A 72,089-nucleotide genomic window follows, 5' to 3' on the forward strand; every position below is an offset into this window, starting at 1 on the left:
TGGAGTTGCTTGGCTGGGGAGATCTTGCTTTGAAGCTGGCTGAGCTCAGCCAGCCCTGAGCCCAGGCCAGGGAGCTTAGGGCTGTTTGGATACACCCTTGCACATGTACTGCAAGAGCCAGCAGATGCCTTGGGCAGTGCAAAGGACTTTGTATAGCCAAGACCACTTGCTACATCTATGAGCATTAAACATGCCTCGGCATGGAGGCCAAATGGTGCAAACAGCCTGTGCCTCAGTAAATAATCACAGTGTCCAAACAGTGCAGCTGCGTGCAGCCTGCCTGGTAGGAACGTGGGGCTCCCCAACCCTGTCTGGGACCTGCCAGGCACAGCAGCAGCTTGCACTGGCCAAAAGTGTGCCTGGCAACACTGTAAACTCTCCATGTTCCAGAGCCGTGGAAGAAGATGTCTGAGTTACCAACTTCTTGGTTAAATGATTAGGTAGGGAGGAATGATATTAGGTGGCTCTTTTATTTTTATTGTTTCCTCCTAGTCCTCCACACCTAGGTAGCTTTGAAAGGAAAAAAAAATCTCTTTTCAGCCTTGATGTGGAGAGACTAGCAACCTTGAATAACCATAAAAATAATGGGAAATAATAAGGAAGAATCTCTCTAATTTCAATGTTGTGAATTCCAGCTTGGTTTGCTGATGAGCTATATCAAAGCTATGGAGGTAGCCTCCTGAGAACAGAGATGCCTGCCTGCCTTCAAAAGTCATTATGAATCCTTTCATAGAAAAATACTAACTTTTTTAAAACTAGCCCAAGCATTTGATTATTGCATAGAGCAGGAGGGTAAAAATGCACTGAAAAAATAAAAAAGTAGTATAATTTCTACAGTCACTCTAATATGGAGCCAACAGCTGGCCAGGACACGCAAATAATGCCCAGGGCTGATGACCTGCTGAGAGCTGGGGCGCAGAGGGCCACACACCCACACAGCAGTCTCAGTGCTGGAGAGCATCTTGGATGGCTCCAGGGCGCAGGTCCCAGGACACCCTGCGACCCCGTGCACAGCCCTCATTCCCACAGGACCCCTCCTGAGGTCCCAGGGCCAGGGCGGACTCAAAGCAGAAGCGGCATCCTCAGCTTTGCCCTTATCTTCCCCCAACTCGGGTGCTGCTGATGCATTTTCTGCTGTCTCCCAGTGGCAGCTGGCAGTGTCCTCCTTCCCCGCAGCACACAGGGGATGTCTTCTCCTTCCCCTAGAGCTCTGCTGTAGGCTGTGGCTGGGCAGGCAGGGACCGGAGCTGACACACCAGGCTGGGTCGAGTCGGGCTTCCTCCAGCATTGGTAGGGTGTCCAAGGAGCATGCACAAGGAAAACTGAGCTGGCCCTTCATGGGGACTTCTAAAAGTCTAACAGAAACTGTTAATTCAGGCACAGGCTGTGTTTTGTGAGCAAGCAGCTGTGCTGCTTCGAAACCTGTCCCTGGAAGCAGCAGACGTGCATTTATCTGGTGCTGCTCCCAAGCTAATAACTATGTCAGGAATAATCTGCAATCTGGGTAACCAGTTCATGGTTCACTGAGAGCTGTTCACATGCCACAGCGCTCCACCAGTCTTTTCATTATCTGCAAACGTGTAAGTGTAAAACACAGTGCGGGAAGGGGTGTCCCAGCTGCTGAGTCTGGTTGCTTCTGCTGTGAGCATCACCTTTCCTAGCCTGCTTGAAATCCAGCTGAAAAGCAGTGAGGTTTTCCTGCCTTCCATCCTGCACTCAGGAGGGCTGGTTCAGACTCCCTGGGGGCTAGGAATCAGCTCCTAAACTCCAGACTAACAGAGCAGCTAATTTTAACCTGTTTATTCATATGGCTACCTTGTCCTTTAGCTTACACAATGCCTGCCCAGTGCTGTATTCTTAAGGAAATCTAGCCAAAGTAATGAATTTTGCCCAGAGAAAAAGTACTATCTTTTATGTTGCATATAAAGCCGAATCCAGATTTTAGGGCAAATATAGAACATCAATTTCCACGATGCTGTAAAGCAGGATTTCAGGGTAGAGCACAGCCTGACAGGCTTTTTGAAGTAAAACTTACCGTCTGTAGTTGTCTGTTAAATAATCAGAGCTTGCCCTCTTCTGGTGACCAGCAGTTGTACATGGGGATTTTTTGTGAACTGTGAACCTGTGGAAACTGTTATCTAAAAGATTCTTTGGCAAATTGTATGTTTTAAGAGTTAATGTTTTTAAAACGTATTTTATTATGGTGTACTTGTTTTCCAAAGTTTGTTTAAAAGTCTGTTGCAACTATAATAGATAAAAGAAATTTAAGTTGAAGCTCGGCTGTTTCCTTATATCACACTTGTCTCGGCTGCCTCTTGGCTAGTGCCTTTCATGTCCTCCATCTTCAGGAGCTGCCCAGGCGCTTCCTTTTCTGGAACCCATTTGGCCAAAGCCAACCTGTTACAGTAGGAAGACATTTTCCAGCAGCTATTTACTGCCACTCAAAAGAAAGGGAGCATGGCATCACATTGTAAACTTGAGGAAGGTGAATGCTTCCCTAAGTAAATTATCAATTATATGCATTCCTATGGTCGTTGTGGACATTTGAATAGAAAAAGGAACCTCCGTTAATTTCCCCAGAGGAAAAGTTAAAGCTCAGGTGCTATCAGTGCATCAGCGTAACACTGAAGTTAGGAATGCTGAAGCACAGGCATTCTATTGTACATTGGAGAACCCTAATCCATGTGGAGTCCATAGCATACTCTGGTTTCTGCTGCTCACAGAGCTATGGGTTACATTTACATCTATACTGTAGGCTGGATTTTAGGCTCCTCTGTCTTGTGCCCTAGTTCCACGTATTGGGGTGGGGGTGGAGAAAGAGTTCAGTGTTTTTCAAGGGAGACAGCTTCAACGGTGACCATCCTCTCTCCTCTGCTGGGAGATGAAGTCTACTTTTCAAATGTGAGAGTTGTTTCATGGTTCATTCAGTCTCTGATCTGCTGATGGGTTTTGGTGCTAGCTTTTCTTGCTCTTCCCTGTACTTCTGACATTGCTTTTATCATGTCTTCGGTCTTTCTTTTGAGCTGGCTGCTGTGTATTATCTGTTGCTTTCTAGACATGTTTGAAGTTTCAGTAATGCGGGTATTCTCATAGTCATGAGAGTTTCTGATGCTGGTGTTGCAAGAGTTGTAATTCTGGCTACTCCTTGCTCCACACAAAAATATCAGCCCTTGTTGGTCTTACAGCTATCCATGGTCATGCCACTCATGTTACAGTGGAGTTAAACCTGAAAATGTCTGGACTCAGTCTTCAGACTTCAGAGCCACCATCTAGCTTATATAAAGACCTAGTGTAAACTGTGCAGCAGACAAAATGGATATCCTTCAGAGGAAATCCTTGCAATCCCTGGTGCATTTAGAGATGATCCCCATTATTAAGACTGACCACTGCATGGCACTATTGCACCAGCAGCACTGCGGCACCAGCCCTGAGGCATGGGAAAGATCATCTAAAATCCTCCCATTACCCCCCTCGCAATATCCCTTCTGCTGTGTGAACGGCTGCCTCCTTCCACCGCTGAAATATGCTCAGAATGGGGCATGTCCTGCAAGATGGAAGTAGTACCTGCCTCTTCCCGTGCAATCCTCTCTCCTCTCCACCAAAAACCTGATGAGAGGGTTTGATTCGAGATGATGGGATCTGGCAACAGTTGGATGAGAAAGAAGGTGTTCATGCTGCCCTAAATGTAGGTTTTAGACCATGTCCCTCTCCTTCTGGGAGAGGATTAAGACGTACTTCTCTGTATGGTTTAAGGCACTGGGAGTAAAGCTCTTTCCTACACTGATCACAGAGCCCATCCCTCTGAAAGGACTGCTGCAAGGCAGAGAGGTAGACAACTCTGCACCCGTGTGTGTAGCAAGTTGCTGTACATCAGTCATGTGTTTAGGGATTCTGGAGTGAAGGAACAGACAGACATTGCTGTTTGGCTATAGAATGGTTAGGATTTTGTTCCAGTCATTCAGAAAAAAAAAACCAACCACCTCCATGTGACAAGAAGCGTGATAACAAAAGGAAAAAAGGCATTGTTTTCAAGTTCTGGATCAGCGATGGGTTTAAACCCTACATCCAAGCCTCCTGACTTTGGAAATGTTTGACTTGGTTTGACCATAAATGTTGTGCCACATGAACCGTGACAGTTTTGAATTGTTCCTCTTTGATTACTCGGGCGGTCTCCTCGTGGCAGCCTGGACATAACCGATGGGTTAGCTAACAGGAACCCGAGCCCTCCCCACCCTCGGAGGGGCAGCCCTGGGACCTGCGGAGGCCACAGGTCAGAGTCGCCTTTCTTGGTGTGCTGCACAGCTCTGCCCTGCTGCTGAGCCGTCATATATACACTTCAGTAAGAGGAGGGAGCATCTGCGTGGTGCAATGCCGGCGCTCCAGGCTCCCCCCCGTCCTTCGGGAGGTTTCAGGCAGCCTGCAGAAAATGCTCTGCATTGCAGCATCAGCTGCTAAAAGCTCACGGCATGTAGTTGGGCATCTACAGTTAATCAAAGATGGGGCCTAATTTTTTTAATCTAAAAGTCCTGAGCACTCCACTTGTCATTGAATGAAAAAATAAACTGAGATATTTCAAGTAGCCAGAATGGTAATACTTTAAAAATGGATGTTTTGAATATTTTATTACTTTTCAAGGAGATCTCTAATCTGTAAGTCCACATGAGAGATCCATGGCACCAATATGCTTTTGCTAGCACAAGCAGCGAGGAGCTAGGAAGGCAGTACTAAAGCGAAATATAAGGATATAATATAAGGGAACAAGAGTAATATAAGGAAATGGCCATGCTGCAGCTCTCTGGGTATTTCTTTTTGCTATTATAGATTAAATATGCAGTGTATTTGCAAGCAGGCTTTCAAAATATAGCTATATCTTAATAAAATGAACCCTAGACCCACAACTGTTGAAAGATCCAAATGAACAGGAGCAGAGCATGGGCTCTGACATGGGTCTACACTGCTCATGCTCTCTTGTTCTTCACTCATTTCCCTGGTGCAGTCTTGGTACCTGTGGAGAAGCATTTTCCAGGCAATGGCCAGGTCTGTGCTGGGGTGAACATGTGCCAGGGACCATCCCAACTGGCACTTGGGGTGTGGACACCCTCGTTTGTGGGGGAAGAGAGTTTAGCCCCATGGTGGCAAGGCAGGCTGCCCTACCTGGTCTCAGCATCAGACCTTTGTCCTTGGCCTGTTCTCGAGCAAGCATAGCCAGCAGGATAAACAGGAAAAGGGCTTGAAGCACGACCAGAGCTTATTAAATCGATGGACAAGGAAAACTGTAAGTGACTTGCCATTGGGAAATGAAACCAAAATCCAGGAGCCCTCAAACCAAGACCCTGGACCTTAAATTGACTGAATGTCCTTTTAAACTGGTATTAAAGCAATATACAAACTTTGAAGGCTTGGCAATGTTGAAGCTCATGACATCCAGATTCAAAGTTTGCTATTCGGTGTCTCTGCCAGGTTTACTTCTGGTAATTTTCCCAGAAAGACAAGGGATTTAGGCAAGGAAACCCAGCTGCCATAACAAGTTGGAGTACTCCTCTCATTCTGTGGTACAGAGCTCATTCATTGCACACAGAGCTGAGCTTGCAGCCTTGCGCCTCGATCAGCTTCTGCTGCCTTTTGACTGAGGGCCAAGTCTTCCAGGGACCTAACGTGGCTCTGAAATAAAATAGGCTGCATGGGTCAGAAACTGATGGCTGCAGATCTGGAGCTTTTGGGCCATCTCTCCAAACGAGCAAGTAAACGACGCCACTTTCATGATTTTAAATCAGAAAACTAATCCTAGAGGTATTTTTCAATCACCTGTCCAGTTCTAAATGGGGTCAGATCCAATTTTATATCTTAGCTTTGCAGCTCAGCAGCTTCCCTAGTGATTTTCTGATTTTCAATAAATCCTGTAAATGAATCCCTTTTACCCTGAAAATCAGTGTGTTAACAGCCAGAATCTTGCTGCAGCTATTGATGTATGTACCCACAGCTACATTATTCACTTCTCTTCCCACAAATTCCTTTTTTCCCCCCCCCCAATATTGAGTCAAGATTGAGGGGTGCATGTGCATGTGGGTGTAGCTAGTTCTCTTTTTTAATGAACTCAGTGCTAGAGGTCACATTTATAGGCTCAGTTTATACGGTAATCTTTAAAAACAACCAGCCTAAGCACTGGAAAACACAGCAGGGGTTAGTCCTGTATTAGCAGAGAAATAGGCTTGGTTTATTAATAGGTCTCATTTAAGTCTCATTTCCACGCTTTTAGGACTACATTAGGTTCTCACCTCACATGGGCACATGTCAGAGAAGTAATGGAGCGAGAGAAGAGACAAGCCCTTTTTCAGTTCACAGAACCCCAATTCTTTATTAATCACAGCTTGCTCACAATGACATACAGGAAAATAGCACTAATGAAGAGTAGAATATGCAGGCAGCAACCTCCAGGGGGGTAGGGACAACTTCAAAACTGCAGCTATTTTGGGGACGATGTGTTACGTTTGGTGATACTGTACTTGGCACAAGCACCCTGTCTAGTCATTTCTCCTGCTTCAGCCCTCATAGTCCTAGATGTCTGTCACTAGGTAGGGTTGGCTAACACTGAAGAGTAAAGGTCATGATGAATGGAAGTCAGCAGTGTCAAAAAAAAGGTAACAACTGGCTCATGGGTTCAAGGTGAAATATTCGGTAGCCTCTTGTACTATTACACATGTAATGTGGTAGCATCAGATAAGTATCATAGATCATGGCATCTACAGATAAAGCCACTTGATGCTTGTAGTTGCTCCATCAATAAATTTTCAAGTGGTGAATTAAGCTCACTTTACAATTAGCATTTGTATGGCTGTTTGGCATCATCCAGAATTTGTTATAGCTTGATGGGTACAATGTGCCTCTTAAATTTGCCTCAAACTGATCCCACTTGCTTTCATTCTGTTGCACAGCTGTATTTGTCGCCTCTCACCTCAAAAAGCAGAAGCAACAAGTACTGCACGTGGTGATTTAACCTCAATTATATAGCACACTACAGAGTCCTGCAGTGTAAGTTGCATTTGAACAAACTACATTTTAAGAGCCTTTTGTCTCGGACAGCTGAACGTGAAGTCACGATACCTGTGATGTAGTCACTGTTTCAACAAAGCTTATTGATGGCAAAGCGGTCTAGGTTATTAGGCAATGACTGGTCTCTAGCACCATAGAACTACTACTGACCTCGTGGTGGGTTGGAATGAAAGTCGCAGGGAATGGAATTAGACGTGAGGTGCTTCAAATGAACAGACCCAGCAAATTCAACCGAGTGGAAATAGACAACATCAGAAGCCTGTTACAGGACATGTAAGATTATGAAATAACTTGCATAATGCAATACTTGTATTTTTTAACAAAAATGTAAGTATTTACAAAATAAGATCCAAGTTTTTTAAACATCAAGCAAATCATTCTGCAAAGAGACCGCATTGTTTTTGTTTTTATTTTTGTTTCTTTTTTAAAGTTTTTTATTGAGTTCTTCATTTTTTTTTTTAAACCATGTCATACATTTCCCATACTGATATCGCATGATCCATAATAATATAGGCAGGGGAAGTTTACTAATGGTAGGGATGGGTCACATCCACCATTGCTGTTTTCAGCCAGACAGTTCCACCTGGAGCTCCTTGTTTCTACGGACCTCTGCAGCATGCCTCTCCTGGAAAACATCAAGAAGGGAAACCATCAAACCTCTTTCTCATTCCATCTGCCCCGGGAGCCTCCTGATGACAACCTGTTTGGTGCCTGTGCAAAACTTGTTTCACAGCACAACCTTCTTTAAAGGATGCAGCTCAGGAGAGGTGTCATCCACCAGACCAGCCTGTGGCATGTTCGACGCTCACATTCTGCTTATGCTGTGGAGCTCAGTCTTTTATCTGGTATGGCCTTATAATCCTCAGCACCTCACAGTTTCATTTTAAAGGCCCACATAGAGAGGTGCTGCTTGCAGCATAAAATATGCCACATGCTCATATTTGGTCTTTGAATTCCTAGATGTTAAACTAAACATAGGGGAGGATGAGTGGGCTTGAATTAATTGCTTGCACACCGTATGCAGAAAAAGTTTTAGTTACTGTGTTATCTGTAGCATTTAGGAACCATTGATAAAGGTCCAAGAATTTAGTTCCACCAAGACGGGTCAGTCTGAACATCTCAAACATCCCCTTAGACACAACGATGAAGCTAGCTGTCCTCTCCATTCTTTCTCTGGCTGTGATGGAGAAGGGACGTGGTTACCAAAAGTCAACGCTAGACCCTTCTGTCCACTTCCAGCCATGCTGCCTTCCCTTTTACAAAAGCAGTCATAACTAATTTAGACTTATTTCAGTCACTCCATATTCAGAGACTTCTGTGGAAATGGGCCTGTGGTCAGGAACAACAGCTGTCAAATGAATTTAGGAATGTTCTACTTGGGGTGTTTATAAAACTATTGTATTTTTGGCAACTTCTGTGTTTTAGGGCTTTTGGTTTATGCCGCTCTCCTTTCAACTGTCAAACTATCAGACTTTTACCTCTTGAGTCTGATCAAGGAAAAAATACCCCAGACAACCAAATGACAAGCACAAAGCGACTACAGACGTAAACATCCATCCCTACCTGACTTCAGTTTAAGGCACTCCCTAGCTATTTCCATGCATTAGAGGATCTTTTATGGTCAAAAATTCACTGAAGTCAACAGTTATCTTTTTATTGTCCAAGTTGAACTATGGATCACAGGCCAAGACAGTTTATTGCATCAACTGACTGTAAATCACAGTTTCTTATAAGTTCCGTAATTCTGAATGCTAGATTTTGTATGGGACTTGTTCCTTGCTCCTGTTAACTGCAGTATGCAGAAGTTATCTTTGATTGTAGGAACTTCTAGACACCAAAACCTCGGGGCAATTCTGTGTAATTTTTGAATATTTGGACCCAGATATCTCACCACTTCTTTTCCTGCATATTCAGGGTTCACTTTTGTGTTGGCAAAACTGTGTAGTCATGCAATTTTTAATTACTGGTCTGTAAAAATGTTCCCAAATGAGTTATTGTCACCTTTGTTCAGAAGCCTTCTTTGGATTTCATGCACATATGCCATCATATTGCTGTGGAAATGGGGCTTAACAGTCTGTTAACATTAACCTAGGACGGAGAGATGCTTCAGCTGTCCTTCCCAGTTCCTTTTGGGTCTCAAGGATGACCAATTGGCTTTTCACTTTCATAAGCTTTAGGATATGTGTCTGCAAACTAATCTCATACAAAAATGTCAAGCTCAAGAATTATCCTGTTTGCGTAGTCACTTGTAATATCATCCTTTGGTTTCTGTTGTTTCTTTCCTGCTCTGTGAGACTTTTGTCTCCAACAAAGAAACAGAGGTGCTTACGGAGAAGATCTCATTGAAAACCACTGAGAGCTATTTTCTTTCTGTTGGTCAATTTACTACCATATTAGAAAGTTCATCATTGAGAGAAACAAGTGGTCACTCATGCAGAACTAATTTTTTCTTAACACTTCTAAACCTTTATTCACATGTTTTTCTCTCTTGTGTGAAAGGGTTGTTTTGGAGAAGGGCACACTTGGTCCTGCATGGTGGGGTTTGTGATTTACCTGTTTCCTCTGACTGTACCAAAGATCTCCAAAAGAAAATTTACTCTCTTTACTTGCAAGACTTATGGAAGAACAGGCCCCTTTTGATGTATAGGAAAGATTTTTTCCACATATTTTTTTGTCTTTCTCCTCCGAGAAACCAAGAACTACAGAGAACAACTTTTTGATTTGATCAATGACTTTTCTTAAAAGTTGAAATCTGAACACGTGGCCTTTCATTTGTTCACAGCACTTCCTAAAAGGTAGAAAATCAGTCTTTCTCTGAAGACAGTCCAGTGAAAGGCTATGAAGATTAAGGAACTGGAGCATCTCTCAGTCTCTGCTATGAGGAAAGGCTGAGAGAGCTGGGACAGTTCAGCCTGGGGAAGAAAAGCCTCAGGGGGAATCTTATATAAATACCTGAAGAAGGGTACAAAGAGGACAGAGCTAGCCTCTTGTCAGTGATGCCCAGTGACGGGACCAGAGGCAGTGGGCACAAACTGAAACATGAGAGGTTCCCTCTGAACATCAGGAAACACTTTTTCAGTGTGAGGGTGACACTGGCACAGTGTCAAGGGACGTTGAGGAGTCCATTCTTGGAGATATTAAAAAGCTGTCTGGACATGGTCCTGGGCAGCCTACTCTGGGTGGCCCTGCTTGAGCAGGGGGGGTGGACCAGATGACCTCCAGAGGTCCCTTCCAATCTCAACCATTCTGTGATTGTGCGATTATAGATGTTTAGTCTTGTGAGTGGTGGTTTAGACAGGCATCAGGGACTCTGACTTAAAAATTGCTCAAGTGTAGCAACTGAGATAGGAGCTACCCACAACATCTCTTCAAAATATTGATTAGTTTTTGCTCTTTGGTCTCGGGTGAGGAGTGATGGTGCGGTTACCTTTTCTTGGAGACGTTCAATAAGAGCAGCTAAATTAGCTTCACGGTTTTCTTTGATCTGTTCCATTTTCAGTATCAGCTTTTCCTCTGCCATTTTGCTGAAGTTATTGTTCTCCTCCAAAGCCTTTTGAAGCACTTCTCGCTCATGTTCTCTCTTCTCTGCCAGATGTTTCAGCACCTGGGCCTCCTGGGACTGGAAACAGAGAGATATGTGGCTGAAATTAAATGCTCATGTGGAGAAAAAAAACCAACCATAAGGCAACAGTTCACAGAGTTTAGAAACTGCGTAAAGTTTGTTGCTTTGTTGCTACATGCACTGTTTGGAAAGATCACTTCTGTGTATAAACCAGATTAACTTCAATAACAGGGGCTTAGAGGCACTGGCTAAATGCGAGGCGTGTGCCTGAGGCAGCAGCAGAGAAGTGTCCAAAGCACTTCTGTTAACAAGAAATGCTGTCATGCGTTACTGCCCTGGGTTGTCCGGGTTACTGCAGTGGTTGCTCAACCTCTGACAGCTGCCGTCTTTTAGCTATGAGCATTTTATTCATAGAGCTATGGGACTGGGGGCTGAAGGTATGTACAGTGTTAAAAAGGAGGTTGCTGACAGAGGAGACTTGCATTTTTCGCCTAGGTTGGACTATCCTTTAATGTGCTTGAATAGTTAATAACGGGCTTTGAAGTTTACTGTTGTGAAAGACAAACAGAATCAATTCAATGTTTTTTTTCCCCATGGTATTTATGTTTGGGTTCATCTCACTGATTAGGAAGGAAAAAAAGGGTTTTAGTCTATAGAAAAAAACAAAAAAGCTCTTTTTATTTAAAAATTCAAATTTTGCAAGGAAGATGAAAACTGCAGGTGGGAATTACTCGGATGCAGCCTATGTGCAATACCGTGTTATTCTTCTTTGTAAACTCATTGCTCAGAATCATAAGCTTGGTTATTTATTTTAAATCAAATTACTAATATGAAACCACTAATCCTAGGAGAGAGCCAAGATGAGCATTGGACCCACCCTCCAGGCAAGCCTAGTTGAAAAGACAATATGTTTCAGAGGGGTTATTTGGAAATGATGAACAACATTGTATGCTTTTGGATAAAATAAATTAGAGGGAGCATGAGAAGCAAACAGAAATCAGGGAATGAAATATGGCTCCAGGAAGCTAAGTGTGTATTTCAGTGCAGATCACAATGCACTGTTTCCATTGTTATCTGTAAAAATGAATTAGCTTAAGGCCTAAATTAAGGGCTTCAACCAATAATTACAATTAGTGATAATGAATCCTATTAAATTCTATCATGTGGCTTTAAATAGAGCAAAAAAGGCTGCAACTTTTTTACATGAGGGAGATCCAACTAGAAGGAGAAAACAAGTGTTGTAACGAAGGTAAGAAAGATACACATAAAGCCAAAAGCACTGACGAGGCAAATTAAGCAGATTCTAGAAAAGGCTGCAAAAGCCAGGCAGAACATCTTGCAGCAAGACACTGAAGTAAAACATATCTGGCTTTGCAAGGCCGTAATAGCTTGCTTGAGATCAGAGGAAAAAGCTGCTTTCATCCATCTTAGTGACTTAATGCATTTGCTTTCACCTCTGGCCTGGTTGCAGTTAAGGGCTCATTTCTCAAACTGTGCTCCCTGGAGCACTCCTGATGGGAATGGTCTACCGAAATGGTTGGCACCTTACAAAGGCTCCACCTTGCTCTTACCTCCATTACAGCATATGCTGAACAGATAGTAATAGAGCAAGCATTTTTCAGATCTTTGACTCAGAGAAAATAACTGTTGTGATGATTAAAAGAGGTTGCAAATGGGAACAAAAAGTCCCCAGGCAAGACAGGCACAGCCAAAAGCAGAGGGAGTTTCACTGGCGGAGAATGGAAGGAGAATGAGCAAAAGGAAAAGAGAGCTGGGCAAAGAAGGAAATTTGTAGACTAACTGAAAAATCATAAAAACCCCATAAGTTTAACAAGAACATCAATAATTTTAATAACCATATAATAAAAATAAGTCATTTTGAATAAAAGATTTGAATTCACATACTTAGCATTTAACATTTCTTTAAATGTAGGCTACTTAAAAATATAAAGAAGTTATTTTGAATGATTTTGTACAATGTAACACCGAAATAATTGAACATCATCTTGTTTTACCATTTTTGGACCAGCTTGAGTGATTCAGTTTGACCAGTGCTTGTGAAGTTATTCTGCATTTTCTGTTTAGTTTACTATTCAATGTCAACCTTTCATCTACTTTTGGAAAAGTTATCATCATTAAATTTTGGTTGCTGATATGAAGTTTATGAAGCCTTTGCTTAAGTGGTCTAAAAGTAACTTTGATAATCTAAGAATCTATTTATCTTCCTGTTGGGAGTTTAAATGGAAAAGATACTATGATACTAATTGTAATGTCCTTTCCCATGAAACATTTAAGAAGTGACTTCTTAATTTAGAAGGCTAACATTTCATGGTGTTTAAATATATTATATATATAATGTGTTATAAAATCAAGCATTTTCATATTTGATAAACAGACATTTCCAAGGACATATCCAGTGCCAATGGAGATGGTAAAATGAAAAGTAAGGTTTAGACTGTGCCTATAAGCGGCATTTTTGAAAAGAACATTGGCTTTCAAAGGTAGGTAGCAACATGTCTTTGAGACTTTGGGGCACTTGCCCATTTTTCAGGATTTATCTTCTTCCATTCAAACCCTTTGCCTTCTGGAACTACTTCTTATTATCATAAATCCAGGAGAACAGTGAAAAATTAGAGTTCCATATCAGATTACATGTAGTTCTGGAGGCTATGCTGGCAGACAACACATTCAAAAGTAATTTGTCCACTAATGCATGATAATGAAGAAAATCCTTATACTCTAATTCAGTATTTACTGGATGCAAATTGTGTTGGCACCAGTAGAGTCTGAATGGCAGCTAAACCAGGCCTCAGGAACTGACTGCACCCCTAATGCAATTTTCCTTTATGATATGCCTTAAATGGCATTCCTTTTCCTCACTCAAAATGTTCAAGGTACCAAGGACTGGTTCAAAATAAAGGGATCCCCCTCCCCAGCACAAAACATCCATGGGGTAGAGTCTCATTTAGAGCGATGTCCCTCTTCTAACGCTGTTGTACCCCAGCTGTGAGTCTGCCTGTTTCCCTGGTGTTCAGACCATTTTTGAAATCCCCTTATGACAATTTTGGAAGGCAGTTGGTGTATTTTTGTACTAGATGATTGTCAAACGATTTTCTGTTTCCAACACATTTGGCAAAAGAACTTGGCCACCCTGTCTGTTCAAAGTCTACTACACATCCAGAAATGGCTAAATGAATGACCCCAGATACCTAGTGGGGCTGGGATTAATAGACTCCCTTTGTTGTTTGTGTTGGCTTTTAACTGCTGCGTTTGGATTCCCACGTTGTTGATACAGGATTCAACATATGTAGGAAGTTTTGATTCCAAGTTTATTTTCAACATGGTGTTGATTGAAGTGCTGGAAAGGATATTTTCAAATCCTTGATAGTCCATGTTCTAACACATTTGTAAATAGCTTACAATAAGGGCTTCTTGTATAACTTGTGAGAAAATGAGTAAAAAAGGCTGGAAAAGGGATGAAAGATAAAGAAGATTAATGAGGAGAGAAAAGTATGAAATGGCAGAGAAAGGAAAAAGCAATACTCGAGGGGGAATATCCAGAAGACTTCTTAAATATAACAAGGAATAATCAATAATAATGCTGCAGCATGTAATACTAGATGGGGAGGAATAAAAATGTTGCAAAACATTCCTGTTTGTTGCAAAATGTACTGCTATGCTAAAAAGATGGCTAATGCAGGCAAACTCCTGTGATATTCACGTCATATTTCTAAAGGATGATGTGCTCCCACAGTTCTCAGAGATGAGTGCTTCTAAAGGAAATCCACATCTCATACTTAGATGGACAGAGATAGATGCAGACAACTAAACATTCACTTCATGAGAAAAATTATTTATGGAAACTGGCTTTGGAGATACATATATATATATTTTAATTATTACTCACAGAAAGAAAATTCTACTTATCTGAGTAACAGGTGCTTTATTTTCTCACATTTATCTATTTTTCTTTGACATGTCCAAATATTGAAGTCATTTACGCAGAGATAAAATTACAGGATTACTTTTAACCAAGAAATGGGCTCAGACAACTGCTTTTAAACTGGGAATTTCAGCTTGAATGCATTCACCTTAGTTACTAGGATCCTTAGTTACTAGGATGTATGAGGCACACTACCAGTCGTGAGAGCTCCACTTTCATAACACATTCATTCACTGGCTAGATTTTTTAAAATTGAATTGTTCAGCAGAAGCTGTGTTAACCTTAGTATTCTTCAGTGTATTGTGTATTTAAGGTATATTATTAATGGAGCAGAATGGGAAGACAGAATTAAAGGCTCCTACTGCAAGATAAATGCCAAGGTGAAGCCTAGGTATTAATCAGAAAGAAATGGTGAGTTGAAGTAGTGATGTTTTCAGGTTAAGGAATTGAGGTTGGGATTTTTCACATAGAAGCAAGGGAATGGACTCAAGTTAGACCTCACTCATGGTACTGGCTTCTTCAAATCTCTATATGGTTGCATCCTATTCCTCACCAGGAATACTATTATTTGTATTACATTAGCACCTGTTCAGGCTGTTGTGAGGACTCACTGTCCCAGGCAGTGTGCAAATACACAGGGAGAGGCAGATCCTCTCCCACAGCAATAACAGTCCAAAGAGACACAAAAAAGAGGGGAATGCTCCTGCTCCATGGGGTCACAGAGCAGAGGAGTGAAATGGCCATATGTCAGGAGAGCCAGAGACATCTGAGCTGTAACCGTAGGTGAAGTCTTGCTTCTACTGAAACCAGATAGATGATAGAGCAAAATTTTGCTTGAATTTGGATGAGAATCTTTTTCTTTTGTCCTGTCTGCCAGTGGAGCTTTGGGTCAGGGCTACTAAGAACATAAAGAAGAGTGAGTATAAAAAAAAAAAAAAAAAAAAAAAAAAAAAAGGCCCATCCACAATGTGAAACAAACCCCCTCGCTTTCTCCTCCTCAACTGGCACAAAATTGCTGGTCTCAGGGTTGTGACCCATGGGGGTGAACAAGGCATCTTGGAGAGATGCAAGAGGTACCACCTGAGCCCTCTGCCTGATGCTCCCCTCCCTGCTCATGAGGCGTTCCTTGATCTGATGCAGTTTGAGGCCTGGCATTTTAAAGCTAATAAAGATCAATGTCAATTCATCTTATGATTATTTATTAGCAGCAAAGCCCACAGCAGACTGCAGGGAGCAGCTTTGCCAGCACTGGGATGTATGCTGTCTCTGCTCGACTCCATGCACTCTGAGACAGACCTTTGTGCCTAACACCTTTGTTTGCTCCTAGCTGGTATCAAACATCTTCCTGTGGCCACATATCCTACAGGCTTACACTTTTTGGATGAGGAGCTGCAGAGTGGCTTGAGGTTTTGGCTATCTTTCATAAACATTAGGTGTGAAGCACCATGTATGGAAATGCTATGGTGTAAACCAAAATGGGGCAGAAACACCCAGTTCTGGTGCTGATTCCACACGTATTGCTGGGACCTTCATGTGGAAAAGCATTTCATGCTGTATTCCCTCTCCACACAAGAACAGCTGAGGGCCAGCAGCAACAGGGAGATCAGTGGATGAGCAAGATGGGAGGTAAAAGTCTCGGGCAGTGCCTGTCCTCCCTCCCAGCCTGCTCGCTTACAAATTACAGGAAACCAAGGAGGGGACTAGGAATGAATTGGAAGAACGAAGCTCCAATTTTGCCAGGGAAGGTGCTGATCCCTTCTCTGCCTCTCTTCTTGCCTGGAGCGGCAGTTTTGTAGGTCCCACACAATTTCTAGGAGGGGGCATTTGTCCCCCAGCTCCGCTGCCTTCCCCGCCTTGGTGAAGCCTTTTCCCCCAACAGCCTGGTGTACCATGCAGTAAAGCACAGGTGGCTTTTTCAATGACAAAGGAGAGATGGATCAAGAGTATTAAGAAGTACCTCTGGGCAGGGTGTGGGGCTGGCTCAAAGGGGCAGCAAGTTGGGTGCTAAAGCCCAACGCAGAGTGCGGCCGTGACGCTGGCAGAGATGCCCCAGGCTGCCTGCCTGCTGCAGGGAGCACAGCAAGCCTTACCCAGCCTGGGCTGCATGGGGGGGCTTATCCTGACGCATTTCATAGTAATGGTATTAAAACCTCATGTAGCTATAAGTCTATATCCAACAGCATGAAAGTTAAAAATTATGACTGTTCTCCTGCATTCTTCGTGGCGCTAAGCACTAGGGACGAGCCTGATTCAATTTTATCCCAATACAAAGCCATTAAGAGGATTTAATTACATACGACTTCTCTCCCATAATCCAAAGTCTAGTAGAAATGTGCTTCCCTTTAGTGTTTCATTTTTATGCTAGTAAGTTGAACATGGGTAATAAAGATATATAATTCAACATATGGTTCTTGAAGTCTGTACATCTAGTGTAATAATAGATGACCATTCAAGGCCAACGGACAAAAATTGTCAAATGCTAAAGGTTCTGTAGGAAATAATCTTCTGCTGCTTACAATGTCACTGTGCTCTAATTTCTTAAGTGGGAAGGATGAAAAGATCTTTCTGATTATCCACCAAGGTGTGAAAATATAGCACACATATGCCAGAAAAATAATGGGATGATAACGACATGCTGTAAAGAGGATTCTATAAATGGAAAGGACAAATCTGTAACTAGCCCAAATGGGTCTCACTGTGTGGTGCAAAAGGAAAAAATGCCTCAGGTGAAACTGTCGGTTTGATCTGAGAGTATGAGGTCACAGTGACTGTCAAGTGAGGTAGAGAAAAAGGGGGAGAAAAGGGAAGAGGCCTGTAAAAGCTTATAAGGGAATAAACAAGAATGATACAGGAAACAGCAGAAGCAGGAGACTGCTGAAGTGCATGTATTGCCGTAGATGTTCTCATGAGTTTGAAAATTTATTAATGAACACTGCCTAATTAACAGAGCAGAACCTAATTCCTAAACAGTGTGAAATCAATTAGTATTTTTTCCAAAAAGGCAATTCTCATCCATTAGTTATACTTGATTTTAATTAGAACTGTGCTGGAAGGACACGATCTAGAATGGTCATGCCTGACAGCTGTTGTACATAAACTGAAAAGTATGATAACAGATGCCATGCTGGATGTCAGAAAGTCTGTTTGGTTCATCTAGCAACAGAAAGTGGAGGAGGCTTAGGGAAAGTGTAGATGAAGTTGGGCAAATTTGCCTGGTCCTTTCCTTGAGAGAGATAGACAGACATATCTATCTATCTATCTATCTCCCTAGCTTTTAGCAGTCACCAAGTTACATATTTTTCTGAGCCAGAGGCTGCATTCATATAATCACTTCCTACAAGGTAGTGCTCTATCAATTTTGTTATTATCTTTTTGAAATAAATGATATTTTAATAATCTCTAAATAGTCTGTGATAACAAATACAGCTCGATTAAACAATACATGAAAAGGTGATTCCTTCCCTCTGTTTTGAAATTGCCGTCTGATGATTTCATTGAGTGTTTCTTCCCCTTTGGATTGTGTGAAACAGAATATAATTGTTCCTATTCATCTTCTCATTGCCATTCATGACTTTGTAGACTTCTATCTTATCTTCCATCTCTTGTCTCTTTCCAAGCTGAAAAGTGGACTATTTAATTTATCTTCTTATGGAAGATGTTCTGCTCCTCTGATTGCTTTTTTATCCTTCTCTGCAATATACTCTTTTTCAGGCCAAAAATGAAGGCAATAGTTGAGATGTGGGAGCACCAGGGATTATAACAGTGAGGTAATGAAGTTTTCTGCTCTGTTCTTTGTTCCTTTCTCAGCAATTTCTGCTGCAATGCTAATGTGGAGGATCTTGTCTATTAAAATAACTGTTATATGTTCATTCAAAATGAATATAGTACCAAGGGGAAGAAATGGCAGGTGTCTGTATTGCTATCACTGATTACCAGTTTATCGCATAATGAGTTTTTCTTTAGGAAGAAATGAACAGTAATGAAATCAATGAAATGAAATCTCTGGGACATTCAATTTCTATTTCCCACTAAGTATATGCATAATATCAGGCTTCTTAACTGCTGCCATTTCATTCTGTGTCCGTCTTTACTTGAATATTTCTACTCGGTACAGAGGCACTTCGCAGATCGAGTCTTTGGGGTATATCATCATTTGGGTGTGTGAAAGCTCATACTTCTGGGCAGGTGCTAGTGCGAATGCATATTCCTTTCACATACAGTCATGGCCTTTCACTGAAACGAACACTCTGGCAGCAGTCTTTCTTTGAAAGAAGCAATAGTGTTAATGTGTGTGTTAGAAGCACAGAGTCTTGTGTTAGCAAGGCAGCAGAAATGGCAAATGTGGCAACGCTTCAGTGTTCACCTAAAATAATTGTTCAAATTAGTGAGGTCCAGAATAGTCAGGTTTCACTGCAAATCAAAACTGAGGGCCAGGTTTTAAGGACCTCTCAGTAATCCAGATCTACTGGCTTCAATGGACTCATATCTCACCATACACCAGTGTAATCACTCCATTGGGTTTCTTGGAAGTGACCCTGATCTGGTCTGACAGGAGTGAAAGGAGAATGGAGCTGCTTTTGTTGGAGCTGCTCCATGTGCTGTCTGTGGCATATCTGCTGTCCCTGGACTTCTGCATACGCTTTTGTCCGTATCTGGAAACGATTCTGTAAGCATCGGGTTTAGTAACAAATCACATTGTTTAAGAGATAAATCAAAGGCTCAGAAACATCTAAGCTTGTTTCATTTTCAGATACACTCTACCAGGGACTCCATGAGCAGGTGGAAGGGGTTTCTAACTCCAATTTAACTGGTGCAGGCAGATTTGCCACAAAATAACATTGATTGCCTGGTTGAAGGACACAGAGAGTCCTTCTATGGCTCCTGAGGCTTCCCTGGCTTCTGTGGCTTTCCTTTTGTGCCATAGCAAAAGGAAACATGGATTAACCAGGACAATATGTTACCACATCTTGAGTTTTCTATGGCCATTGCAGCCAGCCATGACCTTCCTGAAATGGTGCCACACAGCATAAACACTGAGCCCATAGAGAACACTGCTAATTTTCAGACTGGCAATTCAGGCTGTCAATGATGAGTGTCTCATTGGCTTTGCCTGTCATCCTCCAACTTATCTGATCTGGAATTTGGCCTTTTATCTTCTGGGGAAAAAAAAAAAAAAGAGCAATCTGAGCTAGCTCTGACTTAAAGCAAATAAAGACCTCTTCAACACATCAGTCAAGATGAAAGCCAAATAAAGAGTTAATGTGGACTGCCTGCTGCACGCACCCTGCATTTGTGCTAACCTTTGTGAAGAAGGTGTAACAACCCTTCCAAACCCTATGTGACAAGCATTGATTATGAAAAACGGTTTTACCATTATGGGTAAGGTCATAAAGAAGGGAAGACTTAGTCTGCAGATAACCCTACAAGGCCAACTTCCAGCAATACTGAGACTGTCTCCTTAGTAGCTGTTCTATGCCAGCATCTTCATCCACGCGTGTGGTGAGTGATCCAGAACACTCTTTATTCAGGGCTGATGTGCCTCCATACTGCCTAAATTAGACATTTTAGTTGCTTCAGGCAGGCCTTGTGAGTAATTTCCATGAGCACTACAAGGAGTCAAGATCTGGTAGCCCAGACAGTAGCTGTTTGAATTGCACATCCACCTCTTTTAAACTTAGACACCAGAAGAATTGTACTGGTTTTCAGCAACTTATAGATGTTCTGAATGAACCACTTACACTCACACAGTAAGCATGCATATTTGAACCCACTTGGGCCTCCTGTCCAAAGCTATCTGTATTTTGTGACACACACTTCCCAAGCATCAAAACCAGTGAGGTTTGTTTGCAAGCTGCTGAAAGAAAACAAACTCATTTGTTAAACATGTTAATAATTTTTGTCCATGCAAGCCACTGTGAGTCAGTGATGGCAATGGAAAACATACCAATGGACAGGAAACTTGGCTGTTACTGTGTACACTGTCAGGTCTAGTTACTAGCATTTTTTTAAAGAAAGATACCTTTCTCCTCTCCTCTGCAGCCTCCAGCTTTTTCTGGATCTCCTCAAGAGAGAGTTCTTTCTTCTTTGGAGAAGCTAAAGTTCGTGGTGCTTCTGAGATGGGAGATGGCGGCTTTAGGATCAGTTCAAAGGCCTGGCCCGAGGCACGTTTGTTGATTTGTTTCACTTCCATGTCTGCACAATAAAGTGAGAAACGGTAAGCCCTTCAATACCTCAGCGGTATTGAGGAGAGAAGCAGCACAGACGTTTGTGTAGGATAAGAAGCACAGACAAAAGATTTAGCGTCTTTGCCTTGGGCATTTTAAATGCAATGGCAGATTATGGGCTGAAAACTGTTCTCAGGAGAATTATATTCCATTTTCTCTGTAATAGCTTAATTATACCTTAATCTCATAAAGATAAAAATTTACAGCAGTTTTGGAAGCTTATTGGGGTTCTGTGTCATTTCACACCCCCTGTGAGCAGTGCCCAAACTGATTAATTTTTTAAGCATGCTTTCATCTTTTCTTGGTTTCCTTGGGAATTATATGTCAGCTGTGAAGAGCTGTAATTTTCAAATAGGTAGTAGGAAAAGTACAGCTCAGTATGAGAGGGCTAGCTTTAAGAGTTTAGTTAGCTGCTATTAGGAACAATATCCAGCATCACGGGTAATACACAATCAATAGAAAGTAATAGCCAAAACCAGCAAACGAGTTGTTAAATCAGCAAAATATCCACTGACTAACATTATGGACTGGGACGGTGAACGGAGTCATTTCCCAGCACTACCACATTATCTGACCTGCAGGATGATTTCCAGTGAAAGTCACTCACCATCATATTTATAGATGTTCATGTTGCGAGGTTCAGGGTAAAAACAGGAGCAGATCAGAGAGAGCATGGACAGCTCCTTCATCTTTTCCTTGTAAGCTGAAACAAGAGACCTTGTTAGCATGCTTCATTTTCCCAGATCCTCCTTAGTGAATCTCTAACTGAGGTGACTGGCTGGGGACCAGCAAATCTGCTCTATCACCCACCTGGCAGATTTCTCTAGAATATTCACTTTCAAATATTTCTTCTGAACATTGAGCCTTAATCAAATCACACATGAGGTGCTCAGTACTGCAGACTGCTTCTGATCTCCTACATGACCTCAGCCTTAGGTCTAACACAGACAGTCCTCTTTGGTTTATACAAAGTGAATTTGGCTACCAGGAAATGTATTTAGCATTGGAAGAGTGCCATGACTCTACTCTCTCCTGGCAGGTGGAGAGAAATGAAGCTCTTACAAATTCTCTGACGTATCCAAATGCAATTGAGAACAGCTCTGAAATGCTGCCCATGTGTTGCCATAGACAGATGCTAAAGACATTATCTGTTACAAATGAAAATGTCATCCAGATAATTAAAAATAAAACCAGAAATGAGGATACATTTATCAAATCCTTTGCATAAGGTCCTTAATATGCATAACTACTTGAAACAAAACTTTTCCTTCCTCACCTACTTGCTTCCATACTCAGGGCTAGTGTATATCAGCTGATGCAATAAATACCCTTGTAATTTACCTTTAGGATATTACCTTTACTGACTTTGTATTGCTTATAGGCCCCAGTCATGGACTGAGGAGGACTTAGACTAGAAATCGTGATACCAATACCTACCCATTATACAATATGTTCTGCGTTCACCCTTTCTAATTGCTATCATCCCAGTTTCCAAGTAGGAGAATAGTCTTGTATCTGGTCACTTGGCAAGTCAATGACAGAGCCCAGACTAGAGCCAGCTCTCCTGGGTCCTGGGGTAATACCCTAGCCACTGCCCACACTGCATAAAGTATATATGTTGAGGGGGAGGTTGCTTCAAAATTCATCCTGGCGCACACAAATCCCTGCTGCTGTCAAAGTCATATCTACAGAGGCAGACACACATTTACTGCCAGCATGTGAAAACATGGCTTAAAATATAACTGTGGCTGAAAGTATTGTATTTAACAGATTAGGCCAAATTAATCCTTGATGTTACTAAAGGAAAATCAGACAGCCCTTTGATCTTCAAATTGTGGTACATATGAAATTGTCATTCAGCCTTTCTCATGGATGCTCTTGTGCTTTTTTGATTTTTTTTCCTATTCAGAAAGGCCCCTGAAGTTGATGAGGGCTTGAGAACCTTTAGGTGCTGCTCAGAATGGTGGCATTTGAATGATACTGTACTGCCATAAAAGACGGTAACAAATGTTGCTGTAAAAAGACAATAAAAAATGTTTCTATAAATACATTAAGAACAAAAGAAGGGCTAAGGAGACTCTCCATCCTTTGTTGGATGTGGGGGGAAACATAGTGACAAAGGATGAGGAAAAGGCTGAGGTACTTAATGCTTTCTTTGCCTTAGTCTTTAATAGCAAGACCAGTAGTTCTCTGGGTACCTGGGCTTGGTACTCCCCTGAGCTGGAAGACAGGGATGGGGAGCAGAATGAAGCCCTCAAAATCCAAGGGGAAACAGTTAGTGACCTGCTACACCACTTAGCCACACACAAGTCTATGGGGCTGGATGGGATCCACCTAACAGTACTGAGGGACCTGGCAGAGGTGCTCACCAAGCCACTTTCAATCATCTGTCTGCAGTCCTGGCTAACCGGGGAGGTCCCAGTTGATTGGAGGTTAGCAAATGTGATGCCCATCCACAGGAAGGGCCGGAAGGAGGATCCAGGGAACTACAGGACTGTCAGTCTGACCTTGGTGCCAGGGAAGGTTATAGAGCAGATCATCTTGAGTGCCATCACACAGCACATACAGGATAACCAGGTGATCAGGAACAGTCAGCAGGGGTTTATGAAAGGCAGGTCCTGCTTGACTAACCTGATCTCCTTCTATGACAAGGTGACCTGCTTAGTGGGTGAGGGAAAGGCTGTGGATGTTGTTTATCTGGACTTTAGTAAGTTTCCCACAGCATTCTCCTGGAGAAACTGGCTGCTCATGGCTTGGACGTGCATAGTCTTCACTGGGTAAAAGACTGGCTGGATGGCCAGGCCCAAAGAGTTGTGGTGAATGGAGTTAAAACCAGTTGGTGGCCGGTCACAAGTGGTGTTCCCCAGGGCTCAGTATTGGGGCCAGTTCTGTTTAATATCTTTATCAACTATCTGGACAAGAGGATCAAATGCACCCTCAGTAAGTTTGCAAATGACACCAAGTTGGGCAGGAGTGTTGATCTGTTGGAGGGCAGGAGGGCCCTACAGAGGGATCTGGACAGGCTGGATTGATGGGCTGAGGCCAACTGTATGAGGTTCAACAAGGCTCAGTGTTGGGTCCTGCACCTGGCTCACAACAACCCCATGCAATGCTACAGGCTTGGGGAGGAGTGGCTGGAAAGGTGGCCGGCAGAAAAGGACCTGGGGGTGTTGGTCAACAGCTGGCTGAGTATGAGCCAGCGGTGTGCCCAGGTGGCCAAGAACGCCAATAGCATCCTGGCTTGTATCAGGAATAGCGTGGCCAGCAGGACTAGGGAAGTGGTTGACCCTCTGTATTCAGCACTGGTGAGGCTGCACCTCGAATATTGTGTTCAGTTTTGGGTCCCTCACTACAAGAAGGACATCGAGGTGCTGGAGCGTGTCCAAAGAAGGGCAATGAAGCTGGTGAAGGGTCTAGAGCACAAGTCCTATGAGGAACAGCTGAGGGAGCTGGGGTTGTTTAGCCTGGAGAAAAGCAGGCTGAGGGGAGACCTTATTGCTCTCTACAACTACCTGAAAGGAGGTTGTAGTGAGGTGGGGGTCGGTCTCTTCTCCCTAGTAACAAGCAACAGGATGAGAGAAAACGGCCTCAAGCTGCGCCAGGGGCAGGTTTAGATTGGTAATATTAGGAAAAATTTCTTCACCAAAAGGGTTATCAGGCATTGGAACAGGCTGCCCAGGGAAGTGGTTGAGCCTCCATCCCTGGAGGTATTTAAAAGACAGGTAGATGTGGTGGTTAGGGACATGGCTTAGTGGGACTTGGCAGTGTTAGGCTAATGGTTGGACTTGATGATCTTAAAGGTCTTTTCCAACCTAAATGATTCTATGATATATCAGTTCAGGAATGGATTTCTAACTGCCAGTGGACGATTAATCTAATTAAGCTTTCCGTGGGGGCCTCTAATCATGGACACTAAATAACCCACCCAAAGGAAGCTTCACAGAAACCACTGGTGAAAACCAGCATCTCAGTTCAAGAGTGTACTGAAGACTTTGCTTTCTGTGACCTGAGGTTGTCAAGGACGCTTGGTCTTGACAAGATTTTGGTTTGAAACGTAAGTACCAACTTGCCAGGAATAACACAAAAATCCTCTGAAGAAACAAGTCATGTCCAACTGATGTCTGTTAATAGTCAAACATAATGATATGTTCATTTAGGCCTCCATCCAACAAAGCATTTAGCCGCTTGCATAATTCTAAGACCACAGGTGTGGTTGTCCAGACCGTCCTTTGAGGACGGCTGGGCACACCACCAAAACTGCATCCTTTTCAGCAGGGAGGGTCTGGAGTGGGCACACATGGGACCCTGCATGCCACCTGGGAGGCTGCAAAACATACAGAAAATGGATGCTGGCTTGCGTGTTAAAGACATGGCCATCAATGACCCAAGCTGAAAGCTAAACGTTCTTGTACAAGGTCTGCTGCATCACTGTTACAATGTATACCTTGAAATATCTTTGTAGAAAGAGGCCTGCAGAGCAGTGTCCTAGGAATCCTGCCTTTTGTGGCCTTTGTTATTGTTTTTTATCTTTGCTTGACATTGAATACGTCTTGTCTTCTAACAGCATTTAAAACAATTAGAAAAAGGTGTTTGTTCTCCCAGCTTGTCATCTGCAAAACATGGCTGGAGAAAGATAAGAACGTGCTCAGCTCTCTTTCCTTTCAGCACAATAGCTGCAGTGAAAGCACGCTGGTGAAATGACTGTCTTATATCATTCTGGCCGCTGACAGAATTAGGATGACTTTCCATGCTTTACAAGCATTACATTTTCTTTTTTCATGGTATTGATTTAGTCTCCATTTGCCCTAGAAAGTCCTTCAACCATAGCTGGAACTTGGCTTGAACACTCACAGCAAGTTCTGGAGACTGCTGCAACCCTGGGAACCAAACAACATGTGGATGATGCAGGAGAGGATGGGAAAGGAGTCCTACTCTGCCTCGGGCGGCCATTGGGAGAGTATGCAATACATCATATTCCTGACATGTTGACAAGTACTATTTCCAGTTGGAGACAAGGGCTGAGGGCCTCAAAGGAACTGAAGACCTACACATCTCCTCAGGTGTCCAGCATCATTGTTGTGATTTGTCCTCCTTGACTGGGCAAAGAACAGCTTATTTGGCAGCACTGAGTAGCAGAAGCCCTGCTTTGCTCACCTGTCCTTTCCTTAAACTGCCATACATTAAAAAAAACCAAAACAGTATTGTTAGCCCAGTGACATTACATAGGCACCTGTAGTTAGTGGTCTGATTAGACTGGCTGGCCAGTGTCACACAGGTTGAACAGGGAGATAACTGTGCTTTCCTAAATCCCAAGGAGTTAGTGGTTTAGCCACGGAAGCCTTTTCTTTCTAAAAGAAACATTTTTTTCCATTAAAAAAGCAGCACGCTTAGGCCAGGAAGCCAACAGCACAGCATTTATGCAACCTGCACAGGACCTCTTGTGTTAACTGGAACAGGCACAAAAATTATCTTTCCTATAGTGGAGCTTTTAAAAACCCTTGAAGACAAGCAGTGATTGCAACAAAGTTTATTTTCCAAATGTGTTTCAACTGGCTTGCTAATTATATAGCTCCTTGTGCAGTCATGTAGGCTACATATCATGTCATTAACTGTGCAAGTTAAATGAAGGAAAGTAAATGATAGTAATCGTAATACTACAAAAGCTTTGATAGGGAAATTGCTAGGAAAGAACAATGTTGACAAGAGACAGCAAGAGAATCTTCTCAGTTATATGCAGCAAGATTTAGATGCATTAAATGCTTCAAAGTTGGGCAAGAACAGAACACTGCTTTTTTGCTAAAACCAGCAGGGATTTTGGTATTAGCAATTCTTGGAGTTCTGCTGTGAATATCCCAATATTTACAGGTCTTAAATTCTGAAGCTGTGTGATTATTTCAGAACCTCATCTATTTTTTAAAAACAAATTCATCATATTCGGAGTTGTAGAGAAAGCCGTGGAAATATTATCTAAAGCCCCTAAAAGCTTTGACAGCTTCAGAGAAGAAACTCAGATAAGTTTGAAACTCAAGATTGCATGATTTTTTTTCTGAATGAGTCCCAAATGCACCTTAGTAGCATTTTAAGCTAGTCTCACCATTTTCTGCTGTTATTTTTTAACAGCTATGTTTAGAAACTGTGAAGCCATTCCCTGCATTGGGTGAACATTTCCATGCTCTTTCTTTGTGGGCTCTTTACTTGCTTGTCCAGATAAGATCTCCCGCAGGCTTTCAAGGGCGTCAGTGCTACTTCTGCATGAGCAAGCAGGGAAGCACAGCAAGACTGGATCTCTGGAGGGAAACGATTCTAAGGACTCCATGTTCATGTATATATTTTGTGGGTCTCTTCTTTAGACTAGTTTGGTCCCATGGTCTGAACAACCATTAGTGCCTGGAGCATAGTAGCTATACTGCTAATGTGCATCTTCCAGTTTCATTACTTATCAAGTAAACCAGTTTGTGTACTCAGATTGCTCTGCAGTGTGAATCAAAGCATGGTCAGCTGGGGTGTTTTGATGATTCTCTTTGAAAGTGCTCTCCTGATCTCAAATAATTTGCTTATTCAGATACATCTCATATTCCTCCACTAACAACAGAAAATTAGTCCATCGCCAGTCCTGCAGCTCACTTCCCCACTGAGTGAAGCTAATAAGGAACAGTGCTATGGCTGCCACTAGAAGTCAGCAAGCACTTATTTGTTGCTGGGAGAAATAGGAAGATTAAGGAAAACACTGGTAAAACCACCCTGTCTGTTCTCATCTGTTATCCAATAGCTATAAGGATTTTTTTACAGTTTACACTGTAAAATGAAAATCTGTCCTGACTGATGGGCCATGGGCAATTTGGGTCACATTTTGTTCCTTGGCAAAGCACAGCTAGGACAGATTGCTGTGTCACAGCAGAGACCATTATTCATAAGCAAGACTATTTTTAACACATGAAAGCAGAGAGAGAAGTGTAAATGTTACTTATAATTAACACCTGATGAAGGCGAATCTGTTGATTCCTTTTGCCTTACTGAATCCAGCCTGCATATCATAAAGCGTTACTGATTTTTGACACTTCAAGTCCCACTAGCCAACTAGTTCTTGAAGTTCTGCACACCTGGAAGGACACAGAAACTGGCACATTGCCCATGGTCAAAATGTGCAACCCATACCACAGCTCAGCCCTGTGCTCCCTTGCCAGGCACCTGTCAGACAGACAGCTTTCTGAGACTGGACTGAAATCCTGCTTTGTTTTCTGCTTTGGAAGAGACTGCAGGAATAAGAAGTAAGCTTAGGTGAAGCATGAAACGCAAGGTACAGAAGACCTACCACAGCCATTCTTTACATTGATTTCTCACGGATGTTATTGACAAAGCAGTTTGTTACAAATTTCACTTTGTTAATGCTCCCTTTGAAGTGCTAGAGTTTATGGTTTGCCAAGACAGTGCTTTAAGTCACGAAAAGCCATGTCATTTTGTGAACACCAACAGGCACACTCTGTTGGCCAGTATTTTTTTTTTTAATAATCCATTTTAGTAGTGTGCTGCATCCTTTTCTGTCAAATGAAACGGTGTTATATGATCATAATTGCAATTGTTTCCCCATAGCTGGTGGCGTATTTGAAGAAGGCTGCAAGATGAGTGCTGGTAAAGTGGTGAATTAGTATTGGGACTAGTTCGTGGGACCGGGGAAAGTAAAACTCAAGATGGGGCAGGAGCAATAGGGATTCTACATATAATTTAATTTTTGACACTCGTCTGAGATGTAGGAGTCTGGGATTCACTTTAACTAATGCTGGCTGTCTAATATTTAAGACAGCTAGTTTGCAGCAGACATGAAAGCTTTCTTTTTAGTCAATGGAGAGAGAAGCACCACCAGAGAGTGATGGGTCCCATTCCAAGAGAGACATCTAAGATAAATGAATTAGGTTGTCTTAAGGCCAATGCATCTCCCTCCATTGTCAGAAAACCTACGGATGTTTATAGGCTTATGGAGTCGCAGTGATGAAGGGAATGAAAGCAAAAGCCCTTGCAGTGAATACCTCTTATCCATCCCTTACACTCAGTCACGAGTGACATCTCATTTTGGTGGTTCACACAGGTGGGGCTTATTTTCTGACTGTCTCTCTGAGCGCAAAACACTGCTCACCAGAGTATTTGGTGTGAGTCCATCTCGCAACTTCATGTACATGTGTACTTGTCCAGTTTCCCCAACAAAAATTCGACTGCTTTAAATTGTATTAATGGCTCATGGGCTCAAAGCAAAGGTACTTGAGCTGGGCAGAACTGCCTCTTTAATGCCCTATAGTGCTCACATTTCACTGGTGGGAAAGGTAGCACAGGACCCTCACTCACTTGGGGCCATTCTTTGGTCACCAAGTCTTTAAAATTGCACTCTTCATATATTGCAATGCAGTTTAGTATAGGGATGAGTATAGAGTTTCGGTCACGTCCCCTGCCCCTGAATTTTGTGGTATTTCTGTATCTAGGCCATAGAGTAAGCAGGTACTATGAAAAGGAAACAAGAAATGAAAACAAGGAAAAGAAATTGTGAATTACTGAGTTTCCTGTGCCAACAGCAACTCTAGCATTTCTTACCATATGTCCAGAAAATGAGAAAGAAAGAATGTGGACAGATCTAATCTGTTTTTGCGGCAACTGAGAGGTTTAAAAAGTAGTTTTAGGCATTAATTTCTGTAACCCTCCTGACTGTTCTGAGGTCACTAAAGCCACCTAGGTTTCTGCAGAAGTATTAGCAATTTTATTCTCTCCAACAAGAGATCCTTTTAACAAACGGCTTTGAAATGGCTTGGGATGGAATCAAGTGTTATTCATAAAAGCACAAGGGTGGTAGCGAAATCAGGGAGCACTGTAGCATCAGTTCTTCAAAACACAAAAAAAGATGCAAGCGACAGATCTGACCCTTCAGCTTCCTCTTAAGACTGTCAAATTGTACCAATGAACCCTGTCCTCAAGTGCAAGCCTTTGCATGCCACTTCAACAGCATAGGTCAGGTGACAGCACAGGATCTGGCTGGAAAACCCATCCCAAGGAATACACAAGCAGCTGGTTTGCTTATGCAAAGACTGCCCAACAATGATTTTCTTGCATCTACGGTGTGTAGATGCAAACACATGCAAACATGCAGATTGGAGAGTGCCGCAAGTCTGACTGAAAATTGCCCCTAAATTTACAGCTTAATCACTGATCATTACTGTGAATTTTTGGACTAAAACGGACTACTCCAGATGCTATGTGTATGATTTTTACTTTATGTATGTGATTGGATTCAAATATCTTTGCTCACTTTATTTTCTGATGTCAGAATGTTAAGATGTAAAGTTACAATTTCGTATTATTTCAATTTATGTAATTTTCACTGCTGAAGCAATGAGAAAATCCGTTTACTGAACCCTGACTGTTATGGTCATCTGTGACATGAGTTAATGGGACTACTTTGTCAGGCTAATGCAACAGCATTGCCAAAAAGAGATTTTAATGGAAGGGTTTTTTTTGGAATTATGGGGAAAAAAAAGATCTTCTCATGGCTACTCGAAACAAATACTGATGCAGATGCTTTGCCATAGTCACTATTAGAGAGTCTTGGGCCAGATTGTAGTCTGTTTAGAGAAATGTCAACACAGACATTTCCTTCTAGCGTGGAAGGAATACAGACATGTGCCTCTCCAGAGCCTGTCAGTGCACTCAGGGCCCTGATAGCCTCATGGCATTGCATGCTGGTGGAAACATGGGAAGAACAGAAGTAAGCCAGACAATAAAGCTGTGGGTAAGCTTCTCCTCCTTCTCCAGCTCTGCAGAAACCAGTCCGTAGCAGTGGCAGAGCCAGATGCTGCACTCTCTTGTGAGCCAACCCTTTGAGAGCCAGCACACCACATCAGCATCAGGAAGCTCTTGGTAGTTCAGTTCCAGCAGTCCAGGACTGAGGGGAAGGCAATGGAACCCAATCCTAATACAGAGGTCTGCGGCCCTCCTGAAATCTATTTGAACTTTAGGGAACTTCAGCCAGGGTGAAAACAAAAATTCCAGAATTTTTTTTTCCCAGGGGGAAAAGACCTGCTTCTTTAAGATCTGCCTCGCCTTTGCAATTTTTTCAAGGCACCCCCACCATATTTCCCTCCCTACCTCCACACCCCATCTCCCTTCCTGCAATTTTCTTCCCATAGAGCTTTTTATGTTGGAAAGGATGTGAGCTACTGAAACAGACTTTGAAGACAATGGAGAGGATGAACTGTGAGGAATGAACTCAAAGGCTACAGTACTCCTCAGACAGCTTTATTTCCTGCTGGTTAACTGAAAACAACTGTTTAATTTTTTGCAGTGAGAAGTCCTACTCCTGTTCTTCAGATACTTTGGCAGGACGCTGATGTTTAAGATGCTGAACTTATGCCTACCTTCATCAGAGGCCATCACAGCCATAGATAGTTGCTGATACGCTATTATCACCTAAGTGTGGAAGTCATGTAAGCATCAATAGTTTGCAAGTCTTTAAGGCAGCCCCATCCAGTAACCATTCTGCTATCTGCTGTCTTCTGTATTCTGTGGAAGCACAGAAGACTGCAGAAATTCAGCTATGGGATGATGTAAACAGAAGAGATTTTTCTGAATGTGAACTGGATGGAAAAAATGAATAGGCGGTAGCAGCTGCACCAGGAGGAAATAACCCTCCTTACTTGGCTCACCTTGCCTGCTTGAGAACTGTTGTTGGTTTTGTTACATACCTGCACACGGGGAAAACAGTCTCTTTTGATTGGTACTGTAGCAAGCTTGGCTCTGTCATGTCTTATAGAAAACACCTCAATTTTACTTTTAGTGTAGGACTACTGATAGAGTAGTGGTAATGATTCTGCACGTTATCATTCTGGGTCTGATCCTATCATTAATTTTCCTGTTCTCAAGAAAGACATCTATCCCCTGAGCTATCACTCAGTCTTACATGAATGATTTAAGGATCAAAACCTTAAGCCCTGGAATTTTTGAATAGGCGGATTTGCTTTCCATGATTTAATGCTCACTGTGTGTAATGTATTTCCTTTGCATCATATGCCCAAAGGGTTGTGACATACCCTCTTGCCAGCACACAAAGCTGTTAAACTCTCTTACTTCTAAGACAAGTTACATATAAAAGGACTTAAAAAGCCAGGTATTTCACTCAAAAATTTCCACTAACATGACTTTGAAGATCCCCCCTGGTAAGCAGCACTGAACCAGAACCTCAGTCTCCACACAGGCTAAAAGGAGTGTTTTCAGGCACGCTCCTGTTCACATGTGAAGGCCAGAGAAGCAGGAGGCTTCTCAGAGACTCTCCTCAACACACCCATCACAGCCCTGCTGCACACAGGTTATCTTGTCTCAGCATTTCTGACATTGGGGCTACCACCTCTACTAGCCTGCTTTAACAGCACCTAGTGGAGTTTGCTTCAGGACTTCCCTGCAGCAGGACAACCCCCAGATTTATGATCCTTCCCTCAGAAGAGGCTGTGTAGTGCTTACGAGCCCCCGAGCCATGCTGTTTCCTGGGTGCAAAGCTGTGGTGGTTGGCTTGGTCCTGGGTCCGGGCCGGTGGCTGAAGCACCAGGGAAGGATGTGCAAAGGAGGTGGTACTTCTTCAGTGTCCTCAAAACAGATAACAAGTGAGGTGTGGGGTGGACTGAGTTACAGCTTGGAAGGACAGAAGTTGTAGGGCCTGCAAGAGCCTGCTTTCCCCCGACAGCCCTGATGTGCAGATCCCAGTCACCACAGCGGCAGCATGCCTACGGCTTTCTGCTTGCTGGTGATCCAGGCACTGGGTGGGAAGTGCAATTTCAAGTCCTTGTGTTGAGCACACTGGTTTCCCCTGGAGCACCCAGCAGTCAGGGACTAGGCTATTGGAGATGGCTGCTGCCTCTCAGCGTGTTCTTAAGGTCATCTCATTATTGTATTGTGGGAGCACGTGGAGGCCCAGCTGAGATCTGCACTACTTTCTGTACGAACATGTTGGATGAACATGTGAACATGTGAACACCCTGTGCCAAAGAGCTTATGGTGTAAGTGAGAAAGACAGGCAAGGGATGCCGGGGGGGAAATGACCCAGAGGTGAATAAAACTGCCTCAGGTCACAGACCCACTCTGTAGGAAAGCTTCATGGAGAACCCAGGTCTCCTGATTTCTGGATGAGTGACACCTCTGTTGGCACAGGCTGTCTCTTGGAGAGTGGTGCAGACAATACAGGTGCTGGCTGGTGAAACAGCCTCTAGAGTGCACATGCAAATCAAGTATGATGAAATAGAATGGCAATGGTTTGGTGACACAGCCTGCTATGATCAAACAGCATCTTCCCAAGGTATGAATCGTGCTGCGGGTTCTGTTTTAGCACAGTAAGACTGGGTTACTAGAGCAGGGTGTGACAGAGCTAGCTGCCAGCATTTCTTTTATTTTTCTGAATCTTGCCCTCAGCCATGTGTGTTTGGAACCGTGGCATTTATTCAGTTTTTCCTAATGATGTCTTCAGAGGCTTCCACTGACTTAATTTTGCATCACCCTGATCCCTTTATGTAGGCTTGACAAACTCTTCCTGGTCTTGCATCACCCGGCCATGCATCACCCACTGACACTGGATGTCATTTTATTCCATGGCGGCCGTGTAATATCATGCCTAGAGAGTAATGACATAATCCTGACATATTGTCAGTCTTTACAATTGAAATAAGAGTTGTGCTACTGTTTCTTTTCATCTGGCCACAGTAGGTCCTTTCTGGACTTGTACTGATATTATTTCAATTATGTTATGAAATCCCTCCTCATCTTTGGACTGAGATCACAGTCAGAGATTACAATTGTTTTAAGAGCCATATTGAGCTCAACAGAGCAAATTTTAGGAATTACCCACATGTTCTGAAAGCAAGCCATTGATACAGCATCAAGCAGAGCAATGGCGCACAATGCTTCAGCAAAGCAAGCAGTTAAGAAAGAATGGGTAAAGTATCCAACTTTTTCTGTTTTCATCATTCAAGGAGTCTTAGCTGTTGTGGAGTACCTCAATCAAGGGAATAGAGCTGCATTGCTACCAGTTTCCATTAACAGAGAGTCTGGTCCTTGCCATTTTTCTGATATCAGTGATACATGTGGTTTTAATAGAAATCTACATCAGATATAAAATGTGACCTTTTTTGTAACTCATATAGGGGTTGTAACCACAACCCTCATTAATACACATCCTGTGCCATTTCAAAGTGCAGATATCTTTGATGTCTTCCAATATTTTAAAAATTGTGCCTTGAACTGATGAAAGCCAAAATATTAGTTAGTCATAACTTCAGGCTCAGAAAACAATAAGCAAATTCAATTGCAAGGTGCATTTTTTTTGCTTTAAGCAAAGAAAATAGTGAGGGCAATCAGCTAAGTAGCAATTCGTGTTTATATTACGTGGGATAAATACAATTATAATTTGCAGTAGGGTTGGACTCTTGATCTTTATATTCCAGTAATTAAATGTATTCCTTGCTTGCTGAGTCATTTCACTGACTGCAGAACCTATTGCAATTATTTTCACACCATAATTATCAGAAGAATCCATTTTAGAGACAATATGCTGCTGTGAGGGCTGTGGAAGGTACCCCTCAAACTAATCATTTCATATAGCCTAGAAAACCCATTTTATAGTGTCTGAATAGGAAACATATAGAAGCATTCATTATTTAGTTTATATACGTGTATACATAAAAATGTATATATATAAAGCTTTTTTTACCTAAGTTTATTGGTTGATTGTGAGCAATCCACATGTATTTAATGTACTTAACCCAAAGCCAAATATGTGCAACTGCATCTTTATGCTACACAATCACTCTTACTGGCTGCCATGACTACCGACTAAATGTCAAAATGCAAAAGACAATGAAAGGAGACAGTTTGAAAAAATCCAATTTTCTTCTGGGTTGTGAATGGAATTTTAATTTTAAAATAAGGTTGTCTCATCAATTTGAATAAAGGCATTAGTTTGCTTTCTGTACACAATTGCAAATGACATATGTAAGTAGATTACTTAAAAATGAAGGGTTCCTATCCTTGTGATAATACAAACAATGGTATGCACATTATAATTCGTGTTAATTAACAACAGTGTTGTAAATTTGAATGCCAGAACAAAATAGGCTCTTGGTAAATGACTTTTAAGTTTCTGTATAAAACTGTTTGATATTAGAGTTTGCCTGTCAACGTAATTCGTATTTGTGGAGGATTTTGCTTTAAACCCAACGAGGTGTGATAATGGAAACTGTGTTGCAGATGCCCTGATACTCTGGTGCTTTATATTGTGTGGCTTAATTCCCTTTTTTCATAACAAAGACTATAGAAATTTAAATGCTTTTATACAAATTTAAGAGTCTACTCAATTGGGTATATGAGGGAGCAAGGAGCTGTACTTATTTAATTACAAGATATTCCAAAGGTCTGAATTTCTGGGGTTAGAGAAATTTAGTCCCTAATTTAAGAAAGTTTCCCTGTGTAGGAAGCCTATCGAGGGTGTGTTTATCCTTGGAGAAATCCTTTGGTTCAAAAATAATGTCTTTAGGTTTTGAAGGACTTTGAAAGCACCACACAGAGTAAGCAAAAATGACAGCAACTCCCTGATCAACCATGTTGATACAAAGCAGATTCTGTAAAACTCATCTTCTCATTTGGTGTTATCTCCTAACAAGCAGGCAGCAGAATGACTAGGAAAAGTACCTTTTGGCAGGTCCCCAAATCTAGAAACTTGGGCTACTTCTAAACAGTTCAGTGTTCAAACTGTTCACTGTGAAAATCTATTTTCACAGCATTTAAAGACATAAGGTAATTTTCTGCTAGTCTTCTACACAGTCCTAAAGAAAGTACAAATGCCCAAGTGAGATTTCAGACAATGTTTCAGTGTGTGGCTACTCAATGCTGAAAGATGAAGTCTAAGCACCAAAATAGAACAGATACTGGGGCAGTGACTTTAAGTAAATTTACAGAAATTCAGCATATGTAGGTTGTCTCTGAAAGTCTCACAAGGAAGAAGTTTTTTGCTGTTTCTTCCACCCTTCTTTCAAAGAGGTCAGATTGGGAAAATGGAGAGAGGAAGCAGGCCAGAAGCAGAGGTGTGTGTGAATCAACAGGAGGGGAGGCTGGATTCACCAGTGGTTGAAGGTATTTGATGCTGTGGAGCTGCACCTGAGGTACTGCATCCAGTTTTGGGGCCCCCAATTTAAGAGGGACATGGAGGAACAGGTGAAGGTACTGTTTTACTAGCAATCAGATTATTCGTGGAAGAAGTCTCAGCCTTGTTTTAAGTCAACCGAAAAGTTCTCTTTGAGTTTGGTGCATTTAAGTTTTATCTAATAGATGCTTTCTGGGTGGCTTTCTAAGGTGAAATTTTTGAGCTATTTGTCACATGTTTGCTCTTCTGTGGCTTTCAGATTTTTCTGTACGATCTTTAACTAAACTATCTATGCAGCTATTATTACTAATTACCTGATTTATACTTCTACTATTGTATCCTGCCATGTCTTTATGCATATATTCAAACATTTGATTGCCTCCATTAAGAAAATAATGACACCACTCAACAGCATATTGCTAAAATTTATCATAGTTAGGCACAGATTATAAATATTATTGAGTATTTTAATCAGATGATGTGTAGAATGGATGAGGAAAAAAAGAAAAATAAAGAATGAAAGCCTCTTCTTTGAAACCATGCTGATGGTTCAAAGAAATTAGTATATTATTCAGAATTGATTAAATTGGCTGAGAGAGAACAATTGCTGGTGGGATATTTTTGTTACAATTGACGCTACAATAAAACTAGAACAAGAACCACTGGTCAGAGAAAGAGACGTGTGTTTTAAGCAGCTTTACTCAGATTTCCATAATAGAAATGCATTGATTTTTTCAGATGTAGAATTAATGCATAAATGTCTATGCTATAAAAATTTATATGGACTTTCAATAACATGACTGCTCCCAATTAAGTCTTTCATGATCCACCTCTGTTTTTCATCTTTCTCTTCTCCTTCCTTCTTTTATACTGTTTTTCAATGTAGTGATTTTTTTCCTGTTCCGAAATATTACTGAAGATATCTAGAATTCATTTGCTCTGTCAGTCTATTTGTCTCTCTGTAGCTAGCTATCTGTCTGTCTGTCTCTACTTTTCTGCAGTACTGGCCTCCACTTACGCAGAAGAGTATCTTAATGAATGCAGAGACACTGCTCTGCTACTAAATTAACCACATGAGGAGTCAATACCTGCAGAGGTGCTCCGTTGCTTTCTGTGGGGCTCTGATGTGAGGGTGCTTGGCTCATTTCGAAAAAAAAAGGATCTTCACTTGCAATAGCTAGAGTTTCAGGGCACTGTGCACCAGCACATCCCAGCATCAACAGTCTGTCATTAAAGGCAAATCAGAACTTCTTCTGTCTTGTTCAGCCTGTCCTTTATAACAGACTTACCAAACTTCCAGGACTCCTCGGCCATCACATTTTTCAATATGTTCTAAAAGTAAGGGGAGCTGGATATAACCAAATGTCAACTTATAACAGCCTTTTTTTTCTCTTTTGTTGTATAATCAAATTCTTTTTCCTGTATAAAAAAGTCTCTTTTCCTGTATAATCAAATTCTCCTTTATTAGTGTATCTGGCTTTTATATGACTTTTCAAAATAATGAAGGAGATGTTTCCTTCCTAAGCTGCTGCTTCGGGAGATTTAAAGGCAAAAAAAATGGGTTCATCAGACATAAATCAATATGGGTCTACTACCACAGATTTGCACTGGTTTAGGATCTAATTCAAGCAAGATTCGTGTTCCTGGCCTTTGCACATCTTAGCCACTTAAATGTGTGACCCATACACCACAGTGAGACATTGCTATTTCCCATCTAGTGCCACGGTTTTTACTTCCACTGCATTAGAAAATATGGGAGTCCTCCTTCCACTGAGTATCATTTTGTTAAATTATGATTTGGCCTACAGTTTTCTTGGCTGGAGAGCTGCTTCTTGCTGAATTTTGCAGAAGCTTTTAGCAAAAATCGTTTCACTGTTTCTGGGAGGATGACTAGGGAAAAATACATAACTTGCACATGGTAAACTAAACAAGCGCTTATTGTACTTGTTTGAAAGGCTCTAGCACTTGGTGGCAGGTCCTCATTTGAAAAATCCACCCAGGCCTGGCCGTGGAATAAGGCATTGAAATAATCTGATTTCAGGCTTCAACCGTGGCTGGAAGAGACATATCCAGGCCTTAACAGCCTATTTCTCTGAAGACACTTTGTGCTGGACATGACTGATTCCACATGGGCTGAGAGTGATGTTTCAAGCACTGCTCCTCCTGGTCGCTGTGGACCAGAGGACTGCTGGAAACTGGAAAAAGAAGAGGAAACAACTATCCTGCAGTCTTAATTCCTCCCCTTCTGGCCCTGCAGAAGTTGTGGAGGATTATCAGAAGGAGTGGGCTGTGTGAAGGGATGAGAGTTGAATCGGCCTAGTGGAAGAAATTGCCGAGAGCAGACAAATTAAAAAAAAAGGAAGAAAAAAAAAAAAGGTAAAGTAAGTCAGGGGGTGGGATGATTGAAACTGGATGGAGAATGAGGGTGACACTACGACTGACTGGATAATCAGGCTGGGTTAAGAAAATGAGGGAAAGGGTACCAAGGAAATGGACTGGGACTGGAAATCAGTAGGTGGTGGGGATGGAGCAGATGGGAAATTCTGATTAGGATGGCAGATTGTTCACAAGACAGTTCAGAGTCATCTGAAATAGAAATCTTCCTGACTGCTAGCTCAGACTTTCCTCTAACATGTAAATGACACTAAAAGACTGCAAAAATATTAGAGTAGCAGTTCAGGGACAGGCTGAAGTCCGTCTGATATAATATTGTTTCCAGGATACTTCTTCTTAATTTTTGTTTTAATCTAGGAAATTATATCTGTGTAACTACATAGAAATACACTAAATGCAATTTTGTAACCTTTGTATTGTATATTACCCCTGTTTGCTTCTCTAAATGCCTTGAATTTTCTGCCAGGGTTCAGTATTTATTCTTATTATTGCAATTTTTACCCTTTACAGTACTGCTCACATCTTTTGTGCAGAAGAAATCAGGATGCCAGCAGAGCTGAGATCTCTAGAATAGCATTGGCAAGCTCTGCAAACTGATAATTACAATTTTGCGGAGCACTTAAGAGTACCTCTATCATACTTAATCCTGTTTTTCAGGCCTCCCACCACTAGAAGGTGAAATTCTTTACACTGTTAATCTAATGCAGTAAGATTCTCTAGGTAAGATACTTCCCTTCTTAATGTTTCACTGCAAAAAATGTGAATGCACTTCAAAAGGGAATAACTTGAATCCTCAATGCAGATTAAAACAAATATCTTACTATTACTTTTCTTAAGAAGCCTTTATTGATATTTTACTTAGAAAATAATGATGTTTAGAGGCAGAACATCATTTCCCCAGCAAGAAGCTATTTGCTTGAGAACAAGTGTTTTGTTGACAAATACTAAACTTTTCAGTTTTTAAACCACAAAGAGTATGGGCTTCTTTCCTATCTAAAACAAATAATACTAAAAGCTCCCTGACTGCAATCTTGATAGCGTCAAAAAATACCTAAACACACAGAAAAGATACTAGCTTAGAAATAGTCTTTTGTGTTACATCTACATAATAAATTGAATAAATACCACTACCTGGAGACAAAGACTGTATATTCAAGTGACTATAAAAATGACTGCTGAGTGACATCAACTGCTCTTTCTTTTCACATGAATAAGAAACAAATGTATCAAAATAGTTACATGTGATCTTTAGTAACGGCTAACAAAATGGGTTACAAAAGTGAATTTCACCTCCAAAAAATATCTTTGAAAAATTACAGAGCTTGATTCATGCGTTCATTTTAATTTGAAAGATTTCCTAGGAGCGTGAAAACATTTCTTACAGCTCCATTCAGGTAACTGGAGGATTTGCAGTATAAAAATACTAGTAAACCAAAAAAATTAATTTTTGCTGCACTTTTATACATAAATGTAGGTAAAAATCTTTGTGCATCTTTGACCTGGCTGTGGTCTCTACAGTCTTTTGAAATGGAAAATACAATAACCGTAATCATAGAATCATAGAACGCATTGGGATGGAAGGGACCTTTAAAGGTTAATAATAATTAATAATATTAGACACTTCAGGGAGCCCTGCCAATGAAATCCCATCACGAGCCATCCTAGTGGAAACCAGAGGATGAATTTGAACATGGGTATATCAGAAATCTTAGGCCAAAAGGACAATTTGTGTTTTCAACAACGTTAGAAAGCATCTAGCTATGTAGTCACTTAATGACTAGTGAAAATATTTAAATTTAATGTAAAAAACTGAAACATTAAAAGGTACTTTAGCTAGCTTCAGGTAAAGTATATCTTAAGTTAAATTCTCAATTTGTAGAATTCTATGCCAACAGGTAGTATAAAATATACGCATCATTATTTTTCCTTTACCTAAGAAATTGCTAAGGATTATAAAAAGTATCTGAATAGCACAGAATGCTAATACAGCTTTAGAAGGTAAGTTGCTCTCTTTCCTAATCTGATCAGTACGGACTTTTGCAACTTCTATAACATTAGAGCACTGTTACACATTTCCATGCAGTATGGAACATAACCTCACATCGCAACTCTGAGGTAAGTATATAAGATTATCCCCATCTTAATGAAGAGAAAGTCTGGTCATAAAATGCTTAAGCGACAAATCCAATAAAGGAGCTAGGTGCCTAAAATGATATTTAAGAAAAATTCAGGCTTCTAAATCCAAAATGCTGATCCTGCAAATTCCTGCACAGCTGCAGAGAGGTCATGAAAATCCATAAATACCACAATTTGTGCTCTTCAAATTGGTGGTGCATTGTAGGGTGCTACTTTTTTCTACAAGCAAGGATGCCTTAGACTTGAAAAGTTTAATCCCTTAATATTGGGAATTGGGTCTAACCTATTTTCTGATGATGTCACATACATAGATAGGACAGGATCCTTCATAAATGCAAGGACAGCCACTGCTTCCTTTTAAAATGCAGCTGAGGAGAAACGTTGCCGGCTGTCTTACTCCTGCCCTTTGGTACAGCTGTCTACAGTGAGCACCTTGGACTGGGAAATGCCAGAGCTGGGTTCAACCTCTTTCAGAAATGAGGGGATTCAAGCTGAAGGGTCCTAACTGCCACCCAAAGAAACTCGAGTTGTATTTTTCTGCTCCCACAGCTGTTTCTATTTTTTTTCCAGTGGCTGTATCATGCAAAACCCAGTGATGGTCCTATAAACCAGAGCTTCCCAGTTACTAGGTGGAGGTCATGGTGGAGGTCATCTACCTCCTGTGTGCTCTCCTGTCCTCTCTCCAGCATGATTCCATTCCCATGGGAGGGTGGGAAGGGGCCACAGCTTGGTGGCTCTGCTGTTGTCCAGGGAGGGAAGACACGTAGGGACAAGGGCCACCACATTCCAGTGCCACACTCAGAGGCCAAACACCAGCTGTTTGGCTGAGGGGGAGGACTGCACCCATTGCCACCTCTTCTTCCTTCCACCACAATGGTGAAGACCAAATCAGGCCTTCTTTGTGGCTGCAGGTGAAGCGCCCAAGGGACGGTTGAAGTCTCACCAATCCCCCCTCTACCTCCCTCTGGTCACTGAGTGATGAGTAGATCCACTCTGGGCAGATCTCAGGAAGGTGCTGTTCAACCATGGCCAGAGGCATTGACCTCTCCCCATGTGTTGTGGAGGTACAGTCACACCTGTATCCCACCACAGGTGCCTTAGAACTTTACTAACTCTATCCTCAGGCACCTCCCTAAACTAACCCACCTACTTGGAGCAAAACTAGTGAAAAAAACCCCACCAAACCCCAACAATCCTGTTTTGTGATTGTGTGCGTGGAGGACCACAATTTCTCCATGCAATAGCTGCTACAACAGCGATGAGTTTTGTGTATTAGAATGAGTGCATAAATTATAATTTATTTATGAACTTCTTGGATTAGACAGCTACACCTACAAAAAAATAACATTGCTAAATGTATTCAGCAAAGCCTCATGTTTTGTGTAGACGCTGCGCATCAGTTTAACGGCACATCCTGGCAGAAAGAGCTTAAATTCTCTTCATTTGTTAGCTTATGCATTAGCAGACAGGAAAAAGAAAAACATAATAAGTGGAAGAGAAAATTAAATAATTACAGAGCAGCTTTGTATTCTGGTATTGCTCAGACACATGATGTCTTGAATATTTTGTTCCCAGGGGCCAGCATTTCTGCATTAGTCCATTTTTTCAACTGAGGATGCAGGTCTCTGCAGACCGAGGTCTCCAAAGCAATTTTTTCTGTTTTTGAAAAATGCTGAGCAACTAGAGCTATAGATACTGCCTGAACTGCAGTCATGGGTGCCTAGCACCTTTCAGGATCGAGATAATGTGTCCCAGGTAGAATTGCTGGCTGATGTTCACAGGGGGACTCACACATCCAAGTGGGATCAACAGTATTTTTAAACTGGATGAAAATGAACAACACCTCAGACCGCATCCACAGAATTCACAGCCTGAGGCTTATGTGTACCCTAGAGAGAACTGTGAATAGCAGCCATTCCTCCAAATCAGCTACCAATTTCGGTGTCCCCATGGGCTAAGGATCAGCTGATTATGCTGAAGCCAATGGCTGAACTTCATTGACTCCAATGAGGCAAGACTCATTTGCAAAGTTGGTTCATCTATCAACCATTTTATGGATACTGCTGAAGAAGACATGTTCTCTACAAGCCACCTAATGACAGCAACAGTTTTTTGTTTATAAAGGTGACTTGTATGGAGAATTAACATTGGATTTTTGAAGGCATTACTGCAGAGGTAAGTAAGCACTGCTGGTTCATGATGTGACTTTTTTTCCTCCTTAAAGCATTGGGCAGAACTACCGAGAGTGCCAAGATAAAGAGTTCTGAAGCCTGATAATGTAAGTTGAAAGGCGTATGTACTCAATAGATATATAGCTTGGGGGGAGCACACTCTGCAAGACGACTTGTTGGAAGACTTCACTTCCAGCTGTGCAGCTGCCCACTGGTCATTGGGCTAGGAGCTGCCCTCAGTCCCTTACGTTCAAGTGGTGGCTTTCTTGCTGTATAATCTTTAGCAAAGCTTTTAGTGAGTTGATTTTCCAACTACATCAATTATTTACAGTGACACCATTTTCGAATGCCTATTTCAAGACACCTAGGGCTGGATGTGTTTCAGAAGTCCTGAACATCTCTTGTTCCTTTTGACGATGAACTAATAAGGTAGTTAAATTAGACCTATGTGAAAATGCTGCACAGGTCAAGTATTGCCCAGATCTACTTGTCATGGGAACCCTCTGATCTCTGTGTGTCAGACTACATAATAATGCCTACTTCTCACAGAAGGCTCTTAGAAGAATTAATTAGTTAATTTTGTACAGTCTTTGAAGGCTAAAATGCTATCTAAATATATTGCTAGATATGAGTGATAGGATAAGGGGTAATGTTTCTAAACTAAAAGAAGGTAGATTCAGACTAGACATAAGGAAGACATTTTTTACAATGAGGGTGGTGAAACACTGGACCAGGTTGCCCAGAAAGGTGGTAGATGCCCCATCCCTGGAAGCATTCAAGGTCAGGTTGGATGGGGCTCTGAGCAACCTGATCTAGTTGAAGATGTCCCTGCTCATTGCAGGGGGTTTGGACTAGATGACCTTTAAAGGTCCCTTCCAACCCAAACTATTTTATGATTCTATGATTCTATGATTCTATGATTTCTCTTCTGTAATGTATTTTTTAAATTAATGCTATTAATTTGAAAATGGAGAATTCTTTTCTAAACCAATGAATATAAATGTCACCTGAGAAAAATCTAACCATGAGATTAGATTACACATATATTTGTAGTGCAAAATGTGATCTAGAGAAATGTACTATTGTAGTACAAATACCAAAGAAATGGGAAAAAAAAATCCAGTTTTAATTAATTAATGAAAGGAAATTCAAACTGACAAAATCCATGTGAATGAATTACAGGAATCCATTATTAAACAGGGAAGCCTTTAGTCTAAATAGAGCTTATATTGGGACAAAGAGGTCATGGAGGTGGAGGTGAGAGAACATTTTGGAAGTGTTCAAGCTGCTGAATTTTATTTTTATTTCCTCCGCATGTTATGGGATCTCTTCCATAAGATGATGGAATAGATGACGCTCCATCCTCCTGCTTCTACGCTTCACAGGGTAAGTAAAGAACTGCTATAAGGCAACATAAATTCTTAGCCATATGGACTGTTTTTAAAATTATTACTGCCTGAATTCTCAATAGCAGGAAGAGCAACCTACTCTTTAAAAACAGGAAAAGAATGTGAATAGGTGTTAATGTTCAGTTCTCTAGTGAATTGTACTTGCCAGCAACTTGATATTAGCTTAGTAATAAAAATTCTCAGGAAAATAAACTATTTGAAATGTTTCTTCTACTAGATCTTGACAAAATTTGGAAAAATGGTGTCTCAGTCAAACTGCATTTCTGCTAACATTATGAGACAATAAACTCTTTTCTGAATCTTGTCTACACTCATTCTCATCTTAAAGTAATTTCCTATTTGTCTGTACAGATATGTAATTTTCTGACAACTGAATATAAGTCACTGCTGACTTGTGTTTATTTATAAAAGGGGAAGAACCTTATTTATTTAAAAAAATGGAAGGTTAAAACCTTCTGCTAAAAACTGCATAATACGGAAAGGAGCAGGTTCAGTCCAAATTCAGCCTGGTGCTTAGCCATATGTTGTTTAACTTGAAGCTTGTCACTGCCATTGATGTCCAGATGACTACTCATGTGCAATTGTTGAAGCAATTGTTTAAGTGTGCTGGCAGATGAGAGGCAGAATGCTTACCCCTTTCCAGTCAAAAAGCTTAGTTATTAAAATAATTGAACCAGTTAAACTCAGCAACCATACACATATTTATGACTTCGTATGTATGTTTACATACCAGATGATAAAAGAATAATGTAGTGCTCGGTTAACAGACAAACTTAGCAGTGACATTGCATCCATCAAGCTAAGTATTGAGGTCTGAGCTTGTAACTAAAATGCAAATGACAAAATAGAAGAACAACTCTGAAGCACTTTCACAACAGTTTAATCAGTCTTACTGAGATATGCAAAGGAGACAGCATGGAGCTGCCTGAATTCCCATATCCTCATAATCCCATCCATTTATCACCTCACAGAGTTCCTGACTATCTCAAAAGGAATCTGAATTAAAACACTTCTTTAACACATTATTCACACATATCTCATGTATTTCTGTTAGACAAATTCCTATAAAATAAACAAGAACCGTAATTGGGACTGAGACTTTCTGTATGACAATTGTCTGAAGATGTTTTCGTAATAAATATTCTTTATATTAAACACTGCAAAGAAACAATGAAATAATGGTTTCAGACACCTTTTTTAGTTCCAGTGGCATCACTGACTGCTTCACCCTCACACTGCCACATACATATCCTAAGAAACTTTATCCAACCAGGTACATGGCCTATCAGGTCTGTAGTGACCCCACCTGCAAAAGCTGCTGCTTTACCTAACACACATCCTGTATGGTGGGGAGCATAAGGTTTGAAGGAGTCCATCCATATGATCCAGATTTCATTTGGAAGATGGCGTCAAGGGGAGGATGCAATTTAAAAGCCCCCAGAATTTCTGTACAGTCATGTTATATGGCATTTTAAAATAAGACACACTTAAATACAAATAAATAAATAAATAGATATGTGTGTGTGCGCGCGCCTGGTGTGCACCATTCATATACTATGTAAACTAAACAGAGAAGAGCTTCATGGGCATTCAGGGTGTACTGAGCTCCAGAAGTTCTTGCAGCTGTTGAAATTCCTATGTAAATCAAAGGAGCTTTCCTTGAAAACCTTTTATTTAACAGAGCCTAAGAGAAAATGAGGCTTATTTTTGTTTTCTATGGCAGGATATAAACGCAGGCTTATCAAGGTATTTAGCACCTGCTTAACCTGAGCTATGTGAAGAGTTCTGTCCAAAGCCAGTAGGACTATTCACATGCTCAAACTCAGACACCTGCTTAAGTGTCTTGCTGGACCAGGGCCAGAAACATAATAGTGGGCCAGCTTAAGCTGATTAGAAACGTTCTGTTGGCTCCAGTGGCAGCAGGATCCAGCCTTTATTGCCACTTTGCAAAATACGGTGCTCAACAGGGGAAAAAAAATCAGGCACTCTGTACTTCTCTCAGTGGTCTATTGGGTAAAGCTTGAGTACAAAACAAATGTAGCTTATTTAGCACTAACTGGAAATGTGTATGACTGAGAGTGCATCTTTTTTTTCCACATGGAAATAAAATTTGTTGCCTTGAAGAAACTCTCAAAATAAAGTGGCTTATTCTAATACGCTGTCTAGATCCAAATTTTCTCTAAAATAACTATAGCAATGAAGAATAAGGTTCAAAGAAATGGTGAAGAGAATCCTTAACCTTTGTGAGTTTAAAGAGGGAAGATGCTTTTAACAACGCTTCTTTCATTTTTTTAATTGAATGCTGTTGTAATTAGTATTTTTAGAAACCTAGGTAGTTACATTGCTTTTTAATGCTTGTGTATGTAGCTTGTTAACCAGGTATTAATAAGCAAACTGGCATGGCAGAGTCAAGCCGTCTCTGGGCAAACCTAATGATTCCAGCATCTCTCTTGCTGCAGAAACCTTTCTATTTGTGTACTGCGAGATCATTAATCAAAGGCTGAAGAGCCCTTTCTTCCCTAGTGACAGAATTCCTAACAGGGCCTTCTGCAGCGGTAAGTCTCCGACTGACTACAAATTATCAATACTGATTACCAGATTGCTGCAGTGGGGAGGGGATGGCGTGCTCGGCACTGCAGGGCTGGCCAGACTCCCACAGCCCTTGTCTCCCTCCTCTATTTGCGTCTACAGCTGTCTCATGCCTTGTTCCCAGGGGTGCCACAGCCAGGTTAAAATGCTTTCAATCCACACCGATTATTCCTCGGGAGCGGAACATCAGCATTCAAATAAATAAATGTATAATGCATCGGTTACAGCCAGTGCCAGGAGGATTCGGTATAACTTTATGCAACATGATTAAGAGTGATAACAGAGCCTGCACAGAATGTGAATTTGAATGGGATCTGCTTCTTGGGGAAGGATAATAATTGCGTTGGAGCTCTCCATCCTTATTTTGTGGGATTTGTGTGTGCATTACTTCAATGGTGAATGATTGTGAAAACTTGAATGCGACAAATGTAGGTCCTGCCTCATTTCTCCCCCCTCCAAAAAAAACCCAGAAAAATCAAGGAGTAATAGGGTTTGGATGCTTTCAGCAGCCTGACCCCACGGTTGGTCTCCTTCTCCCGCCCCCCCGCCCCGGTTCTCCGCTCCCCCACCCGCTCCAGCAGCCTCCCTCGAACAAAGGGGCCGGAGCCGGGCTGCTGCCTTTTCGCTCCCGCCGCTGGCGCCCGGACAGACGCCCCACGGCCAGAAGGGACCCGAGGGCAAAGCGCTCCCCGACCCCCCGAGGCTCCCCGGGGCCGGGGCTGCGGCGGGGACCGCGCACCTCCCGCGGCCGCGCCCCGCCCCGCCCCGCCCGGCCGCTCCCCGGGGCCCGGCGGGGGGCGGCGCCGCGGCGGCAGGGCGCAGGGTGCGGCTCCCGGCCGGGGCGGGGGGGGGAACCGGGGCGGAGGATGCTTCGCTTGCAGCTGAAAAACGCAAGATAACAACAGCCCTGGCAGCTGCACACACCCCCCCCCCCCCCCCCCGGGAGAGAAAAACAGGGTGGGAACTGCGAGCAAACAGCAGCTACCCGTGATGCGGTGACCTACTTCAGCCCCCCCGCCGTGCCCCCCCCGCCCCCGGCAGACTGCAGGTGCGGGCAGCGCCGGGGCAGCGGGCGAGCGGCGGCTCCTTCTCCTCGCCCCCCCGCAGCCCCTTGCGCCGGGCTGGGCGCGGCCGGCCCGCAGTGCGCGCCGCGGCAGGGGCCCGCCCCGCTGCAGCCCCCCCCCCCCCCCCCGCCGGCCCCACCGGCCCCGCCGCCCCCGCCCCGGCCCCACCGGCCCCCCCCGCCCCCGCCCCGGCACCACCGCCCCCCCGCCGCCGCCGCCGCGCTGGGTTTCGCCCGGCGGAGCCTCCCCTCGCCCCGCTTTTCTTCTCTCCGCGCGGTCCGCGGTTCGTTCCAGCAGCAGAGGGGAGAATGATAATATATAATATAATAATAACCCCCCGGCCGAGGGGCGCTCCGGGGGCGGTGGGAGGCATGTCTGTAGCGGGGATAACTTCCCGGTTCGTTTTCTCTTTTTTTTTTTTTTTTAAAATGCCATTATATATATATATATAAATCTTTAAAATAATGACAGCCGTTTCAAAATTAGGCTGTGCTCATGTGCCGACCTCACCCATCAGTAAATAATGAATCTGATCTCAGGTTAAGACGTTAAAAGAGCCCCGGGATCCCACACCCCCTCCCTTTTTTTTTCTGATCAAAGAAATTAAAAATATGTTTAGCGTTGTCTTGATTTCTTCTAAACTTTAGGGACACTGAGAAGAGCACCCAGTGTAGGTAGCGGTCCTAGGAAATAGCGGCCGTTGTAGTGGCTGAAGAAAAAGAGATGCGGTTTCTTACCCATTGCTGTTTTAGCCATGGTGGGATGTGCAGGCTCTCAGATGTGGTGAAGGCAAAGGGGTCCAGCTACAGCAGTGGAGAGAGGGAGAGAAGACTGAATAAGGCACTGAGTCAGCAGAGTGGGGCTGTGCAAGAGAAGGAGCAAGAGGCAGGAGCCCATGAATAATTATCACTCCTCTACCCAAGCAGATTGGCTCTAGAGGTCCCCTGACATGACTCCTGCAGAGCCAGAATCTCCGGGCATTAAATATTGATCCACCAATGGTGCTGGAGTACAAAGTGCCAGAATGCAGTTTGAAATGGAATTCAGTCCTTGAATGCCTCTCCCCCCTCGGTCTGGCGTTAATAGTACATTCCATGTCAAATGTTTTATGTCTTACATGAAAAAAGCCTATTGGTGTTGAAGGCTCTGCTGTTGCTACCTGTAAAACATGCACAAATTCATTTTAACACATTTTATTCCAAAGATATGACAAAAAAAAGGGACCAATGCAAGGGATTTTCTAAACCATTTTGGTAAAGCAGCTGCTCAGATTATTTTTACCTCTGCATCCCATTTCCTACAAATGCATGCAGATACCATACACAATTGGTTTATACTGAATGTTTCTGCATTTCAGTATCCCCAAACCTAACCCTGGACAACTTGAACTCTGCTAAAACTTGGGGAATGGCAGCTGGACCTGCTGACACTCTCGAAGGGCTCTGGAAAGCCAAAACCAGGATAAATGCGAAAAGACCTGTCAATAACCACTTCCCTGATGTACTAGAACAAGAGCCAGCAATCAAGCTGCGAGCTTGATTCACTTGATGAAGTGTGCAGAATGGGACCTGATGTGATTGTTACATGAAAGGCGAGGGACACATTCTAAGGATTCTCTACGTTAATTTTAAGGATTCTCTGACCCCAGCAAGAGGAAAGCCAGTGACATGGCTGACAGCCACTAAACAAACGTGGGGGGGCTGATTGAAATTCTTGCTAGAAACATGGCAGTGATAGGACCTGTTTGTACACCTTGTAGGGCTGGAAACAGTTGCTGGCCTAGAGGGGACAGTGTCCAAGACGGTGGTACAAGGAAGAGTACCATCTTTACCTTCTCATACTCCATCTTTACCTTCTCATCCTTATGCTGCCCAGCTGGAGCTCATTGGCCTCTCCCAGGGGAAAACCAGCCTTATTGTCAAGAGCTTGCAGTGCTAACAGCCTCCCGCACTGCTTGCAGGCAGACAGGGCATAGGGCAAATTTTCAGCTTGGCATTTGGAGGACACTGCTTGTGGAGTTGTGTGTATGGGTGGGTGAGAAAAGCAGGAGAGCGGGCAGAGGTCTCCACTCCACTGGCACCGTTCTTCCCTCAGCCTTCCCACAGCTGCACAGCCCGCGCAATGTGCCAGCACCAACTGCGCTGCTCTTCCCCTCTGTGTGCTTCCCTAGCACAGGCAATGCAGGACTATGATTTTCAAGCTTCCTTGAGGTCAGTAAGCAGCACCTTTGAGTAAAGCAGGGCCCAGAGCATGCGTCTGAGGCCAGCTTTCTCTTTTGAGTCATTGTCGATGATTTCTGAATTGCAGGAACTAGCTCTTTTTTCTTTAAATGAGAACGGTAAAGTCTGGAAGTGAGCTGGGGGAAGGAAACCTCCCTAAACGGTACAGCGTGCGGAGAGAGGACTGTGATTCACCAGCCCGTGAGCTGCAGCGCGGCAGATGCTGTGATGGCTCCCTGCTGAGGCAGCTCTGGCTCGCTGGCGGGCGGGGGATGAGGCAGGTTTGCGGGGATGCGGGGGGTGATCTGCCGTCCTGGCAGGCCCTGCCCTCACCCGCAGCAGGAGGGCAGCCCCGGGGGCCCTGCGGCCTTTTGGGGTGAAGCACCCCTGGGCCTTCAGCTGTGTGGCTGCCTGTGGGGTAGGGTGAGCAGGAGACTGAGACCTAATTGTGCCGGGATGTCTGTAGTGAGAGGAGCTTATTCCTGAAAGGAAATGGTGAGAAACGACCGAGTGCTGCGCATAGAAGGGCGGAGGGAGGGGGACGCCCCAGAGGGTTGGGGAGCCTCGCCCTAACCGAGAGACACCCCCCGGCCCCCAGCACCCCGGCAGGGGTGGCCCTACCCCGGTCTCAGGCGGATGCATGCCCTGGTGGGGGGCTGGCCCGGCGGGGCAGCAGGCGGCGAGCCCACCCCGGCCCAGCCCGGCCCGGCCCGGCCCTGCACGGCGCGGGGCGGCGCGGGGCGGCGGGGGCCCGGGCGCTCTCCGTGGTGCTGGAGGCGGCGGCGCTCCCCGGGGCAGGGCGGGCAGGCAGGGAGCGGGCAGGCAGGCAGCGGGCAGGCAGGGAGACGGGCTGGGGCGGAGGCAGGCAGCGGGCAGGCAGGGCGGGGCAGGCAGGGTTAGGCGCGGCAGCGCAGCGCGGTGCCTGCCCCCCCGCCGCGGGCCCTGCGCCAGCCGCAGCGCGGAGCGGGTGAGGGGCGGCGGTGGCGGCCCCGCCCGGCCCGGCCGCTCCCCGCAGCCCTGCTGCCTTCCCGGCACGGGGCGGCGGCGGGGAAGCGGCTGGGCGCGGCTTGGCTCTGCGGGGCTCAGCTGCCCGGGGGCGGGGGGGGACACCGGGGCTGCGCTGCCGTAATGCATCTTGGCGCGGCTCGGCTCCGCATCCCCCGCCGCGGCACCCGGCACGCCCAGCAGGCAGCAAACCCGCCCTGGCATCTGTCTTTTTTATTTAATTCTGGTTTTTTCTCTCCTCCGAGCTTAATCAGCAGCAAAGGGCGGCAGACAGAGGCGGAGGGTTCCCGCCGGCGGTGGGCTCCCGCAGCCCTGCCGGAGGGAGCCCGCTTTGGGCTCTCCCGCCGCCCCCGCCGCAACGCCCGCGGCGTTTCCCCGCTCCCTTTCCCGCGCCGCCCCCGCCACCCGGCGGGGCGGGCGCGGCTCCTCTGCCCGGGCCCCGGGTGCCCCAGGCCGGGGCCGGGAGCCTCCGCAGCCGCTTCCCAGGGAGCCGGCGCGGGTTGTCGGGCCGGGGGTGAGCGGGGGGCTCCGCGCTGCCCCGGGAAGGGGGAGCCGGGCTCCGGGGGCGGGGGTTGCCGAGAAAGCGGTGCAAGAAATTGCGTGGCAATCACTGTCATGTCAAACCCTTGGCATATACGGGAGCAGTTATTAGACACTCCATATATCATTTCTGATCCACTGCCACCTTTTGATGTTGTGTTTCACATAAATTTCAAAGGAGCATGAATTAAGCTCCAGCATGGCCTAGCAAGGCTAGGACTTGTTTTCTTTCACAGGCTGGGCCTTCTCTTGAATGACATTAAAATGCACTTGCAGCCCAGCCTACCTCCGGGTCTGTGGATGTACTGGCTGTAAGGATGTGCTGCTGAGCAAAGCACTGCTTAACTGCTTCTAAACAGCAGTGGGATATAACTGGGGCTTTCATCCCACTTTTGTTGGATGCTTCCTCTGTGGCCTTGGCCAGATCGTTGAAAAGCCTTTGTTCTTTTTCCCCATTTGTTCTGTTCTCCGTTTGTTAGAAAGGATTTTACTTTTTACCCCCTTGCAGACAAGGGAGAAGGGGCGGTGCTACTGGCAAGATAAATGTTTATGCAGCACTTTGAAGACTATTGTTGCTAGGTAAATGAACTACATTGGCACTGAAATAATACAAATGGCAGAGATGGGAGTAGGTCATGAATCTCTTTCTGCCTGTGCTTTGTGTCTCTGCTGCGTAAGCTGGGAGACGGTGCAGCCTTGTTTAGCTCTCTTAACTTGAGAAATTCAGCTTTTTCTTACTGACTTTTGGGTGACTTGTTTACATTTAGCCTTTGTCATTAGGAAATGTAATGGACCTTATTTAGAGCAGCTGACTTTTTTTTCTTTGGTCACTCCTACTTCTTCTTTAGGCTTCTGGGAGCAATTTCTCTGTGTCTATGCAGTTTTAGAAAATTAATTAGTAATTAGTTCATGATTAGCTTGTTTTCATCCCTATTGCTTCCAACCCCCCACCCAAGCCTATGGTAAAAGATACTATTCAGATTGTATGATGAAGTCCTCAAAAGTCAGAGAAGAATGGTGCCTGTGCAACCTTAATTACCCTTCTTATGCATATATATCATGATACAGTTTTTAATTATATACTCACATGCTATTTTTTTCACCAGATTCTCTCTATGTGCGTAACAAGATGGATGGTACTCTTTTGGCAAGCACTATTTGATATTTTATTTTCATTCTGTTCTCATAAAACAGAACCTTGACACAGTCCTCTGTGCCCTTGAAAGCATGGGTACAATAAAGATTTTCTTGCAGGAATGTTTGCCAGAATATTTTCCTAACATGGGTGAAAAAATCTTTTGTCTAGCCTTACTCTTCACAGCAGGTTAAGTATAGATTAGAAGATGTTAGCATAGCTTGTGTTTCAGTAAGCAGCTAAACCCTGCACATTTTAATGTGAAATTTAGAGAGAGAAGACTACAAACATATGCATGTGTGATTTTTGTAATTTTTGCAATGTTTTGGCTTTTTTTATAACTTTCTGAAATTTTCTGCAGAATGCTATAAATATACCAAGCAGATGAAAAGATTAGCTGTACTGAAAGCACAGGGAGAAAGAAAGAGCACTGATACATATGCATATCTGTCTTATACTTATGCATGGTCACCATTTTCTTCTTGAATTATATTTTTTCTTACTCTTTCATTTTCCTGTGTAACATTTGAGTTATAAAGCAGTAACGTGCTGTTGCGTTTCTATTAGCATTTCTCCGCTTCTGAAATTGTGCCTTTTTGCTGGGCATAGCCTATCTAAAAATCATCTTGTTAAAGCTTGATAGTGGCTTGATAAGCCAGCTGCAAACAATGTCACCATTAGTGATTTTAGTTGCTGCTTGTTCCACATGCACGTTGGAATAGTGCAGCTTTAGTGCTCTCCTGGTTTCATGCAGGCTTTTATACTTGCATGGCTGCACGTGGTGTTCCTTTCAGCAGCATTCAGGATCACTGTGGGGAAGCTGAATAATAATATTACAGTATTTGCGGATATTTTTTTCCTAGAAATCTGTAAGCAGTGGCTTAATGCTAACACGGGGATTGTACATAATGAGATCTCCCTTGTCCATGAGACGTGAGCTAGAGCTGTGCAAGGCTGCGTGATGGGAGTGACTTGGTTGCACCAAGACTCTGTCCTGTGCTGCAAATACATAAAACACCATAGGCCTGGTGGGGCAAGATGGGGGAAATTGAGGTAGAAACCAATTGTGGGATTCTGAAGGAGGACAGCATGTTCATGAGGCCATGAAGCTGTTGTGTGGGATCAGACCAAGGGGCCATCTGTCCAGTAGCCTGTAAATTGTATATCGTCCCCTTCCCAGGCCCCATCAGATAACAGGATTTTCTTGCCAGTGACATTCTTGCCTTGGGTGAGCATGTCAGCAGCAGCTCTTAGAGGCCACTGGAAGGGGAATCCCAGTGCCTGTGGGCCCATTTCTCATCCTGACCCATCTCTGGGTGGGCCACCACTGGGCAGGCTCCCCAGGTCCTTGCATACGTTCAGAGGGCTCACAGCAGTGCTGTTAGAGATGCTCAGCTTGATGTCACCCTATGAATCCCTATTTTTTACATTTGCAAGCCTTTGACTCTCCCCTGCCTTCTTGTTTCCACTTCCATATTCCCCTACATTTGTTTTCCCTGATTTCTTTCATCTTCAGCTCACTGTTCACAGGGAAAATCTTAGGTTTTTTTTTGGTTTTTTTTGTTTGTTTGTTTGTTTGGTTTTTTTTTTAGGGAAGAGCTGACACCTGTGTCTGAAATGGGAAACTGTGTAGGAAGAGCAGCCATAAACACAGGCCTAGGAGTAGCAGCAGAGAGCAAGCATGTATGATAGAGCTCCTGTTATTCTCCCAGTGTACACAGTTGGAGACCTTCCTGTGGTTTCTACACATTTAGTAATGCCCTAGTAGTCCAGCCTCTTCCTATTATCACTGGCTGTAGGCATAGGTGAACACTGGGGGAAGACTAAGAGTAGGACAAGCACGTGCCCTACTCCCCCAGGGATCATTCCAGCTGCTGACTGCTCTCAGATGCCTGAGCCCGATACAGTTTTCCTACTCAGTAACCCTTGATGGACCTTTCTTTCTTCCACCATGTCCACAGTGTCCCCCGGCAGTCGGTTCCACAGGCCGGATCTTTGCTGTGTAAAGAGGCATCTTCTTTTGCTTATTTTAAGCATGTGTCCTACCAAGACCTATTATGTTTATCTAGATGTGGGATTCTAAGTATGCTTTCAATCCTAGAATCACAGGGTTCTTCACTCTAAAGTAAAAAGTAATAGAGGGAATATATACCAGATCCAATTCTCCTTTTAAAATGGGAGGAGACAAGTAGGTGACGCAGAGGGAGTTAGATAAGGCAGATGGGGCACAACACCATCCACTGCACCTCAGAGGTTCACAATGAAATTTGCCTAGAACAACAAAAGTGCCTATATTCAAATCACAAGTCATTCCAAGAGCAGGAGGCCTAGTTTGAAAGTGTCCTCCAAACGTCCTATTGAAATGAGGTATGCACTGGCACGTTTCTGATTTGGTTTGCTGACTGCAGTTTTCTGAACAGCAAAATGCCTTGTGTAACAAGAAATAGACAACAAAAGTATGCTGCAAAGTGCCTAATTCACTTTGCTTTGTCTCCCTTACTGTTTGCAGTGACACATACATGATTATTTTAACTTTCTTTTGCCGTTTTTCCTTTTCTTTGGATTGACTAAATTTATTGTGACTGTTTGCTTGTTATCAGCTCTTCCATCATGGCTTTTGTCTCACACCCCTTGGAGAAGACGAACAGACCATTTGATGCTCCAAGTATATTCTAGGCCATTTTTCTCTATGTAGTCAGGCATATCCATAGATATGTGCATTTTAGGACAATAAGTGTTATGTTATTACTGGCTCTCAAGCAAGGATCCAGTTCCTGTTATCAGGCTCATCATCTATGCTTTTTGCAACTAAAATTTATTTTAACTTACTCAGTGATTTATCACAGTAAAGACAACAGACTGATAAAGGAAAAATATGCTGAGGATAGATAAAATAGATTTTGAAGATATTGGTTGCATTTGGGTGAAATTCACACTTAGAGGAAAACAGTAGCAGAAACCACTTTGAGAATGAAGTGTAGGCGAACTTTTTTATTTCTAGTCTTGCTCTTGGCCCATTAAAAAGTCTAAAGAAAATTTCATTTAACAACTGTTTTTGCTCACAGCTTTGCCAGACTTCATTATCTTCATCTGACATTTTCAGTGTTGCATGCCCATTGATTATTGTTTGTGTTTGGAAAAAAGTCAGCTGAGATGTCTTAGCTGGTTTTGAGGATAAACTGTATGCAATATGACAATGTTTTGCTCATTCTGGTGATCTTTTCTTGGAAATGTGGTAGCATGCCCTATTCTGCAATAGATAATTGAAATCAGGCAGGCAGTTGTTTTGGTAGCAGAGAGGTGGACTGTCTTTTCACTGTAAAAATCCGCTTAAACTTGGCAACATTTTAATGCTTTAGAAAAAACTGTGCTTTATACTGCTTTTGGAGACACTTGCTAGAAGTTTAACAGCTAAAATCTCTGAAGCTTCTCTCCTCACTGAGCATGCTTTATTTTTTTAGCAGTGTCTGTCTCATCTCTTGGGGCTGAGAGCTGGTCAGGGAAATAGGAAATAGGATGGACTAAATGCTAATTATGAAGAACACAAAGACAGAATAACAACTGGAGTAATGAGGGAAAGCTGGTACTGGCTGGACAAAGAAACTGCAATGAAGAAGCCTTTGGGAGCACGGGTAATGAGGGTCGCAGAAGCAGACTAGGGAAAGAACAGGGTTGTGAGACAGGGCCTGGCATTTGTTTGCTGAAGAGATGAAGGACAAGGATTTGTGGCATAATGTGGGGAGGTGGTTGCTTGGCAACCTTAATTCAGTCCCCTTATGATACATGTGTGATCACATATTGTTTTTATGCAGGATTTCTGGCTCAAGCGTTATGCAGGATGGACCTTCTCTGGGGATGTACTAGGGCTGTGCAGGAGAGACCAGTGATGCCCGCGTGACTCCTGCCTCATTTATGCCTTTAGCTGGGAAGTCATTAATGAACGAAGCAAGGGAGGGTAAAGGAAGGTCATGTGACTGAAGTAATGCACTGTGGCACTGGACTTTTCCTATCTAGTGTTAATATAGTCACTTAAACGTGATCTCTGTATGTGGAACCTCTAATAGTCTAATAGCTTCTAATTATCTAATTTTTAATGACCACCTTTAGAGTCCTAAATCCAATTTGCTCAGTAGGCACACCTGCGACTGATGCTGCAACCTCTGTGTTTGAAATATTGTTAAATACTTTTAAATTACATCTCTGATGCCTCAGCCAGGACATGAAAAATCAGTGAGTATCTCTGCCTTTTTATTTTTTCTGTGCCTCCACTCCATATTTTGGATAGCAGTAGTACCTTTTCTTTGACACTGTGGATTTTTGTGACGCTAAATTAATTTGCATTTGTGCGGCACTCAGATATTGAAGTGGTGAGCACCATTGAGAAGCCCTGGAGGAAATTAATAATTCTGCCATCATAACACAATTGAATAACGGGCAGTAAACAAAGCATGGGCCACACAGTGAGTTATGAGGTGAAAGCAAAATATTGATTAGCTGTTTGGTGAATGAAGCAGTGGTCCTATGCAAAAATAGTGATTAAAGACTGTGTCAAAATACATAGATACAAGATGTTGTTATCACCCTTGTACACGAGAGATTTCCAAGAGCAGGGATTAAACAATGTACTGATGCCCCACGTGCCTTTTTCTGTCTCTAGGGCAGGGTTGGTTGTTTGGGTAGTATGGAGTTTCAGGTTTGCGATGAGTATATACTCATACTATACTCCTATTTCAAATATGTAGGGTTCAGGAGTGCACTTTGTGCTGAGAGCAGAAGGTGATGGAGTTTTTGGAGGTTCTTGTCTTTTGTGGGAGCTTGCTCCACGCTATGCCCCATGTAGTCACTGCCTCCGAGTAGTATGGTTCGGTACACTAAGGGTAAATAGTGCTTAGGTAGATATTTAATTGGTGCCATGGAAGATAGTGGCAATGCATTAACAGCTTGTGCCTGGTTGGAGATTAGATAAACATCTTTAATGCTACTGTTTGCAAGGAAAAAGGTGCTATAGTAAGAGTTCATTCAGGTAGGGAGCTACTGGCTTAGTAACTCACAAAAAAAATAATTCAAAAAGAATAAAGAATTATTTCCTTTTGTGTTGACCTTTTGTTTTGATTATTGATTCACACAGAATGTTTTTTGGTAGTGTCTGCTTGTAGGTTCTGTAGGTCCGGGCCTCAATAGGAGTCTACTTTTTGGATCACATAAAATTTCTCCCCATGTTTGTTGGTTCAGTTCTGAACTTGCAGAAGCCCATGTACCACCTGAGTTCCAGCTCTCTGACATCGGTGATGGTTCTGCTGACTGGCATACATCTGTTCTGTCCCTTTTTGCCTTTTCTTGTTTTTAATTTTATATGCAGCTCTGCAAGGCCCTTATGGTGCAGTCCCATGTCACAAAGTGTCCCCTCAGTTTTTGCCCTGTAGCATAATTAAAACAGACCTTTGTGTTTGCCACATGGAGAAGGTGGTAAAAAAACAGTCTACCAGCAGCCTATACTATTTATGCTTTTTGCTTTGCGTAGCTGTTTCTTTTTTCACGTCTGGAGTTTGAATGTAATCACTATGTCCAGAAGGAATGAATCTTTTCCAGTAAATCTTCAGACAAAGGAGTAAAAGGGAGTCTTACTAAACCACAGAACTTGAAAAGACCGTGAGCTATTATTCATATGAGCTAATTCAACAGCCAATTAAAGCAGTAACTCACTTTTATCTTTTCTAGGGCTGAAAAATTCCTGCCTGACTTCTGATTTCCTATTCAGTCAAATACTATTAGATTCAAGTCATGTAAGGGCTCTAACTTTAGCTAGAAAGTGGAAAAAAGAGCAAAAGCTGCCTGCCTTTGTCAATGACTCGTAGCCATTGTAATAACCAAACATAGAAAATCACATTATATTAAAACTTCCAGTTCAGCAGCTGAATGGGACTGGCTAGGAGTACATTTTCATACGTAAATTCAAATTGTTCAAAAGTTCTTTGAAGTGTGTGTGTGTGTGGGGATTGGAGTGGACTTCTTATATTCCTCTAGAGAAGCTGGCCGATAGAGAAGTCAGGATGGGTCACAGTGTTGGTATCCTACAGATTACAGCTTCACTCAACACATGAAAGCTGAAGGATGAAAAAGATAGATGACTGAGGGAAGTTCCTGGGGAACAAATGTGGCTGTAAGCTGGAGAGTGAAGAATTCCCTTTCTAGGGAAGATTCAAGTAGGAATCTACACTGGCAGATGAATATGTACTGCTATTGCTAGCCACAGTTGTATTCTGTGGACTACTATAGGATATCAGCTTCCAAAGGCTGGTAGCTTTTAGAATTAAGTCAACTTTAGAATTAGAGATATTTCATTAATCAAAATCTCAGAATTTAGAATACAACATTTGTTTGATGGTTTGTAGTGGAAAATCCAGCTGCTAACCAAAAGCTTTTTGCTGTTCTTGGTATTCTAACACATCTCTAAATTATAAGCAACATTTTGGTGCTGACTGAAGCTCACAAAACCAAGAAAACTAAGACTCATCTCCTTTTGCATTAGGCTGTTGCATTAAAATATTGCAGTGTATATGTAACCTGAGATCATGAAATATGAGGAGGGTACTACAAATGTAACAATATGACTTTTAGGATGACAACTTTAAGCTCTTGGATTTATAGATTGAACAGTTAGGCAAGGATCATATTCCATTCTTTCAAGATGTGGATCTTCTGAAATTGCTTGTTAGATGCCTGGTTAGCAGTGAATTTCTGGCAACAGGATTCATTGAGACAGAAAATGTTGATCTCATTTAGCCGAAATCGTTGCTCTACTGACCTTTCTACCTTTGCAGATGGACAGAACAGAATAGTAAATCATAAAGTCTCTTTCTTTTACGTATTGAACAAATATGCAGTTACTCTTACATTCTAAGAACTATTTGGCAAAATGTCTCATCTTTTCCTAAAAATTTTCTAGAAAGGTGTCTAGTCTTCACCTGAAGGCACTGAGAGATGAAAAATCCACTAATCTCTGTAAAAACATGATATCTAGTTTTTAAGTTGGAGTTCTCTGCCTTCTGAGTCCATCTTCTGGTTTTCTTTATGTCTTTTTCCGTTATAGTTTCCAGTCTCTTCTCAGTCCTTTTCCTGAAAAACCAAGATGATCTGGCCCCTCAGGTTTCTTGCTTTAAAGCATTATCTTAGGCCTGAGCTTTATGGCTCTTCTTATTCCATTTCTGTCCTTCTTTTTTAACATCTTTAAAAAAAAAAAGGCTAGTAGACAAGAAAACATTATTCTAAAATGATCTCATGAAAAGGCAAAAACTGCCTCTCTGCTTTTGCTAATTTCTTTTCTTTTAACGTGTTCAAAAATTGTATTAACTTTTCTTGCCATAATGTAGCTGCTTAAGAGTTCATGCCATTTCTCCATCGGAAACTACAGATCCCTTTCAGACTCTGCTTTCCAGGTTATTGTTCTCTGTTATTTTAAACTGCCTGTTTCTGGGTCTATACCTTTGTATTGGAACATATTAAAATGCAAATTTCTATTATTTGCAAAATATAACAAATTTATTTTTCCAGATCTGTGACACAGGTTCCAGTGTGTTGCAGTAACCATCTACATCTTCATCGCTATAGTCATGATTTAAAGTGAACTGATAAAAAAAATGAACCAAGTATTCTTTTACATCTGATTTTTAACAGTGTTGTTTCATCAAGTATCAGATCCTGAAATTTACATGTCTCATAAGTAGCTTTATATTCATATGTAGGTAAGCATAAGATACGTGAAGTTAATGTGAAACATTCCCTGACCTCACTGGGACAAGCGGTAGGCTCCTCAGTAGGCCACTCCGTGAGCATGAAAATGTTTGAATGTGGAGATGTTTGCAAAGAACTGGGGCATAGTGTCATCCTGCTGAGTACTATGTTTAATTCTGTGAACAGTTTCATTAATTAGACCTATTGAAGGTGCGGTAAATGCGCCAATCAATAGAGTGTCATCAGTTCATAAATTTTTAAGTCTGGAAAAGGCTATTACTTTCTCTGAGTCATTCTGCAAATAATTATTTATGAAGTCACAAATTTTATTAGTATTTTCATATCTGCTAGCATCAGTTTAATAGTCCCATTTAGGTTACTGACAAATGCTGCTTCACATCTGATTTAAAGTAGATCCTTTTTTGGGAACCTGTCTAGAAAGTACCTCTTTGGATAAGGATGCTCTGCTTGCTATTGTTTTCTTCAGTCTCTCTGGTTAATCAGCCTTTAAACATTTAATGTGGTCACATTTATTTAGGGCATTTCCAAAAATCAAAACATCAAATCAGTTCAAGTTGAAGTGTCTCTTACAAAAATCTGTTATGTGAATGTAATGAATTTATATCCCTTGTGAGCTTTTTCATGATATTGCTCAAGTTCTAATTCCTAAGACTAAGTAAACAGAAATTTTTTAATGGGATTCCTAGGTATTAATATGGATTAGTGAAGTATTCCTGGATTGCCAAAACAGTTCTGATTCCAGTCATTGGGTTTTACTTGCAATCCTTCCTCTGGTAATAGATTTTACAAATGAAAGAAATTCAATTGTCTCAAAGGATGATAAGAATCCTGAGCAGCAAAAGGAATGCAGCATCTGTCACTTCTGAGAAACTGTATATCTCTATTGCTAAAAAGGAATAATTTCAAAAGTAAATAAGGCACATTTTGGAGAACCCAAATTTTCAATTCAGTAATGCATTTAAATTGGCATTATTAAATGTCAATAATGGCAGCAGTGATTCTAAAGTGAGAATTGTGAGCTAACTGTTTGCAGAATTCGGTAGGTTTGAACTAATGTAGTACAGCCCATGCCCTTTTTTATCTCAGTAGTCATCTATCTCACCATCGTAGCGGTGGGTTAATAGTTTTTCCTATGTCTATGGTGGTTCTAGGGGCTAAGAATTTGCTTTGAATATCCCCTGGAGAAGAAAGGACTGTAGCATAAAATTAATTTTTTAACATTAAGGTAGCATAATTATTTGAAAATTTCAGTTGTGGTGAAGAATGGAATTGCTATGACAGTAATACAGCAAGCAATCTTTTCTTTTTCCTGGTGTGTCAGGGTTAAAAAGATTTTGTTCCAATTTTATAGTTATAAAAGCTGAGGTCAGGTGGTAATGTGACTTTTGAAAGGCCACAGCTTGATAGTCAGCTGGTTTCACTAAGAAATTTGTTTTCTTTACTCAGGAATCTGGGTATTCAACTAAACCTTCGTGTATCAAAGATCCTCTCATATAGTAACTGTCAGTCTTCTAGTATGATTTTATTTCATCCAAAGGAATCTGGTTTGCATGCTCCAATTAATAGTAGAGTGTCCATTGATAAACAGATTCATGATAGGATTGTGGAGATGTCTTCTCTGCACAGAAAGGGAATCTTTTATCTGGTTCATATTCATATTTTAAAAACTGTTGAAAGATTTGAGAGAGCAAGGGAAAGAACTACCAAAATGATTCATGAGCTGTAAGAAATACCTCATCCCATGAGAAATAAAGAAATTGGCATGTTAGTGAATTAAAAACAAGACTCAGAGGTGACCCCATTAAAATGCGTGAGCATATTCACAATAAGAAAATTCTGAGTACTAAAGAAGCAATGGCTGGAAGCTGTCACCAGCCAAATTCAAATTAGAAATTCTGTGCCCGTTTTTAACAGAAAGTGTGATTAATCATTGAAATACATGATGAAGGGGAGAGATGGATTCCCCATCTCTCATTTTCAAATTAAGACAGGATGTCATTCTGGAAGATGTATTTAAGTCAAACACAAAGTTATTGAGCTCAGTACAGAGGTAATGGCCTGTGATAAGTAGATCAGATTAGGTGATCAGAAATGGCACTTCTGGATTTAAACACTGTGACTCCATGAGATCACGTCTCTGCCAAAAGCTGGATGAGCAGCTGGTATTTTTTGCATGGATCGTAAGTTGTACTGCTTGTAAAATGCAGGTTGCCCAGCCCCTACACTATTATTATTCAGGTGTGTGGAGTATGCTCTAGAAGAATTTCTTTGTGATAAATTTGTGGCAAAATTCACTAGACTAGTCCAATGACCAGAGAAGCTACTGAAGACTGTTGACTTTAGTATATGTTGGATCAGGTGACACAATTTTGTCTATTAACACCATGTAAAAGCTTCCATACCAACTCAAATCAAATGTCCATGTAGCCCTCTAACTTGTTTCTGATACCAACTGGGATGTTAACAGTGTAAGAAAAGAGCATGTACAGGGGGATGTAGCACAATTCAGGTTGGAAGACACCTCAGGAGGTCTGTGGTCCAACCTGCTGCCCACAGCAAGGCCAGATCCTGAGGAGAGACCAGGTTGCTCAGGGCTTCCCATCTTCTGGTGATCACTGTTTGAGAGGTTTCTTAAGCAGCACCTGGAATGCTGTGTTTAATGTCCTGTCCCCTGAATTTGTCTGGGACTATTTATGTGTTGACTGTCCTTAGATCCGATGATAACGAGTTCCAGTTGTACACTGTACAAACCCCTGCTTCCCTTTATCTTAAACCTGCTCTTTACCCACAGCTTATCCTGTGAGAAATAATAATGAATAATAATTTTCCTTCTCCTGCGGTCCACAGTTTACTAAAGATCTAGCATAGTCTCCTTCTTTTAGCCTGGTAATAAAATGCAAATATATCTTTGTGCTCTTCCCACTTTAATACATGAGATTAAAATGCTATGTTGATGACATTAAAAATAATGGAGCAAACACACGTTGTTACTAAAGGTCTTAGCTATAATGAGTTTTGGCTTCACTCAATAAAAAATCTTCTACAAAGCAGAGCCTATTCAAGACCAAGTAAGCTGTGGAAAATCAATTTTCCATGGCTGCTTTGGCCTTGTGCAAAAGCTTAGTGGTTTTTATAGTGAACCAAGCCTTTTGTTTTATGATTTGTTCTGCTTATAAATTGTGAGGATTGAGCTACTAATTTACAAGGGACAAACAAATCTTGTGTGACAGTTTAATCACCTAATTAATATCTGAAGTCAAAAGTTTTATTGTATTTTGTTGCATTTGTGGGATTTTGCAGATTAACACCTGAGCAGGAGCACGTAGTAAAATGTATCATGAATTTATCAAATGTCAAAACCCATGACACAGCTTAAAACTATAATTTTTACAATGAAATGATATTTGAATAATTGTCACGTTGTAAAACTGCAGCCCTGCGGAGGCTAATGGAAAACTACATTTCAGTATAGCTCCTGAGGACTGCTCCCAATGCATTAATTAGGAAAATTACCACTAGCTTTGTTGGGATGAGATTGGGTCCAATTTCTTGGAATAACAATCTGATTCTGTTATGCACACTCATGTGCCATAAATCCTCTGCACATTAGGGTGCCAACTTTCAAGCCAAAGTGTTGTACACCATGAATAAGCTTGGGTTCAGTCCCGCGGGCTGCTGATATTAGTACAAAGAGTCAAGGCCTGAGCAGAGAGTGTGTATTATTTGCTTAGCATGAGTGAAGCCGTGTTTCTGCGCTCTGCAGAAGAACTGGAAACACAGGCAGTCCCAACAGGAGTCCTCGAGCGAGCAGTAACAGGTGGCAGGGGCTGGGGAGGAGGAGAGACCTGGCTACACCGCAGTTCATTCACCGCAGTTGATGAGCAGAGTTGCCAGCTCTCAGGACTTGATTTGATCCCCAGTAGGAGGTGGAGGTAGCAACCTCCTTGGCCAAGGCTTGCAGAGCTGATCTCTGAAGAATTTTGGCTTAAAAGGATTTTGGCAACAGCATCCCAAAAAGCTAGCTGCTGAACATCCCAAGGTGGATGCTAGGCTCAGCTTTCACAGGTCTCCTGTGTTTGTTTTCCTCATCTTATTGAACTGGAAACAATTAATTGTCATGCTCAGCAGCTCCACTGGTTTCTCAGTGGAGTTTTTTAAAGTCAGTTTGTTGATTCCCTGAATGACATAGTTATAAAGTCATATATGATGGTTCTGACCAGCTGCAGTTAGCAGACATATTGCCATAGGTTTACTCTGGATTTTTGCCAAAGATTACACTTTCATAGCGGTATTGTACTTTTAGGTTAGAGCAATGTGGTACCGATATTGTGAACTACTTAACAGTGGTTTCTGAAACTGAAAGCTTGCCTAACGTTGACTTTTATTACTAACTTCAGTCAACTTTCCTGAAAGTGTCACTCAAGTTTAGGAAACTCTGGGGTTCATGCCTGAAGGTCTTTGCTTCAAAGCAAACCCAAATGAAATTCAGTGCTTCCCCTTGGGCATCACTTTGAAATTTGGAGTTCATTTGAAATCTCCTGCAGATACTTTGGAAATTCTGTAGTGTAGAAGCAATGGGAGTGACACACATTTAAGTAATAGCAATGGGAGCCATCCAGGATCCTCATAGCCTTGGGTGGGGGGTATTACACCTTTCAGAAGAGTTAGGAGCAATCTATATTTTTCAAAGTTAGGCATTCAGGTGCCAGTCCCACTCCCATTACTGGACTGGTGCATTGATTCATTCTGTAGTGTGTCTCAGAGCAGCATTTGTGCATGAGTGAGAGAGAGAAAAAAAGAAGACTGTTTAAGGCTGAAAATGTCTGCTTTTACACTTTTACATCCCTAGACCTGTATTGCATCATTCTTTTTATGGGATAAAAACAGATTACGTCTTTATATATATGTATAACCTTAACAGTGAAGGAAAATACAAATATTTGGTTCAGTTAGTGTTTTGTCCCAGGTGGTTTTGAATTTAAGATGGAAGACCATGATCTGTGTTTATATAATCATTTTCCAGGTTTTCTTCTTGAGATTGTCAGTGTGTTCATCCCATTCACGTGGCAATGATTGCTGTAGCGCAATCAGAGATCGCAGAAGTAATTGTGGGCCTGTTACCATGGTGTGCCCTGCTTCAGCTGCTGGAGTAATAAGCACAGTTCAAGTGAACTATTATGTAAATGTCCTTGAGGAAACATCAAGTGATGAAAACATCAACAGCTGTAAGGACAGGACCCACTTATTAAAAAAATAAGGTTGACTAATCCACTGAGCTCCCTGAGGAGGAAAAAAATGACTTCAGGGTAGTTTTACATGAGGAACAAAAGTTTGATAGTGGGACCTTCATTTTAGCAGACCCAGGTGTAAAAAAAGTTAGAAACTGGAAGATGAAAGAAGATAATTTCAGCCTGTAAGTATGGTTTACATTTTTAACCATGAAGGTTACTAATAATCTCAGTTATTTATCAAAGGTTGTGATGGTTTTATAGTCACTAGCATTTTTTAGAAGGCAATGTTTTGGTAGAGATGTATTCTTATTGAGACAGAAACTAATTCAGGAAACATCTATAGTTATAGAAGAGATTGTGTTACTTTATCCCAGTACTCTCGGCTTGCTTGGCAATTGCTGAATCCCTCACAGTTTTTGACTACAAAAGGGACAATGACATTATGTGCATTGACTTGTATATGTCACTCTAAGCACTGTCATGACATGGGCATGGATACTTAGTTAAAACCAGTCACATAGAGAACGTTATTTCTGTGTGCTGCTTGGATCCACAATAGTTATTGTTTGCTGTGTAGCACTTTCTTATGCCAGGGCTGTCTCTCTCTGCCCTTTCGTCTATTTGGTTGTCCACCAGTGGCACCTGGCTCTGAGGTCACCACAGCCCCAGGTCAGGTGGCAGGGGAGAAGGAGGGCAAGGTGGTCCCGGTGTGTGGTGGGGGACTTCTTTCTCTTCATGCTGCTGGGATGAGGAGGCACACTACTCCGCAGCCTTCAGCTCCCCACAGCACATCTCCACCCAGTGCATCTGGGACTGTGATTTGGATAGCCCAGTGCTGGGACAGAAGTCATGAGATGAAGATCTGAGGTCCTCTTACCTCCTCTCTTCCTCCTTGACCAGTCCATGCCTATGAGGGCTCTGTTTTATTGCTTTAATTTGACAGAAACCCTTGTGCTGTTCTGTGCTGCATAGTCCATAGCAGAACTCTCTTTTAAGACACTGGGATACATATAAAAATAACTATAACTTCAAAAATTTCTAACACATTGTCTGAATCTACTTCAGTGAACGTTTGGTGAGTGCTGATGAAGCATACTATGTGTCCTGTCTCGGAGACAGAGCTGTAACAGCGTGCATCAAAATCCCCCTTTCAGAAGGATCCAAAGAAGGATTGGTTTTGTTTGTTTGTTTAAAAAGCAGGATGGAAAGCTATGATCTGTCATCTCTGTTCCCATTGTTCAAATTGGGAGAGTAATAACTCAGAAATCCTAAGAGTCCTTGAATTATTTTTTTTTTGCAAGGCATATGCTATTAAAAATGTATTATTGTATTCCAGGTTACACTGCAAGTGCTAGCAAAGAGCTGAGGATTTGTTTGTTTAAGTATATTTATTTGGTATGCTGAAAAGACCATACTTAGCAATTTTTACTTTCAATATAGGAACATTAAATCTTCCAGATAGATATAAAGAAAATATTTCTGCACAATGAGGATGGGAAACACTGGAATAGTCACCTAGGAAAGTTGGTGAGTTGCCATCCTTGGAGATACTTGAAACTTTCTTGGGCACAGCCTTGAGCAACCTCATTAAACTGGAAGCTGGCCCTGCTCTGGGAGGTCTGCCTAGATGACCTAAATTCCTTCCAAGCTTAATTATTGCATGATTCTTTAAGAAACTTATAGAACAGAGATACTTCTTGTTTTGGAGCTACAGAATTACACCTAGGTTTCCTGCTAATAACTCTGCTTTGTGATTTTTTTTTTTTTTTTTCCAATATCTGCATCATGGAGCGCATAAATAAAGGAAAAACCCTACAGAGACTTCTGTTGTTTTCCAACATACAGTTTTATGAGAAATAATCATAGAAGCCACAATAAAAAGAACTACTCACTGGCGACCACAGCCCTGGCACAGCATACCATACATGTATGTCCATACTGGGAAACTCTATGAGAGGGACCATGTCATTCCTTAGCCTGCTGATATGTATCCCTACTCATTGGATAGAGATCGCCACCCAGCCAAAGCACTTTCTGCTTTCTTTTGCTCAGATACGTCCTTCAATTCTAGTTACTAGTAAACATTCTAGTTATATAGTGCAATATTACATACCAAATGTAGGGGCATACATTTTTTCCATGTACAGGAGGAATGTTAAGGTTTCAATGGCCATGTGTTCGACCTTCAGCTAAAAAGATAACATAATAATAGTGATTGAATGTTCAGCCTATTTAAATTAGTGACAGCAATGAGATGTGCATTAGTCCACAATTGGCTTGATGGTACCCAGCAGAATATTCTTCCCTTACAAGTTCTCTTTCATCTGACATGATTGCTTTCCCTTTCTGTTCTGCAGGGACTCACCTCCAGACCTGCTTGGTTTAGAATTAGTCCCATTAGTCTATTATTTTTCCTTTCAGCAATGACGGCCTCTTTAAAACAGACCCCTTTTACAGAGATTTTAAAGGTTTTCTGTGGCTTTCACTGAAGCCTGACAATTACTAAACCATCAGTAAATTAGCCCTGTGGCTCTTCAAGTCAGTGTGCCATTCTCAGGATTTTGCCTTCCCTCCAAGGTCTTTCAGGAATGACTTCTCTTGCTCCCTTCCCCCCCAGGCCCCTCGCCCAAACCCCTTCAGCCATACTAAGCATTCCTCATTGCTGTAAACGTAACGACATTTTCAGTGCAAACGCTTGATAGGCCCTCATGCACACATAAGGATGTCTCCTCTCACCTGAGACCATTGTGACAAGGGATCTTTTGCTATAAGTCACAAAGTGCAATGTAAATATACACTGTTACATGGGTTTTAATAGATAAGCCCATAACTACAAAATAAAACCCTTTTGGCAAGGTAGGAATTGAGTAAAAGCCAAGAGTCCTGAGTATAGCATCACCATCAAATCCTTGTCAGACAGTTTGTAGCTCATCAGGTGAGCTGGCTGTTTTTAGCTTGGTTTCAGCTGCACTTTCCTGTTTATTAAATCTTTCCTTTATTCTGCCTATGTTCTTAGTCTTTTTCATTATTTTACAGCATGGTGCCTTTTTGGGAACTTCTTCACTGTGTAATCTGTGCAAATGGCCTTCAAGATTACTTTCGAGCTTCTTTTGAAATATTTTCAAGGGCTTACCAGTACTTTTGATTTTCTGTTTTCCTTTTTTCCCCATTTGATGTCAATAATGTTATAATTTCAGATGGCTCATCTCTTTACAGGTTCAGCCTCTGTCTATGTTCATTTTTTCTCCAGTCTTGCAATGGGATCTTGATTTTCATAGAATCATAGAACAGCCTGAGTTGTTCTGCCTTCTTCCTTCCCCTTTGTAGGGGATGGGCTGTTCTTGTGCTTCCGGGAGGTTGTTCTTGAATAATTTTGCAGAATGTGAACATGTGGTGCTCCCAGAAAGTAGGAAGTCAGGAAGCTTCTTGCTGACATCAAATTAAATATAATGTCCCTGATTCAGACCCTTCTTCATTATTCTTTTACTGAAGACCAAGATCTTTGTAGCTTAGTAAAAAATGTCTCTGTAGAAGGACATGGGGAGTTAGCCTTCATGTATACTTGTGTAGAGCAATGAGTGAAGTTAATCTTTCATAGCTAAGTGGAGAACACGAGGAAAAATGCTTAGTTTTTGCAAAACAACACAGAAGACTTCTGATTTGTAGGTCCTCCTTGGGCCCTCATTGGCCACTTGACAAGGAGGGGGGTAACAGATATTAGCCCTCTCTTGGGGATCTGTAGAAATGTATATAGCCATGAGCATCAGGAAGCTGCAGCTTACAATTGTAGCTTTACTACTGAATCTGTTGAAATCTTGATCCATTCATTTCCTTTTTTCTATCTTGGATTCATTTTTGATGGTAAGATGGAATAAACAAAACCTCACAGAAATGTTGTGAACATTAATTAGGGACTGTTGACTAAACACTGGCTGTTTACCATGTGGACTGATAAATAGACATGCATTTTTTTCACATTAACAGTAGAAGTAAATGAACATCCCAGAGGAGAACCCTATGGTAATTTTCAAATATCAGTAAACTGGAATTATGGATTACCAGAAAATCTTGAATACATTTCTCCAGAACTGTTAATAACAAAGCAGGGGCTTTATCTGGAGTGAAAATCTTTAACTTTAGAATAGTTTAATTTTCTATTTTAAAACCAATAACTCTTGCTGCTGCTGGTGGGCTGTGAGATGTTTTTCAGGTCATTTATTCACTACTCCTGAAGGAGCAAGAGAAGGCAGATACAAAAATCATCTTTATCATACCCAATATGAAATTTTCCAACAAACCTATCAGATGGGATTGGATTTTGTAGAAAATTCTTTCTCAGCATTTCCAGGGAACCAATTTGCTATTCAAGTGGGGAAAATACACAACTGCTTTAATTTTACTATTAAAAAAAAAAAATATTGTATCAATTAAAACAAAGATGAGCTTATACAGTTTATTTAGAAAGTTTAGTTGGTTCGGTAGCATTTGATTTCATAGGAGACAGGTGCCTGTGAAGTGACGGAAGAGACATTTCTTTTTCTGCCAATTGTAGTAACATTTTTATGGTTTATTTTTTCCCACTGAGGATGGTGACCCTTTGTTAAAGTATAGTGTGGTAGGCTATTATCTTTTCATCCTGTAAGGCACTTTTATGCCTTTTCTGCAGACTGTCTTCTGACTCAGGAGGATTTATACTGAACCGTCATATGAAGTCCAATTTTGTGCCAGTGCTAGTTACAAGGTGCATCTTGTAACCATTGGTGCATCCCTGGAACATTGCCACAGCAGGACTACATGTTTTTTGATTTAGGCATGTGCTTGAGAAGCATTCCTGTTTGGAGGGACAAAATGTTTCATTATTTAGATCGCATGCATCAGATCAGTGCACACTCCAGAGTCACTTTGCTTAATCAACTAATTATGTTGCCAGCTGTAGCCTAAACTAGCATCCACCATGAGTCACATTAGAAAGCAAAAGGACATTGTTAGGAATTCCTTCAAAAATTATGTTTCTGAGAGTAGAACAATAATTAATTTGATCATTAGATAAATATCTGTATGTATTCAACTGCAGTTTCATAGAGTGTTGTACAGAGCAATCTTTGGATACCTCCCTTTGGTGTCTCCCAAAGTTCTACAGAACCCCAGGAAAAGGAAACCATCTTTATAATTAAAATTTATTATCTTATTTTTAATGATCTTTTAAGTCTCAACTCTAAGGAAAAAAAATCAGTGAATAAATCTCATTAGAAGTAATCCATCTTTCTCTGCATCCTTTTTGTAAGATAATCTTGTCACCCTTTCTCCTAATTTCTAACATGTCAACCATTTGGTAATAGGATCCATTTCCTAAATAATTTTATATTGCCCGTCCCATCTGTGCTATGCTGTCCTCCATACTTCATGACAGAAAACATATTTCATGATAACAGCTCAAGCGGGAGACTGCTATGAAAACATTAAGAGCAAGTTTCTATTTGCAGTTGTAATGGAAATTACAATAAAAATTACTTACAGAAATTGCCTGTAGAATACTTTGCAGTTGCACTTCTGTATACAATAAAGATTGATTGAATTCATTGTAATGAATATTCAGTGCTTTGAAATCTGTTTGCAAGATGGTTCAGACACTTACGCGAAGCACCTGAGGGACGCTGAGGCTTGCTGTTTCCCTTGACGTGCTAGCTAACATGTCTACATTAGCCAATACTGCAGTCCAGAGGGAGCAAGGTCTGTACAGTGAAATGCCGTGAGACCCTATGTCCACACTGAATGCATTTCAAGAGTTTTTACTTTGGACTAATTCTTATCCGGTTGCGAGCGCTGAAATTATGTTTCTGAGAGCAGAAGAATAATTAATTTGATACAGTTGCTTTTCAGGAGTATACCTTCTTGTTTATTTTCATCCAGAAATAATTAAATTCAAATTAATTTCAGTTTGAATTCAGAATTTCAGCTCCAAAACCCCTCTGTGGTGCAAGCCAAAGTGAGGTAGGTGGGGGATATCAAGACATTTGCTATTAGAAGCACACTCCTGAACTGAAACACTAAAGTAGGTGTACCACTTCAGATCTACCATCACTTCTAGAAAGCATATTGTGCAGAGAGGGTATCCAGCATAGGGTGGGTGTCACGCCGTAAGGGGTTTTGTTCTTCAGTAGTCCTGTGTTGCCATCTTTGCTTTGGATCAATTCCTCATTACTGTCTACCCCTGCTGACCAGTCTGGTTCAGCCTCATCTGTATCAGAGGATAGAGAAGCCTTCATGAGGTGCAGATAGATATTTGCTCTATTATGTGAGCTTTCTGAGCTCTCCTGCCTCCTATCATAGGCTGCAGTTGCCAATAACATTTTTTTTACCAGGGGATGGATTGGGTAAAGTGAGTTGCAGAAATGCCCAGGACCGGGCAAAGCTTGTTAGTGAGGGTGCAGTACTATATGAATTTAGATATTTTGCATACAGCCTGAGCTGCCTTCCACACAGCCAGATACTCCAGGAAAACAGTGAC

The 72,089-nt window shown here is 42.1% G+C and overlaps 1 protein-coding gene across 1 annotated transcript; it reads right to left on the reverse strand.

The window, feature by feature from the left end:
- Positions 1-7,615: 7,615 nt before the first annotated feature.
- STMN2 (stathmin 2) lies at positions 7,616-48,510 on the reverse strand (the record flags this gene model as incomplete). The annotated part of the gene is made up of 5 exons (XM_082309629.1): positions 48,437-48,510; positions 21,387-21,482; positions 20,575-20,747; positions 10,478-10,669; positions 7,616-7,675 (listed from the first exon to the last, which is right to left on the reverse strand). Exons 1-5 carry the CDS (start codon positions 48,453-48,455, stop codon positions 7,616-7,618), a joined length of 540 nt encoding a protein of 179 aa, XP_082165755.1. The 5' UTR covers positions 48,456-48,510.
- Between the last annotated feature and the right edge of the window lie 23,579 nt (positions 48,511-72,089).

Source organism: Platalea leucorodia (genome assembly GCF_965183815.1).
Source record: "Platalea leucorodia genome assembly, chromosome: 1".
In the NCBI taxonomy this organism is placed as follows: Eukaryota; Metazoa; Chordata; class Aves; order Pelecaniformes; family Threskiornithidae; genus Platalea; species Platalea leucorodia.